The following is a 72,089-nucleotide window of genomic DNA, read 5'->3' on the forward strand; positions in this document are numbered from 1 at the left end:
GTGTCGGTAAAACTGGATCTAAATAAACAAGAAATTGCCGGTCACAATGCCCGCAAAAGGCTCTTGAAATCATCAACCTTTGTCAACGGTTGGGGTGTCCGCCTTCCAACAAGAATTATCCATTACAATACTGGCCGAAAGTGCTTCCCTTGTCTGATTACACCTTCTCAGACAATATATTTGACTCTAAAATACTATCAGACAAAGCCATTTTCATATTTGTCACTTTGAGAGCATGTTGAAAATGTGTTACTTACATTGCGGAATACGTAGACTGGATGTTTCGTTTAAGGGTGTTCACAGCTTTAATACGTACTTTTGATGATTTTTCACACAACCCACGCACAAATTTGAAACAAATCTAACATGAAATTAACGGATTATGATTAAGGGGTTTGATCCGTTTAATTAAATTAATTGATTGAATTAAACATGACTCATAGAGAATCACTACCAAAATATGAAGTTCTCTTCTCCTCATGTTCTCTTCATTCTCTTTTTATTTTTACTTGGTTGGCAAGGTCAGAGCCTTTCTCGCTGAACGAATTATGGTTGAGGAGTCTGACTTGTTTAATTAAATGGATCGAGTTAGGATGGACATATATAGTTGTATACTTTATCTCGAAACAACTCAAATCCGACACGTAAACATGAATCACCATCTTTACCAATACGGCACCACATTATTGCATGTTTCGCGTGCGCGGCTACTCAAGTTTCAATTGATCAAATTAGGGAAAAAAAAAAAAAGGTTTCAATTGATCAAACTACGGCTATGATTTCTAGGGTTAGATAATGGTTTTATTCTTCTTTGGTCATTGGCACATCAGTAACGTACATTAATTAGGCAAAAATAGTATTAAACTTTCATGAAACGAGATTTATGGGCAAAGACTGAGGAGAAGGCTATGACTCTTGATTCTTGAAGATTATGGCCACTTTACCCAAGGCACTCAAAAGTAGCATCTGCCTAAATCCAAAGAATAAAACTAATTCTATTTAATAGAATCTTGCATTACTGTCGTATAATTAGTATTTGGTTCCAGAGTAATCTAAATACTCATTTTCTATCTCACTTTCATACTAGTAGAATGATGTGGCGGTGTTAATTAGTCTTTAAATTTTGTTTTTTTGTTTTTTTTTCTTTCTTTTAATAAAGGCCGATTCAATGACTAATGGGCACTACCACATCAGCTTAGTAGTATGGAAGTGAGATGAAAATTGAGTATGTAGCATTACTCGTTCATCCAATAATATAATTTTTATCACCGAGTCATCCCGTTATATGGCAATTGTAGAAAAATTTACTAAATAGTAGGTCACTCATGAATAAATACAATTTGATGAAGACATGAAAGCCCCTTCCGTTCAAGATAGCTGAGGGAAGGCACCTTCCCTAAAAGCTGGCCCGTATAGCAGAGCCATATCAAAAGGTTTTGGGTAGAGCTATTAGATTTCACATGAGTCACATGACAATAGGAGAGGAGCGGTCCTTGTGGTGTGAAATTACAATTCTATCCTTATGTATAAAGGACCGGCTCCTCTCTTGTTGAAAGCAACCGGACAGGATCCTGGTCCAGTAGAGAAAGGGGAAAAAAATGGACAGAAATTGCTGTTTTGCTCATGGTAATGGACAGAGAATTGCAGAAAAAAAGTTTGCCCTCCTTGATTAAAGCACACCAACGCCACCAGGCACCAGTAAATAGAAGGCCCATAGGCCAGATGACCCGAGCCCAATAGGATTTATCATTTGATTTGCGATTAAAAATAGCAATGTAATATTAAGGAAACTCATGACTCTATTTAGACATGCCAAAAACGTTTTTTTGCACAAATTCATCATGTCGAAAAATATTAAAACTATAGCCATTTGTTTTTTCATTGACCCATCACGGGATTTATCAACAATTATTTAGAGCAGTGCATTACTAATTTATTCGCCAATTGCCTTCTTTATTTTAGTTGAAAAGACATGTAAAGTTTATTTTTGTATCTTTGGTGACGTGTAAAAGGTTTTTTTTATTTTTTATTTTTGGAGTTTTAATTATCACTTTAATAACCTTTCATTATATGAAACCACCAAATCTAATATTTCAAGAAAATTTTCACGATTAGTTGAACTCACTCTTTCATCCCAAACTTTAAAAGCAATACCTTAAAATGTAATCACTCGAATAATATCAATTAAGGCATTCAACTGCAGCCAATTATTTGCAATTTATTCAGAAGTGAAATTGTCAAACACATTTGTATGTATTGAGATTGGTTCATTAAATTCTCACATGACCTCTCGGCAATTTTGTGAAGTGAAATTAGGATATTTCCTTATATGATTGAGAAATGCACAATTTTTCATTTCTTAACTTTCTTCGTATTCTTGAATCCATCAACAATGAATACACGTGGAATTTACGGATGGCTCACCAAAGTAAGAAACCATGGCAAACGAAAGGCTGCATCTTTATTAGGCGAATATTCAAGCTATAAATGAAAAAGCTTGAACCACGTAGGTTGGCTCACCAAAGTAAGAAACCATGGCAAACGAAAGGCTGCATCTTTATTAGGCGAATATTCAAGCTATAAATGAAAAAGCTTGAACCACGCAGGTTGAAAGGTAAGAAGATAACTTACTAGCTAGTCCATATCTTGGGGTTGCTTCTAAACTTTGTGTATTTTTTCTTTTGAAAAAGTAAACTATTATATTTGGCTTTCTTTTCATCTACAAATAAATTTACATCATCACAGGGTCTCTAGGAAAGAAATAAGAAGATACGCACAGATTAGCATTTTTCTTCTTAGTTTTTTTGTGTTTCTCGGTTCTCTTGGTTTTCTTTTTCTCAATTTTTTTTTCTTTCTTTTATTGGGAACTAAAAACTACTCTAAACTATAGTTATCAAATAACAATTAGAAGATATCGTACTTTGCAATCAAATAACTGTAATTTCTCATAAACACATTGCATTAAAAAAAAAACATAATTCACAAAATTAACTATAAATGGAATTAATTCCCAAATAAATAAAAAATAACACAAAGGGAGCAATATTATTACGACATTATCAATATTCAATAACAATTTTCTCTCTGAATTACTAGACATCGTTTAGGATTAAGAATTGAGCTTAGAAAACGGATCTAAAAAACATATATGCGATGTTTTCTGTGTTGCATGACTACATAACAATTAAAGTTTGGGTTAGAGGATAAGCAAGGGGCCAAAAGTTAGCTTCTAAGGCTAAGATGTATGCACATATTACTCTAGTCCAAAGCTCAAGACAATTAAATTTTAATGAACTACCACAGTTTGTCAGTTCCACAATTCCACTCATATAAGTTTTGGAATGCCTTCTATAGGTCACAAAGTTAAAAATTAGAGGGTCATTGTATTTGGATTTTGGACCAATTGGCCAAGTCTTTTCTAGCCAAATATTTCTTATCCATTTATGGAGACCACATTCTCACGATTTATCATTTACCTAAAACAATTGAAAAAAAAAAAAAAAAAAAAAAGACCCTAAAGGGCTAGAAAAAGATAAGATTTTTAAATCCAAATAAAATTTATTAAGAGATTGCTTCAATTCATAAGTAAGTTGAACTACACTAATTTATTAGGAGAGGAGAACTTTTTAAACTAAACTAATTTTTGCTTACTTGGTATAACGGGATGAGAGGATATCATGTTAAAGATCATACGAACCTCATAACTTAGAGTTATCTTAAAAGATCTTGATCCATAATAAGCCTAGAAGTTCTAGGGGATGAGGGAGTACTGTTAGAGCATTTTCAAAATTAGTATGAATATATATTTAATTTGAGTTTTGAGAATGTTTTAAATGAAATGTATTAAAGAGCTTTGAAAGAAAAGAGTCCTACGTGGGAAAAAGAGAAAGTCAAGTTAGCATTTAAAAGGCTTAAACAACATCAAGTATGTGTATACTCTGGTACAGTGTAAACCACTGGATGCACACAAGTATGCGCGCGCGCACAAAGCGTTAGTGGCGCCTTTATGGTGCATTGGCACTTAGCATGAACCATCGGAGCTTGGAGTGATCAGATCACGATCATTCATTTTTGGATGGTCATGATCATTCAATCTAGTGGTTTAATCTAGACCATAGAATGCTTATAAGGTACATCCAACGATTAGATTTACTAGACTGTTAGTAAAGTCAATTATAAGATCAAATTAAGTTTGATATATAGGTTAAGATTAAGTGATCTATAAGTAAAGTCAATTATAAAATCTAGACCATAGAATGCTTATAAGGTAGATCCAATGATTAGATTTACTAGACTGTTAGTAAAGTCAATTATAAGATCAAATTAAGCATACACATTTTTTTTTTTTGTGGGCTCTCAGACTTCTCTCCTCTCTCTTCTAGAGCCCCTCCCTTTTGAGCATAGTTTTCACCGGGAGGGGGTGGTTTTCACTCCTCCCCCTCCCGGTGGTGATTTCCCTCTAACTCCTCATGAGTCAGGATGTTTTTTGTTCCCCCTAAGTTGGTTCAATGGCGCTAGTTTTTCTTCCAACCTCTAGGGTTGTGGAGCTTTTGTTCCCCCCGATTAGATCCGGTGGAGATTGATCTTCCCCTAGCCTTTTTGGGCTATGGTGGCTTGTTTATTTGTTTTTTTCTTTCGTTTGGCAGGATTGTTCATCTCAAGATGTCTTCTTTGAGGAGTGACCAAGCCAACGTGTCGTTAGCGGGATGATTTTTGGCCCCCTTTTTTCACCTTTTATCTTTGATTTTGGAAGCCAGATCTACACTTCCTCGCCGACTTCTGACTGACACGCGCCCCCCAGCCGCGTTCTCCATCGTCTTCCGCCCCTGCCGCCACAAGAACCGATCGTGTCGGTCGCCGAAGATCAGTGTGTGGTTCCCACGCGCTTGGGAGCTCTTTGCTATTTGGTGCGCGTGTGGGCCACGCTCCGCCTTTTTCAGGCCATTCTCGGTGGCAACTGGTTATACAGCGTCAGACCTCCGTCTAGGTGGCACCGGTGTCGGCGTCCGGCATCTTGGCCCCTTTCCTCCACTGTCGGCAGCAGATTGTTTTGGGTGGTTTTTGCTTAAGTGTTCTTGTGTTTTTTCTCTTGTTCCTCGGGTCACAGTCTACTTGTGTTTGGTTCAAATTTTATGGGAATATTTGTTGGCTAATTGCTAGATCAGGTCTCTTTTCTTTAGAGAGTGAGCGTTAATGTAAGAGAGGTTCAAATGTCATTCTTGTAAAATTTGTATTTCTGCTTAGGCAACTGTTTTACTAAGCCAGATCCTTCTGATTTAGAGAATGAGGGCTCTTGTCCCTTATTTTCAAGTTGTAAGCCTTAGGCTTTTGCCATATCAATGATAGAATACAGTTTCTGTTCAAAAAAAAAATAAAAAATTATAAGATCAAATTAAATTTGATATAAAGGTTAAGATTAAGTGATCTTACAATCTAATGATTATAATTAATTTACTTTTAGTAATATTTTAATCTAACGGTCAAGATTAAGTATCTGTTGAGATATGATGGCCAGATGTTAAATGACTATTTAAATAGCAATTTATTACTCTTGGAATAACAATTATTACTATTAAAAGAGCCGTTAATTTCAAAATTAGATTTTTGTTAGTGAACTAACATTGATGACGATTGTTTTCACACATAAGTAGCCTACCGCAAACAAGTTTTAAAAACATAGAAAAATTATCCCTCCTTCTTTTTTTTAAAACACTTTTTATAAGTTTAAAATAGGAGTCTCTTTATCTTGCTAGAGTAGAAAAATCTGTGGGTGTTCAAGTTTGCTTTTGTTTGCCCAAAGCGCAACCAAATTTACTACAGAGGTCTTTTCTATGCTTCACTGTATCCTTTAAAAATATTTGTTGTAATCCTTTGCACACCAATTTTAGTGGAAGCAAATAATTTCTTAAGAGAAACGACTCTGTAACACACCATAAGAGCCTCTTCGATTTTCTGCTTTCTATTAGTTTTCTAACAGAGAGATTGCAAAGCAAACAATAGAACTCATACCTCAGTGTCAGTGCACACTCAGGCTAGTTGGCAACACCCAACAAATAGAAGATATTGACCAACATAGTATCTACCAGGCTGCAACTGAGGCAAGACCACTTGTAACGAACAGGGCTGTCATTCCAGGCCATGAACAGCCGACCACGATATATCGCTTCATGATCCATTATTAACCAACATAAACTACTTAACCAATAATTTTTCAAACATTACAAAACAAGTCGATAATCGTTAAGCTCCAGTCACCTAAAAAACAAACTCAACTAAAACCTAACCCATTTTCCCAAAGCTCCAATCACCTTATTCATCCTAGCCTAGCTAGGTGCACAGCCATGTTGGCTCCGACATAGGTGTCACAACTTACAACCAAAAGCTGCTTAACCAATAATTTTTGGGAAAACTACATTTATCTCTTTATAATTATTAACAAATTTGTATTGTTCCCCTTAATATTTTAATTTTTGCAATGTCCCCTAATCTACTGCTGATGTTACAATGTCTCCCTTCCACATCCCAAAATGATAAAAATACTCTTCACAATAAAAATTAAAAAAATAATAATAATAATAAAAGACAAAATATTCAGAAAAAAAATTAAAAAAAAAAGAAAGCAAAATCAAAAAAAAAAAAAAAAAAAATCATAAATGTAAAAGAGACAAACAAATTCAAGAAAAAAAATGTTTTTATTTTTCTTTTGTCTAAATTTTTATTATGATTACTTTTGTCATTTTGGGCGCGGAAAGGGAACATTGCAACACCAATAGTAGATTGGGAGGCCAAATTGAAAGATTGGGGGACGACTGCAAATTTGTTGGTACTTTGAGGAGATAAATGTAATTTTCCCATAATTTTCTAAACACTCACATGCCAATAGAATTCTAGTCCCCTTCTTCCTTATTGACCCAAAATGAGAGCATTTAACTACACACTAAATAAATATATCTATTAAATCACAACTTATCTCAAAACCTTAAGCCGATATGAAATAGTTGATTTAATAATTTAATTAATGTTCTAAAACTTCTCCTTACGTGTGGACTCAAACTCTTCCTTAATAACTAAGGTCAAACACGGAGAATACAATTAATTGAAATAGAAGGTGAATGACGAAGACAAGATTCAAACTCACGATCTTTGTTTTCATACCATATTACATCACCACTTATCTCAAAAGATTAACCTGATAAAAAATAATTGATTTAATAATTTAATTAATATTCTAACAGACTAAAAACGCCAATTTGAGCTAGGCATGTAGCAACTTGACACTTAAGCACGCTCTATATATATATAGGATGAGATTGAAGAGATGGAACGTCTTTAGAAATGGTAGAAGACATACATATCTAATTTTAGACAGACTGAATCCCCTATTTATTACATGAGTTGTAAATGGGTAAAAAAAAAAATGTAAAGAATCAAAAACATCTTGGTTTAAAATATTTAGTTCCATTATTACTATTGACAGTAGAAAAAATAAAAAGTTAAGATTCTCCCCATTTGGCCAAGAGTGACATAAAACACGCCCCAAGTAGAAGTGCAAAATTTGCTCCAAGTTGGAGCCTAAAATTGCATAGCATTTTTGGATTCATAAAGTCAGCTGCAAGAAGATCAACAAGTGCCATGTAAATCAAAATTCCAGCCGATGTTGCTAAGAGAAAACCTTGAACTACGAGTGCCGTTGAGCTATTCTCGTTGTAGATTTTCGATATGCCAATGCCAACTGCTACCCCTGTTGGGGTGGTAAGGGAGAAGAAAAGTACCATAATTGTGACAGTTTGGCACTTGTATTTCGCCTGCGAAAAATAAATATGCCTTCATTGATTTGAAATTTTGAATACATGGTCAAGCAAAATTTGATTTTGATTTCAAATTTAGAAAGATATTGTGATTGCAATCTAGTCAAATTTTAAAAAGGAAAACATATACGCCTGACAAGGCCGAAACCCTCAATTGGGAGGGGAGAGAAGGTAGTGAAAGGCATGTGATATTTTCTACCTATGTATTATTTTGCTCCTACAAGCTTGCATGCAAACAATTACGTATTGTGATATATTAGTTGGAGCATATCAAGTCAATTGATCATCAAGGGAGTAGTTATTGTTAGTTTATTTTTATTGGCTGTATTCTGTTGACAAAAATAGAATTTATTTTTATGTACTATATCTCTTAGAGTTATTTGTGTTGTAACCGTTCAACCATTTGAAGCCTAGCTAGAGGAGCTCTAGTTAAAGGGATCAAATGAAGAACTCTCCAGAAAGGTCTAGTAGAGAGGTGTTCATGTATAGGTACTTGTTAGAGTTCAAGGTACAACTAATGCGAAGGTATTATGAGTACAACTGTCTTGTAACTAACTGTTTCTTTTGTTAGTTGATTTCTTGGGTTTGGCTACTCCGGAATGGTTTTTCTCTTTGGTAATTTGAGAAATTCTATAATAAATCTTGAAAAGAAAATTCATGATGCAAAACTCATTAAAAAGATTTTAAGATCTTTTCCTGAAAGGTTTAAGATTAAGGTTACTACCATTAAGAAAAGCAAAGATCTTGATAATATAAAAATTGAAGAGCTTGTAGGTTCTCTTCAAACTAATGAGTTTTTCTTGCCTCCTATCAAAAAGGTTAAATCCATTGCTTTCAAGGTTACAAAAGGTAAAAGTAAAAATTCTTATGATGATGAGGATGAAATAGCCATGTTTGCTAGGAATTTCAGAAAATTAATGAACTCTAAAAGGTTTAAAAATAAAAAAATTTCTAATAATTTTAAAGGGGACCCCAAAGGTGCTAAACAAGAAAAAGGTGAAACTGGCAAAAAGGATCCTCGTGATTCTAAGTGTTTTGAATGTTGAGGTTTTGGTCACATCCAAGCAAATCGTGAAAATCTCAAGCAGGCAAAAGGTAAGGCTCTCAATGCCACTTTTAGTGATGATTCTGATAATGAAGAGACTCCAGGTAATGACTCTAATTTTTTTAGCCTTTGCTGCTAAATATGATAGTCCTCAAGAGTCCAATGAATATTACTCTAAGAATAGTAGTTCAGAAGATGAGAAAGATAAGCTTGAAAAGGTTTACAATAAGCTATATGTTAAATTCATGAAGTTAAGAGAAGTAAACCAACAGAATGTGAAGAAGCTTAATCTGATTGAGATGGAAAGAAGTAAGTTAATTGAGAAAATTAAATGCTTAGAAGATGAATTATTTGAATCACAGGTGCAGTTAGAAAAATTTTCTAATGATAAGTTGATTCAAATGTTAAAAGGGCAAAAATGTTCATCTTATAAAACTGATTTAGGTTTTGATAAATTTGATGCTTCTAATATTGCTTCTACATCAAGAACTGTCTTTATGAAGCCTTGAAGAGCCTTAGAATGTCTGTGTAGACAAAGGTAAGGAAGTTATTATTTCTGAGAATGCTAACATAAAGCCTACTGTGCCTGTTTTAAAGCATTCCAGATTAAGAAGTCTGCCTACCTTCCATCAATGTGGCGTCTTTGTTCACATTCGACCACACTATTATGAGATCCACTCTCAGAAGTCTCGGATCAAGAAGCAAGAGCCAAAGAAATGTAAATATGGCACTAGACCTTCCAAGACTCATCATGCTCCTCAGCAAAAACGGCAATACCCCTAAAGGTTTGTTCCCACTTACCATCAAGGCGGCAAGCCTCGTGAGCCTGAAGATAATCACTTCTATGAAGGATTATTTAGCATGATGAAGAATGTCCTAAACAGATTGGACAAACTGGACAAGGGTCAAAAGGGCATGGGTAAGGAAGGATGAGACCATTCACCCCTTGAGGGAGAGTGGACTCACCTAGAGGTAGGTGAGTACATGGCATGCCTAGGATCATGGTTCCTTATCCTAGAGTATGTTTGGATCTATGCATTGCATCTTGCATTTATTGTCATATATATATTTTTATGTTTTACACCACTGTCTTGATTTATCCTCATATTTTTCTTGATGTTTTGAGAGAATTTTTGTAAGTTTACTGGAGGATGACAGAAACAGCACGCCGGGCGGCTGATTTTTTGTTTTGGTTTTCAAACCTATCTTAGGGGCAAGTTTGACTCTTCTTACATGCTAGGATTAGTCTTTTTCCCTTGATCTTTTTCTCTTAAAAGCATGTTCTTGTTTCATTTTGTTTACATGTATGTTTTCAATTGCATGTGTGTTTTTTTTATATAAAAAAGGGGGGGGGGGGGGGGGGGGATGCAAGCAGTAATTTTATTCTTTTGTTAGCTTTTCAAATATCTCATGTCTTTTTAACTGATATCTCAGTCTTTGTGCATTGATGAAATATTCTTACATATACTTGAGATGTTTTCGCTTTATATCTACTAAGTTTCTCTGCCGCATTTGAAAGTTGATAATTTATTCCTCTCATGCGATGAATATATTGGTTTATTTTTATTGGCTGCATTCTGTTAACAAAAATGCTTCTATATCAGAGACACCGTAATTCCAGAAGATTTATTGCAGAATATTTATTCCAGAATGGAAATGACTAAGCAAGGCAAGATTTGCACAGAACATCACGAAGAAGGAAAGGTTCTCTTGAAGGAAATATTCTGGAGATTTTACAACTTAACAAAGTCAGTTTTCCCTGCAGATCGTCCAGACGGCTAGAAGTAGCGTTCGGGCGCCAGCCATAGAAAGTTAGAGTTCGATACCTATTTGGACAACCCATTGGACGTGAACCACCGTGAGCTCCTGTTCGCTACCTGTCCAGACGGCCTAACGGATGCGAACCACCGAGAGCACCTGTTTGCAAGGATGTCCGGACGCAAAAGTGAAGTCTACAAACGGAGAAGCTTTTCTCTGCATCGTGATGATGCTAGGTCAAGCCATCTAGACACCCTTCAGCAAAACATAGGGTTTGTTGTTTTCCGTCTGGACATGTGATGACTTGTCCGGACGTCGCCAAGAAGAAATCTGAATTTGAGCAAAATTAGGATTTCTTAAACTTATTTAAAGGGGCTTCTAGGCATTGTTTCTTTAAGGATTCTAAATAGAATTCCAGTGTCCAAAGAGAATAGAGTTTAGACATAAATTGTTTTATCTACTATTTCTCTTAGAGTTATTTGTGTTATAACCGTTCAACCGTTTGAAACTTAACTAGAGAGGAGCTCTAATTAAAGGGGTCAATTGAAGAACTCTCCAAAAGGGTTTGGTAGAGAGGCGTTCAAGTATAGTACTTATTAGAGTTCAAGGTACGACTACTATAACTCTAACAAGTACTATAAAGGTATTGTGAGTACGTGTAACTAGTTATTTCTTCTATTAGTTGATTTCTTGGGTTTTGCCTCGGAGTGGTTTTTCTCTTTAGTGCAAAGAGTTTCCACTTCGTAATCAAATATATGTATCTATTTCTTTATTGCTTTACATATTTGGTTGCATGCTTGATTGCGGTTAATTTTAGGAGTCTAATTTTATTTTCAGTTATTTTCATGGCATTATTACTTTTATGTATCTTTGAAGCACAATTTGGTCGCAAACTAAGTTTTCATTATTTTCCAATTCCTTACATACCAAAAGTGTAGTGCAACAATTGATGGGGATGAGAAAAATGTAACCATTTAGACTTATGTGTCCCTAGATGTCGACTACTAAGGTCCAACCATCTTATGTTCTTTTTTCTTTTTCTTTTTCTTTTTCTTTTCTCTTCCTACTTTAGCTTTGTTCTACTTGGATTTAGATTTCCTACAATACTTAATTAATGTAACACCCCGCTCCAAAAACATGATAATTAAATTTAAAACTTGGAGTTTAGTGGATGATGATGGGAGGATTAGAATAAATGAGTAAAATAAGTTAATAATTAACATGAAAGTTGATGCAAGAGGTTATTAAAGCAAATGAGGTCTCAAATACTTGGAAAATTTTCACATTGAGAGATCCCGTTTAATGGGATATGGATAAAGCCACGTGTTCAAGATTTTAAAATTTTGTTCGAATGAGGTTGTCTGTGCATGCAATTCAAATATGTCCAAAACGTGAAAATGAGGGTAGCTAGGGTTTTTAAGGCATGAAGCCACCCCTTTCCCTTCCTCTTTACTCGACCAACCACATAGAGAGAGAGAGAGAGAGAGAGAGCGAGAGCGAGAGAGTGAGAGAAAATGAGAGAAAAAAGAAAAAGGGAGGGAGCTTGTGGTATTCTTGGAGCAAGGAGGTGCAAATCAAGTTTTAAGGATAAGAATCTTAGCTTTCTCCATTTTCCTTTCATGAAGTTTGAAGTGATTTATGTGTTCATGGAGTTGTATTTCAAGATTATGATGCGTATGTATGAGTGTCTATGAAATATGTGATGTATTGGGTTGAAATGGTGGAAGAGACCTCGTCCATGTAAGGAGTTGGAAAATGAGATGTGTGAGCCTTTGTGTTGTAGGTGTTGTTATGTTTAAGTGTATGCATGAGTTGTTTGGAGGTTGGTTTGTTGGGAGAAATGGAGTAAATTGATGATCTTTAGTTTTGAATGTAAAGGGTTGTATTTTTTTTTTTTGGTAGTTGAAATGGTGTTAGGAAGGTTAAGGAGTGATGATTTAGTGTTTTGGAATGTTAAGAAAGTAAAAAGTGGAGGAAAAATAGATGCATGGGTTCAACAACACAGTGTATGGCTACTAGGTCGTTTATTCTAGGTTGAGTGAGCCACTCAAGGCAAGCCTTGGTTGATCAACTACGGTATGCGCTAGCGTGTATTCCTCGTGGCCATGGGATGTAGCCAATGCAACAACACACGGTGTGGGGCTATCAGGTCGTGTATTCTAGGTTGAGTGAGCCACCCAAGGCAAGCCTTAGTCAATGAACTAGGGTACGTGCTAGCGTGCATTCCCCTCGACTATGGGGGTATACCAGGAGGTCCTAACGAGCGTGCAAACCTCAATTGTATGAGTAGGCCAAAGGGAAATTTAAGACTATTGAGAATGTATAAGCATGTTTTGTTATAAGCTCATCAATTTTAGGCATGAAAGTAAAAATGTTATAAAGCATGCTTTGTTATATAAATTACGTCACCTTACATTTTTAAAGAATACACAAGTATGAGTAATTTTGTGAACTCATTATCTTTGAAGGACATTGATGTATAAAATGTTTTTCTGTGTTTATAACAATGGTTTATCTCATGAGTTACTACCATGTGATGTTTATTTACTAAGCCATGGACTTACCCCTTCCACCTTTAAAACATTGATTTACAGTGGACACGGAGTTTGAGGTCGAGCAGGAAGACCAAGAGGAAGACACAGCTACCTAACTTATTGTGGTTATTGTGTTTAATCTCTGCAAAGAGGACCTGGAGAGCTTGACATTTATCAATATCATCCTCTCACTTTGTGCTGTGACAATATAGGTACTACTTAACTGTCAATCCCCTTTTTCATGCACAGACTAAGTATGTCGAGTTAGATTATTACTTTGTTCGTGAAAGAGTATCTCAAAAGAAGCTTGATGCTTGGTTTCTTTCAAGCAAAGATCAAATTTAGGAATATCAAACATATTGATGTACCAAAGACAAAAGAAAAGATTAGGAGTTAGCCTTTTATTAAGAGTGTCACCTTGTCTTTTGGTATTTCATTTCAATTCAACTTCTGTAACCGTTGTTATGTGTATTCAACTTTTGTAATCACTTACATGTATGTAACGAATATAAACTCTCCAAAGATTGTTTGGAGAGCTTACAATTTTTTTTTCACTCAGCCACAGAAATTGTTTCCTCATTAAGGTGGTCATTAGAAATGTGTATAAACAAGAGTGTCATTTTATTTATAATGTCTTTTCGAAGAGTACCTGAGAGATGCATCCGCCGAGTCCCATGCCCTCAAAAAACTGATGAAAACTCAATGCTGTTATCAGAGGCTTGATTGTCTTTGGACTTCTAGAAGCACCAAGCGATACCCCAATAATCACCGAATGAACAAGAATCCCCAACTCTAAAATCTGTACAACATTATGTTTGTGTATACAAAGTCATGTTTTAAAAGCAAAATTCTTTTCATACGATGGGTTTATCCCCATAAATAAGAGCACAAAGGGAGCCTGTGGGGTGCCCACTACTACTACCACTTCTTCACATAAGTATCTTTTATTATTATTATTATTATTATTATTTGTTAGGGATAAAATTAACCCTAGAGACACGTGGACTCAGAAACATCTCAGATCTATGTCTCGAACATTTATTTCGGTCAGCGAAGAAAAGATTGCCTAGGCATAAATAGATCTCGGAGGCAAAACGACATCTCGGTCCTAACACTCCAGGTTACGGTATATGGAACATCCCGAGATCTCCTAGTCTGAATGGAGCGAGCATATCTCGGATATTTGTGTCTCGGAGTAATAACGTCTCGGTATGATATATCCTCGGGGTGATATCTATCGGATGTGTCAACATCTCGGACTTACATAGCCCCGTTGTGGTACAGATATATCCCGAGATCTCCAGGTCGGAGCGAACACGTCTCGGATATCATCGCCTCGGAGGTTAGCTGAAATGTGCTACAGACTTCTAAAAGGTGCCATGCGCCACGTCCGTCTTAAAGTGAGATAAAGATAGAATCCCAGAAGATCAGGGATAAACTACAGATCCATAATTTATGGGATAAAATGGTTATTGACATGGAATCAAGTTTAAAGAAGTACAAACGCGATCAACTACGGACTTCACACTCCTACTCGAATTCCCTGAGGATATAGTTAAAGTTCAACCAGGCTAGGACTCAAACTCCTAATCCAATTAGGTGTCAAGAAGATCCGGCCTATAAATAAAGACCGTCACATCAGGTATAAAGACACGAATTCTCTAAGCTCCTGAAATTAATATTCAGAATACTCTGCAGAAAACTTTTTAGACTGACTTAGGCATCGGAGTGGGCGTGGTCGGCACCCCCGACGAGTTGTTTGTTCATTTTTGCAGGGTTGAGGTATTCGGTAGAAATCAACAGCGAATCTTCAGGCGACACGTCACCATACCGGAAACTGTACCAACATTATTATTATTATTATTATTATTATTATTATTATTATTATTATTATTATTATTGTTATTTTAAACAATATAATTAAGGATGTTGATAATTGTATCTGTAGTTTCTAAAATTACCATTTAATTAAAATTTAATACTGATTTATCACAAATCCACAAGAATAAGATGCGGATGTATATTGGGTTTTATGTATGTTTGTAAGTAGTGATAACTAAGTAAGTAGTATTGGCCCCAGGCTTCCTCCATTTCTTGTTCAATATCCATTTCAAAGAACCTAAAGCCATTGCATAGTCGGGTTTTGTTTTTTATATGACTCGCAGATTCGATAAGAATTTAATACGAAATTAGCGGGTTTGACTTGAAAAGTATAAGCAATTTAATTAAATTGGTCGGGTAAGGGTTAACCTATATAGTCTTATACGCATATTTCGACACAATTCGAACCCGATACGCGACATAATGGATGACAATGTTTGACACAACTCGCGAATCCAAAACAAAAGTAGCAAGTTAGAGTAGAGAGGTCTGATAACTGGTTTAATTAAATAGGTTGAATTGGAATTAATTTATATAATCTTTATACTCATACTTCGATATAACCCAAATCTGACATGACACCAATAGGTTTTACCACGTTGTGATAGACTTTGGCCCTCGGATTAGTTATTCTTTCATTGGGAGGGGTCCATCTGATTATTGGTGGAGAATTATTGTTCATTCAACTAAAACATATGTCCAAATAATTTATTTCTGACGTTCTTTAGAAAATCATAGAGGCACCACTTGGTAAACAAGACAAGCTGCCTATATTATTTTATATGCATAAAAAAAATTACAAATTTTTCAACAAAGCAATGAAAATTTCTTATTAAGACGTGTTTTTATACAAGGTTCTATTTGAATATTAGATGTAATTAAGGCTTCATAAATGCTGTAAGACTTTTGTATAAAACCTTGTGCTTGAATAATATTGTTCTATTAGAATATTAATTGACAAAACATCCTATCGGTATGACAATAAGATGATCTAGGAATTGAACATCCGGTGTTCATTGCAAAGTTGAATTTGATCCGTTGGGATTGAGAATGATTTCCTGATAATTGCCAAATGATACGTTGCGATTGCGCCCTAAAATAATTTGAACTCAAGCCACATCCATGATGTAGTCGAGCCGAGTCCAAATAGGCAATATTCGACTCGGTTTGGCACGACTATAACCCTAGTTAGGAGTGGACGCGCAATCACTCGTTTCTATCTTTTTATTTTTATTTTTGAAATAATAAATTAGCTTCTACACCTAAAAAAAATAAGGACATCTCAAAAGAGTCCCGTAAGAAATGAATTACGTTTTTTTTTCATAGAAAAAGTTGTTGTGTTTTATTTTTCAAAAAGTATTTTGTGTTTTAAAAAGTGGATTATTTGTTAAATTTTTATTAAAAAAAGTATATTTTTGTTTTTGAAAACAAAAGTATTTTTTGAGAGAATTAACATTCATAGCCTTGTTTCATCATTAGGATGCTTTTTAACTTAACAAACAAAAAAAAAAATGATGTCCCTCTGTTCTAAAAAAACAAAAATACCTTTAATAAAAAAAAAAAAATCAAAATTTTCATTTTAGAAAACCAGGTGGGTCTTCACACAAGACCCACAGCCACAATGAGTTCCTTCTTTCTTTTTAATTAATAGGGGTATTTTTGTCTTTTTCTTAAAAAATTAAAATTATTGTCTTTTTATTGGACAAAAGAAGACCATTGCTTAAAATATATAGTAATAATAATAATAATAATAATAATAAATCTACTTGTTTGGCTTGGTGTGGGAGAGAGATAGAGAGATAGAGAGGATAAGCTTCATAAACCAAAATTGGGGACTTCAATTAAAAAAAAAAAAAAAAAAAAAAAAAAAAATGGGGACTTCGACGACATACCTGAGATATTATGCGATGCCGGACAAGTTCCGATGAATCCAATCTCTCTAATACAAACGCAACACCATGAGCATGAGCACCATGTTCATCACTTTCCTCTTCATTTACACCCAATGGCTGAGCTTTCCTAAGCTCAGACCTCTTCTGGTACCCAGTAACAAATGCTTCCATCATCAGAGTCCCAATAGCCGACAGCATCGCGACAAAACCCGCAAACGGAAACTTCCTCCACGGATTCTCACTCAGGCATGGGCTCCTTAAACTTTCATAAGCATCAGGAAGTACGTGAATGAACCCGGTCGCCAAGATTACTCCGGCTGCGAAGGCCTTGATAAGGAAATAAACATCTTTCTCTGGGTGCAAGAATGTTATCTTCTTCACCAAAAGTGGAAGAGAGACTCCTAGTGCGCTAGCAAGGAGGATCGAAGCCATGCCAATTAGTTTGTATTTGAGTGCCTGTGCTTCGGAGTTGTCTCGATCTTCTTCTTGGGACTCACATTTCCCCTTTGAAGAAACTAAAATGGGGCCGACGAGGAGAGTGAGTGAAATGATGGTTAAGAATTTGAACGAGAAACTTTGCAACTTTGTCATTCTTCAAGATATTCGTAATTAAGCAAGAAACAGGATTCAAGATAATTTAGCTCTGGTGAAGCTGAGAGAGAGAGAGAGAGAGAGAGAGAGAGAGAGAGAGAGAGAGAGAGAGAGAGAGAGAAACCAAGTAGGCAAAGCCAAACATATCTCATATAAACAACTTCATAGCAAGATTCCTTAGTGTAGACTGTACTCTGTAGAGTTCGAAGGGTACGTACGTATTGGGTGTTTATGTATTTTTGTTTTTGTTTTGAAAAAAAATGTTTTAGGTAAAAGTTGTTTTTATATTTTTAAAAGTATTTTGTGTTTGGTTTGTTTGTTAATATTTTTATTTTATAGAAGAGAAAACAAAAGATTGAAAACAAGAATTTTATGTAAGAAATCTTTCAATAAAGTGGCCCATATGTTGTATGATATTTAGTGTGATTTAATTAATCACATATTTAGGGTATTAGGTGATTTATTCCAAATAATAATTTATTTGTAGAATTAATCAAAATGAGAATCAATTTTGATTTTCATTCTTTGGTGAGAATAATAAATAAGGTAAAAATTCTGACCAAGGGTTTCTGATCTAGTACTATAAGGAAAGCATGTTTTCCATCAATAAGGCATCAGTAAGCATAGATCAAAAGATTCATCTCTTTACTAATAATTATTTTCAGGTTTCCATTGTTGAGATTCTCTGATTAGCTTGAACAAATATGACTGAAGGTAATTATATATGAATTATTTCTGCAGCGTACTTTTAGCATAATAATTGTTTTGTATACTAACATTTTAACACACAGAATGCTTTTACAAACCCAGAAAAAACAATGATGGTTTTATTAAGAGTGTGTTTGGCACTGCGATTTTGTAGACACGAAGTATGATTTTAAAACAAATTGTAGAAAATGTATCGTTTGAGAGTGCATTTTTTAAAAATTGCGATTTGAAAATATGTTTTTAAATCGTAGGAAAAAAAAACATGGTTTTTTTTTTAAAAAAAAATGTACGATTTTAAAGATTAAAATGCAATTTTACTAAATGCTTAATTGAGTTTTTAAAAAATTATATTTTCAAATCGCACGTTTTAAAATCGTTATTTTTAAATTACAGGTTTTGAAATTGCAAACCTAAACTAACGCTAAGTGCGTGGTAATGGAACATATTAAGGTCTCGTTTGGTTTGCGGAATAAGTCCTTGGAATAGAATGACTATTCCATTGGATAGCTATTTCTTTATTTGGTAGGGATCTATTCCTTGGAATAGCTATTCCATGAGAATAACTATTCTCTTATGAAGAAGAATAGCTATTTAAAATGAGAGGAATAGCTATTTCTCTTATTTTTTAGAAATTGATGAAAAACAGAAATTGACTTCTAAAAATAAATAGCAAGTGTGTGCAGAAAGTGTCAACAAAAATAACAATGCGGAAAATAAATGACACAAGGATTTTTGTTAACGAAGTGGAAACTCAAGATGAGAAAAACCACTCTGTGGCAGCCAAACCAAGGATATCCACTATTCAGAAGACAAAGCTAGATACAAAGCAGTAACACTCACATACCCTTGATGCAGTAGTCGTACCTTGCTCTCTAACGTGTAACCCAACATGAACGCTTTCCAACCAGGTCTCCTACCTGAAGGGTCTTCAATGGAATCCTGTATCTTAGGGCCAACCCCTAAGATAGACTTCAGTTATAACACAACAACAACACACTTGCAATGGCTTGAGAGGCAAATCAGCTCTGATAACTTCACAAAATAACTCTGAAGGAATTCAATACCGAATTCTTGCAGTTCTCAATGCCCAGGAGCCTCTATTTATAGGCTAAGGGTTCAAATGGGTGACTGCTGTAATATGTACGAACACCGTCCGGACAGTGAACTTGAGCCATCCGGACGGACAACTATGCGACCAGAATTTCTGAGATTTTCGCTGAAAATCTTTCCTGTTTGAGAGCCGTGTCCGGACGATGAGGCACTGTCGTCCGGACGGTCGCATGTCCACTGCAAGTAATTTCCATATAAGGCTTTTGCACGTCCGGACCAAGGGGGATGGCCGTCCGGACGATTGATCTTCAACACGTAATTTTCATATATGTGGTGCGCGTGTCCGGACCATAATAGGCAGGCGTCCGGACGGTTAAAGCTAAATCCGCAATTTCTATATCAGATGCACGCGTGTCCGGACAATGGCAGACTAGCGTCTAGAAAGTTGTATTTGAGTTGCGATTCTTGCCTTATGTATGAGTGCGTTCGGACGGTTGCATCAATCTTCCCATAACTGAACATGGAAAGAATCTGAAGCTTGGTCGAATACTGAGAGGCGTCCGGACGGGCTGCTGAGACGTCCGGACGGATGCAAGCTGGAACAGAAGCTTCTCGATGCAGTGAGGGGTCCGGACGGATGATGCTAGGTCTGTCGGGTGTCCAGACGGTGTGGTACATCATCCAGACGGATGGAACAGTGGACAGATGGGCGTCCGGACGGGATGGCACGGTCGTCCGGACGGCTGGCAGGGAACCGACTTTTCTGGCTGCAGAATCTTCTGAATAGTGGAATCCCTTGTAAAACAGCATCTTTACATATAAGTGATTTTGTCCAAACAGAATGAGGCCAATCACAAACTAACAAACTCCCCCTTTGGCCATTCTGGAACAAAAATCACTTGACCTATTTGGAAATACATTTTCGGTCCAAAAATAAAAATTACTCCCCCTTTTTGTCACAAAGGGATAAAGGGTAAAACAGAGTAATAAAAGATCATAACTGGAATAAAAATTACTCCCCCTAACGGTCTCAGAAGGACCAGGGTAAACAGAGTAATATAAGTCAAAGAGTTTTAACATAGCAAAATAGAAATTAAATGTCTCAAACAAAAAGACAACAAAAACACAGTAAAACAAAACTCAATCATCATCTGCCATAGGTGCAGTCCTCGGCGCATCATCCTCATCATCACTACTGCCCGGATGACAATACTTGAGGCACTCCCTGAGATCCAGCTGGTTCTGCTCAACCCTCTTGTTGATGGAGTGCACCTCCTACTGCATAGAGGTGATGGACTGCTGCATGGTGCTCATGCCTCCCTGAATGGCAGCTAAGGCCTCCATTATTTGTGAAAAGTTGATCTCTGGCTCTGAAGGCGAGACTATCTGAGAGGATGAAGCCATGTCTGGAAATCCGACTGGCATGGCAGCAGGGATGGGTACCTCATCATCGGAGTCATCTCTCCGCAGCTGCGCATTATACTTCATTAAAGTCTACTTGCTGATGGGCTGCTGAATCTTCATCTTCGATTCTCCAGTAATGTTGATGCCAGACTGAAGAATGATCTGAGTGAGCAGGCAGCCAAAGGGGAGACCGGTATTACCCTAATCACGGGCCTTCAACATAACGTTCATAATATGCTTGCACAGGCAAAAAGGCAAGTGGAGGTGGATGGCATAAACGAACTGGGCCTTCTTCAGAATCAGGTCACTGTGCCTAACAACTGGCCATAGGTTATGCTGCACTATCTTGGCCAGCAAGCGATGAGAGGGAGACAAGGCGCCGATCCGGATGGTGGTAGCACGCTCTTCTCCCTGTAAAACTGTATGGAAAAACTCTCGGAGATCGTCCATAAAAGGAGGAAGCACCACCTCATTATAAGGACTGCCGGGCAGCTCAAAGACTGGTACTCCGATGAAGTGACTGATGATCTGGGGATCAACAGTGATGATCTGGGGATCAACAGTGATGATATGCCCGTCAACAGTGGACTGCGGTACCAACCTACGATCATCATCCTACGCCACCTCTAGGTTGGCATAGAAGAGTCCGACCAGCCTGGTGAGGACAATGCAGGCACAGGTATAGAGGTATCCCCAGTGGTAAGTCTGGATAATCTCATAAATATTATCCAGTGGAGGCACCATGATGTCAGATCGGACCACATTGCGCTCAACAATGACTGTGCGATCCATGATTTTGGTTTGGAGTGTGCTCCTCTCTTCCTCAGTCCTCTGGCGGACCCTGTGCTGGGAACTGATTGCAGACATGAAGCTGTAAAAAGAAACCAACAAGAATTTGCAAAAAATAATCCAAAAATATTCTTGTTAGGTCACAACAAAAATTTGGCAGAATAACAGCATAAAACATCATTATACAATCAAGCCCAACACAGTAGAAAAATGCATCTAAAAAAAACATTCCAAAACAAAATAAAATTCTAACAGTTTAAAAATAACTAAACTGAAAAGAAAAAGATTGGAAAATACTTGGAATGTGAGAGTAATGTGTAAAAAGACAAGAGAAAGCAATATAGAGCCAAAAATTCACTGAAAGTAATGCACAAAATGCCAAAAAGGGAGATTTTGGTGGGGTAGGGTGGAGTATACAGCGCCCAGGGGTATATATAGCTCCTGTGGGGTCCCCGTCCGGACGATGAATTAATGTCGTCCGGCCGTTAGTTGCCGCGCACGTCCGGATGACTAAGCTTCGCCCGTCCGGACTCCAAAAAAAATATCGTTCGGACAATGAAAATCCACCCATCCGGACTCCAAGAGAGACTGTCCGAACGCTTCACACTAAAAAAACAGAAAACTGAGGAAAATTTGCAAAAAATCAATTTTTCTTAAGTCAATTTCAGAACACGCATGTATAATCTACTGATAACACAATCATAGAACATCTCAAAACTAAGCAAATATAAAAAGGAGAGTTGAGATGTTAATTAGCACAAACATTTTCCTGGACAAAGAAAATTCAAATAGTCAACTCAACTCATGCAATGCGTGTGTGTGTGAAGACTTTAACTCACAAGGTATGACTATCATAGAGATGACAAAGAGCAACTAGATTTTCTAGACAAAAGAGAAAATCAATGCAAGATTAGTTAAAAGTCAAACCTTATAACTTACTAGGGCCTAGGCACCCTTATCTGATACACTTCTCCTGAGATGCAGCACCTAAGTGTTTTACTTGTACCATGAAGGACAAAGTAAAAATTTTACTTGCACGTAGAGGGCAAGGCATATAGCAAATTCAGCACATAAGTAGTGAATATACAATTTAAAGCACATAATGCAAATGATTTACTGCTTAATTCTTATGGTGCTGCAACCTAGAGAGAATGCCAGAGTTTTTAGGTTCTAGGTTCAACTAGCATGTGGTCAATTTGGCCATCTTATCAAAGATCTCTTCTCTTATCCAAAAATTCTAGAAACACAAAGTCAGAGAAGGAAAGATATACCTTTAGGGGAGTCGTCGATATGGCACATTTTTCATCGCATGAGAAAAGAAGATATCCTACTTTTGTATATACAGGAAAACACTTGGCAAATTATAGTCAGAAACTCTCAAATATATCTAAGCAAAGTAAATTAATACCCAAAGAATTGAGATATCAGGAGAAAACACATGCAATTATCTAATATGCCAAGAGAAAATTATCCTGCAATTCTCCCAATTTTTTTTTTTTTTTTTTTTTTACATTATTAAAAAGAATGCAATATGGAAAAACATCATATGCAAGGCAAGATCAAACTTGATGATGCCAATACAGAAAAACAGTCGCTCGACCTGCTTTTTCTGTCCTTCCTAACAAGTACCTGCAAAATTCTCTCAAGAGAAATAGGGGGCAAGAACACAAATGGTTCCTAGATTGCATGCAAAATATAACAAGCAAGATAAGCAATCAAACCTGATGCCGTAGGATTAGGAACCAAATCCTAGGCATGAACACCCAAACCTGCTAGGTGCGTTACCGTCCTTCTTGACCCAAGCCTGCCTTCCTGTGGGTGGTTGTTGGCAGGACATCATCCACTCCATCATGCTCTACATCCAGATAGGTGGCTTAGTGTGATATTGATCTTCTTTCACCTTCTGAGGCCTTCTAAACTGCTTGGATTTGTTCTTGGAGGTGCCACTGTGATTGGCTGGTACAAATCGCTGTTGAGGCAGCTGATGCTGAGGTGCATGAGACCAAGGATCTTGATATCTTGGTACCTGATGATAAGGAGCCTAATACCATGGAGTCTGAAACTGGGCTGGAGGTCTAGTGCCATGATTAGCTTGTCGGGACACTTCTTTCTTGGCCTTGGCTTTCTAAGCCTTCAAGAGGGAGCACTGAGGACGAACATGCCCACTTAGACCGCAGTGATGGCATATGGGAGGTCTTCTGATGGAATGAGGCTTCTGAGTGCCTAGAACATCATCGTTGACCTTGTCCTTCCCTTTATCTTCAACAGTGGGAGGAAGCTTTGGGACTGTAGGTTTCACAAATACAGTCTTTGAAGTAGAGGGAGCTACATACCCGAGACCAGTCTTGTCAGTTGGGCTCTTCTGGATAAACAACATACGAGTCAGCTTCTCATTAGTGACTCTTTCTAGCTAGAGCTGCGTCTCTAGTAGCTTTTCCTCGAGCTCTTGTATTCTGAGCAGCAATGAACTCTTCTCAGTCTGCAAACTGTTCAGATCATAGAGGTGCTGCTTTCGACCTTCCCTCAGCTTCTTATACTCTATGTAGAGTGTCTTGTAAGCCTCATTGAGCTCTTCCCCATTATCACTATACTCCGAATAATAAGAATCTTCCTCCTCAACATGTGGGGCTACAAAGGCCAGAAATTTCTCAGACTCTGGAGCTTCTTCTTCTGACTGATCACTGAGAGTCACATTGTAAGCCTTTTGCTTGCCCTTCTTAAGGTTCCCGCAATCGTCTCGGATATGCCCAAAACCTGAGCATTCAAAGCATCTGGGCCCTCTGGGATCCTTCTTTTCTTCTTCCTCAGGTTCAGCTTCTCTGAGAGCTTTCTTCACTTTTTTAGAAAACTTCTTTTTGAATCAGTCGTCTCTCATAAGTCTTCTGAAATTCTTGGCTAACATAGCCACAACTTTTTCTTCCTCCTCAGAGTCATCTTTAGATGATGCTTCTACCTTCTTTTTGGAAGCCTTCAGGGCAATGATCTTCAATTTCTTGACCGGGGGGAGAGACAACTCATATGTTTGAAGAGATCCCACCAACTCTTCAATCTTCATCTCTTCTAGATCTTTGCTTTCTTCAATGGTGGTTACCTTTATCCTGAAACGCTCAGGCGAAGATCTTAGAATTTTTTGGATGAGTTTTACATCCGAGATAGGCTTCCCAAGACTCACTATGGAGTTTCTCAGGTCACTCATCTTGGAGTAAAACTCTCCAAATGTCTCTTCTTCCAACATCTTAGTCTCTTTAAATTTTGAAATCAACATTTGAAGTTTGACAGATTTTACAAGTTTGGTGCCTTCATATGTTGTATCCAAAATTTGCCGTGCTTCTTTGGCTGATTTGCAATTAGAAATTTTTGCGAATTCAGATGGTGAAAGTGCTTGGCACAGAGCATGGAGGACTTTATCATTTGAAAGACGAGCGGTTTTTTGAGGGACTAGTTCGAGTGTTGCATCCTCTAGTTTAGTCCAACCAGTTTCAACAATACTCCAACAGTCAATAGATTTTAAAAAGAACCGCATATGTGCCTTCCAATAGCCATAGTTCGTACCATCAAAGGCAGGATCATAATTAAGAGTTTGAGACATTATAATAAATAGAAGTCAAAAATAAATAACACTCAAGAAATTAATCTTCTCAGAGTATACCAAGCTCTGATACCAATTGAAAAACGAAAATTGACTTCTAAAAATAAATAGCAAGTGTGTGCACAAAGTGTCAACAAAAATAACAATGCGGAAAATAAATGACACAAGGATTTTTGTTAACGAAGTGGAAACTCAAGATGAGAAAAACCACTCCGGGGCAGCCAAACCCAGGATATCCACTATTCAGAAGACAAAGCTAGATACAAAGCAGTAACACTCACATACCCCTGATGCAGTGGTCGTGCCTTACTCTCTAACGAGTAACGCAACACGAACGCTTCCCAACCAGGTCTCCTACCTGAAGGGGTCTTCAATGGAATTCTTTATCTTAGGGCCAACCCCTAAGATAAACTTTAGTTATAGCACAGCAACAGCACACTTGCAATGGCTTGAGAGACAAATCAGCTCCAATAACTTCACAACATAACTCTCTAAGCTCTGAAGGAATTCAATAACGAATTCTTGCAGTTCTCAATGCCCAGGGGCCTCTATTTATAGGCTGAGGGTTCAAATGGGCGACTGCTGTAATATGTACGGACGTCGTCCAGACGGTGAAACTAAGCCGTCCGAACGGACAACTGTGCGACCAGAATTTTTGAGATTTTCGCTGAAAATCTTTCCTGTTTGAGAGCTGCATCCAGACGGTGAGGCACTATCGTCCGGACGTCGCATGTCCGCTGCAAGTAATTTCTATATAAGGCTTTCGCTCGTCCGGACCAAGGGGGATGGCCATCTGGACAGTTGATCTTCAACACGCAATTTCCATATCTATGGTGCGCGCGTTCGGACCATGATAAGCAGGCGTCCGGACGGTTGAAGCTAAATTCGTAATTTTCATATCAGATGCACCCGCGTCCGAACGATGGCAAACTGGCGTCCGGACGGTTGTATTTGAATTGCGATTCTTGCCTTATGTATGAGCGCGTCCGGACGAGAATCCACGTCGTCCGGACGGTTGCATCAATCTTCCCATAGCTAAACATGGAAAGAATATAAAGCTTGGTCGAATACTGAGAGGCGTCCTGACGGGCTGCTAAGACGTCCGGACCGATGCAAGCTAGAACAGAAGCTTCTCGATGCAGTGAAGGGTCTGGACGGAAATACACGTCGTTCGGACGGATGATGCTAGGTCTGTCAAGTGTCCAGACGGTATGGCATGTCGTCCGAACGAATGGAACAGTGGACAGATGGGCGTCCGGACAGGATGGCACTGTCGTCCGAAAGGCTGGCAGGGAACCGACTTTTCTGACTGTAGAATCTTCTGAAACACTTCTGAAAAACGAAATTCCTTGTAAAACAGCATCTTTACATACAAGTGATTTTGTCCAAACAGAATGAGGCCAATCACAAACTTACAATTTAGATTAGATCTATGGGTGATCACCCACATATCTAAGGTCCAACATTTTTTTTTTTTAAGATTTGAGTTTTTTTAAAAAATTTACGTAAGTTTTTTTAGTAATTTTGGGTGTTTTCCAATTGTGGTATATGTGTTGTCACCAAATTAAGGAATTTGAATCATTATTTCATTTCACTCTTTCTCATTCTCAATAATAACAATTTATTTTTTTAATAAAATATCTATTCCGCAAATTAAACGAAGCTTTAGATGATATCTAATGTAAAGCATCATTTTTTTTTTTACATGTATGTTTTCAATTGCATGTGTTTTTTTTTATATCAAGGGGGGGGGGGGGGGGGGGACGCTGGTAGTAATTTTATTCTTTTATTAGCTTTTCAAATATCTCATGTTTTTTAACTGATATCTCAGTCTTTGTGCATTGATGAAATATTCTTACATATACTTGAAATGTTTTAGCTTTATATTTGCTAAGTTTCTCTACTGCATCTGAAAATTGATAATTTAGTCCTCTCATGCGATGAATATATTGGTTTATTTTTATTGGCTACATTCTGTTAACAAAAATGCTTCCATATCAGAGACATCGTATTTCCAGAAGATTTATTACAGAATATTTATTCCAAAATGGAAATGGCTGAACAAGACAAGATCTGTACAGAATATCACTAAGAAGGAAAGGTTCTGGTAAAGGAAATATTCTGGAGACTTTACAGCTCAACAAAATTGGTTTTCCCTGCAGATCGTTAGGACGGCTAGAAGTAGCGTCCGGACGCCAGCCATAGAAAGTCAGAGTTTGATACCTGTTTGGATGGCCCATCTGACGTAAACCACTGAGAGCTCTTGTTCGCTACCTGTCTGGATGGCCCAACGGACGCAAACCACCGAGAACACCTATTTGCAAGGATATCCGGACATAAAAGTGAAGACTGTAGACGGAGAAGCTTTTTTCTACAATCACCCGGACGCTAGGTCAAGCCATCTGGACACCCTTAAGCAAAACATAGGGTTTGTTGTTTATTATTATAATAATAATAATAATAAATCTACTTGTTTGGCTTGGTGTGGGAGAGAGAGAGAGAGAGAGAGAGAGGATAAGCTTCAAAAACCAAAAGTGGGGACTTTAACTACAGAAAAAAAAAAAAAAAAAAAAAAAAAAAAAAAAAAACGGGGACTTTGACGACATACCTGAGATATTATGCGATGCCGGACAAGTTCCGATGAATCCAATCTCTCTAATACAAATGCAACACCATGAGCATGAGCACCATGTTCATCACTTTCCTCTTCATTTACATCCAACGGCTGAGCTTTCCTTAGCTCAGACCTCTTCTGGTACCCAGTAACAAATGCTTCCATCATCAGAGTCCCAATAGCCGACAGCATCGCGACAAAACCCGCAAACGGAAACTTCCTCCACGGATTCTCACTCAGGCATGGGCTCTTTAAACTTTCATAAGCATCAGGAAGTACGTGAATGAACCCGGTCACCAAGATTACTCCGGCTGCGAAGGCCTTGATAAGGAAATAAACGTCTTTCTCTGGGTGCAAGAATGTTATCTTCTTTTACCAAAAGTGGAAGAGAGACTCCTAGTGCGCTAGCAAGGAGGATCGAAGCCATGCCAATTAGTTTGTATTTGAGTGCTTCGGAGTTGTCTCGATCTTCTTCTTGGGACTCGCATTTCCCCTTTGAAGAAACTAAAATGGGGCCGACAAGGAGAGTGAGTGAAATGATGGTTAAGAATTTGAACGAGAAACTTTGCAACATTGTCATTCTTCAAGATATTCGTAATTAAGCAAGAAACAGGATTCAAGATAATTTAGCTATGGTGAAGCTGAGAGAGAGAGAGAGAGAGAGAGAGTAGGCAAAGCCAAACATATCTCATATACACAATCTAATAGCTAGATTCCTTAGTGTAGACTGTAGAGTTCGAAGGGTACGTACATATTGGGTGTTTATGTATTTTTGTTTTTGTTTAAAAAAAATTGTTTTAGGTAAAAATTGTTTTTTATATTTTTAAAAGTATTTTGTGTTTGGTTTGATTGTTAATATTTTTATTTTATAGAAGAGAAAACAAAAGATTGAAAAGAAGAATTTTATGTAAGAAATTTTTCAATAAAGTGTGGCCCATGCATATGTCGCATGATATTTAGTGTGATTTAATTAATCACATATTTAGGATATTTTGTGATTTATTCCAAATAATAATTTTTTTGTGGAATTAATCAAAATCAGAATCAATTTTGATTTTCATTCTTTGATGAGAGAAATAAATAAGGTAAAAATTCTGACCGAGGGTCCTTGATCTACTATAAGTACGTAAAGCATGTTTTTCATCAATAAGGTATCAGTAAGCATGGATCAAAAGATCCATCTCTTTACTAATAACTATTTTCAGGTTTCCGTTGTTGAGATTCTCTGATTAGCTTGAGCAAATATGACTGAAGGTAATTATGAATTATTTCTGCAGCGTATTTTTAGCATAATAATTGTTTTGTATACTAACATTTTAACAAACAGAATGTTTTTACAAACCCAGAAAAAACAATGATGGTTTTATTAAGAGTGTGCTTGGCACTGTGATTTTGTAGACATGGAGTATGATTTTAAAACAAATTGTAGAAAATGTATCGTTTGAGAGTGCATTTTTTAAAAATATGGTTTTTTTTAAAATGTACGATTTTAAAGGTTAAACTGCAATTTTACTAAATGCTTAATTGAGTTTTAAAAAAATCATATTTTTGAATTACACGTTTTGAAATTGCAAACCTAAACTAACACTAAGTGCGTGGTAATAGAGTAGACTAAGGTCTCGTTTGGTTCGCAGAATAAGTCCTTAGAATAGAATGACTATTCCATTGGAATAGCTATTCCTTTATTTGGTAGGGATCTATTCCTTAGAATGACTATTTCATGAGAATAACTATTCCCATACAGAGAGGAATAATTATTCCTCTCATTTTTTAAAGGAATAGTTATTCTTGAGGGAATTGACAACCTTTAAAAAAAAAAAAAAAAAAAAAAAAAAAACTTTTCAAAAAGAAAAACAATATTTTTCTTTAATTTTTCAAAATTAAACTTAAAAAATTAAAAATTACAAAATTAAAAAATTTGAAAATTTGAAAAAGAAAAAGAAAACAAATAATTTAGATGGGTGAACACACACAGATCTAAGGTCCAACATTTTTTTTATTTTTTTTAAGATTTGAGTTTTTTTTGAAAAATAAGAAATTATGTAGGTTTTTTAGTAATTTTGGGTATTTTTCAATTATGGTATATGTGTTGTCACCAAATTAAGGAATTGGAATAATTATTTCATTACACTATTTTTCATTCCCAATAATAACTATTCATTTTCTTAATGAAATATCCATTCCACGAACTAAACAAAACCTAAAGTGATATCTAATGTAAAGCATCATTGATGTAAAAATACGATAAGTTAACAAGAGACAACAAGATCAAAAGGGTAGGATAACTTTATTGTGGGCCCTGATTCACAAACAACTTCATCCTAATTATTGGACAACTTCAAAACGCATTAAAGTGGGGTTCACACAATAAGTCACGTCCCATTGTGCTTTGAAGTTGTGCAATAAATAAGGTGGAGTTGTATTTTTAACATTACCCCTTTATTATATATGCTGGCTGCCACTCTGCCAGACTGCCACATTCAGATTGGCACCCGGCCCACAGGGAATCAGGATCGAGCAACGTGGCTTTTTCGCCTCCATTGAATTTCTGATAGGATGGTTAAACAATTGTCCCTTTTTTTATAACGAATAATCCACAATAATAAAAAAGAACATCTTGATGTATTTATTTAATAATTTTTATTCCACTGAATGATATCTTTTGATAATTTGTTGTGTTTAGAAAGAAAAGATAATTAAATGGAAAATAAAGACAAAAGCGGAATAATAAGAAATGAATAAGAGATTTTACGTGGTTTGGTTTATGACTTACGTTCATAAAGTAAAGTTTAAAGGGTTACATTGTTGCTCTTATTCCTTGATAATTTACAATACAAATGATCCGTATTTATAGAGATGTAGAGAGAATACAAAAAGGTATGTAGAGAGAATACAAAAAGATATGGAAGATCAAATCAAATTAAAATGAGAGCTTCTACGCATGCGCAACGCATCCGTCCCTCTTCAGTCTTTTTTCCACGTGTCATTGTTTTTTCCTTTTTTTTTAAACAAACAAAAGAAGCAATCAAAACAAAGGGGTGTCGCCATTTACGTTCAATTTTCAAAATTTCCGCCATTTTCCAAATCTCCCCTCTCCACCGTGCCCTTCCCCACCGACCGAAAATTCGACGCCGACGCCGACGCCGCTCGCTCTCTCTCGGAGTCCCTCGAAACCAGCAGACCGGCCCACCGGCCAAAAATCCGAATCCGACGCCCTTGCCAACGAACGCCGACACCGCTCGCTCTCCCATCCGACACCCAGCTCTCTCTCCGTTGGACCCAGCACAGACCGGCCGCCCAGATCTGACGCCGACGTCGAACCCAGCAGACCGGCCCACCATTTCTCTCCCAGCTCTCTCACAGACCGACACCGGACCAGCAGACCGGTTTTCTCGACGACCCACCGATCGGCCGTCCCAGATCTCTCTCTCGAAACCAGAGGACCGGCCCACCGACGACCCACCCGTCTAGCTCTGTCGGACCCAGCACAGATCGGCCGCCCAGGTCTGACGCCGAAGTCGCACTCTCTGTCGAACCCAGCAGACCGGCCCACCAATTCTCTCCCAGCTCTCTCACAGACCGGCACTGGATCTCCGGCGTTGCCCAGATCGACCGGGTTTCTCAACGACCCACCCGCGCGGACCCAGCTCTCTCACAGACCAGGAGCTGGCGACCACCGTATTCTCTCTCTACGGTATCTCTCTCTCTCTCTTGATAAGCCAATCGTTTCAACTTCCCCCTCCCTCACCGACAGTGTTTCAGCTTCCTCCACACCACCGAGCAGCAAAGCCCTAGCCGCTGACCAGTTTCCCCTTTCCTAACCGCCCGATTTCAAAACCGTCTTCATATCTGACGAAACCCGTCTCATTCTGCCCAATTTTTTTTTCAGCCCATCCCTCTCCTCCAGTGGCATATGAAGTTCTAGTTATTGTGATAGTCAATTTTTTTCCAAGTAGTTCTAGAATATCTTTTTCACCTTTTTTTTCCCTGTTTGAATTGGATTTCTGTAGACATTTAGAATGCTCTTGCTATTATCTGGTTGCAAGTATGGACATCTCCAATCATTTAGAATGCTTTTGCTATTTTCTGTATATATTTAGCATGCTTTTTGCCCTAAAATAATTTAGTTGCTTCCCATTTTCATGGATGGTTTGGAGGACTAGTTGTTTTCCATGGTGGCAGTTTTACTTGTTTTTTTGATGAACAGAGCTGTTTAGTATATTCCTTGATTGATTGTGTATCCAAAACCAATAACATTGTGTATAATGAATGACATGTTATTTATTTAGTGACTCAACTAAAAAACCCATATTTATAACACCTATTTTGGGTTCTGAGGTGAGGTTGGGGGTTTTGTTAATTTATAATGGGCTTTTGTTGCTTTGTAATGAGAGAGAGATTGGAGCTGTTTTGTGTGTTGCTTTGGAAAGTTCAAGACGCTGAGCATTTTTATCTGTGTATAATAATGCATGGTTGGTTATGGAATGTATGTGTTTATGGTCACCTCTAACAACTCCTATGTTATTCAAGAAATATATTTTTGTTAATGGTTCATAGTAAAAGGTTAGTTGAAAATGAAGATGAGAGGGTCTGAGCACATATACAAGTGTTGGAATAAAACAAAAGAAGAAATAATTTTGTTATTTTTTCTGGAAACCTGAGGATTGTTTATTTTTATTTTGATATTTTTTTGATTGGTGATTGTTTGACATGCTTATTTGACATGCTCGCATGCTTAGATTGGTTGGTTGGTTGAATGATATTTTCTACGGTTGGTTGGTTCATGCTTAGATTGGTTAGTTGGTTGAATGATATTTTCTACGGTTGGTTGGTTGGTCTTTTGCATAGGCAAGACAAAATGTTGGTAAATAGTGGTGCGTCAAGTGCGTCAAGTGCATGTCCGTTATGTTATTGTGGAGTGCCTGCACATGTAAGGTATTCTTGGACTGATACAAATACTGCCAAAAAGTGGTATGGTTGTGAAAATTATAAGGTACTTTTTGAAATTAATATTGTGTTATACTTTGTTTGCTAATAGGTGGTGATAACATTTTTTAATCTTGCTTTGTCATGCAGAGAAAGGGTGATTGTGATTTTTTTGCATGGGCTAATAACGAAATGACTACGTACGAGACGAAGATAATGGATTGTATCAAGTTGGGATGTATTGTATTGGATTGTAATGCGGTCACTTTGTAGAGGAATGTTATTTTGTAATTGGATGTAATATGATAGTTTACTTGCTAGTAATGAATGGTATTTAATGTAATGTTATGTTTAGTCCGCTATCTGTTTTTTAGTTGTTTAAACAATTGTGTATGATAGGTTAGTTGGATGTAATGTATAATCTTTGTTTTTTACATGTTTTGTTAACCAATTTATAAATGTTTGCAATCAAAGACCCAATTGTTATCAGGAGGACAGAAAATTACTGTAGCTAGATTGCCTAATATTTATGTACTAATTAAGAATGATAGATCATGCTGAAACTTGGGCAACTAATATTGGTTGCTCCAAGAATGTGTCTTGTGATGATACCTCACAAGACACATTCTTGGAGCAACCATTAGAATTTACATCTTTTAGTTCTGCTGATTTTTTTTATCTACAGCATTTATTTTTCCAAAAATTGAAGACATAAACATTGGCGTGTAAATTCTTTCAAGCATTTATTCTTTCAAAAATATTCACTTGATAAAAGCATCCAAAATTGGCGTGTAAATTTCCTTTTTCTTTTTCAGATATGTAAAAAATTAAAAACAGGTCGTTAGAGTTGTGCAAAAGTTGTATAGGATTTGTGCAAAAAAACATTACTCTCTTCCAATATACAACAACAAAATCTCAACCAAAAAGAGCTACTAAACTTGCACAATTGCATCACTCTGTAACTGACTCCTAATCCAAGCACTGCTTTTGGATTTGTGTTACAAGCTAAAATAATTATACAAGTCACCACAACATATATATGTTCAGGTGTTTAGTATTGCATAACTTTTTAAGTATAGTGTCATACATGACCAACATCAGGGAACAGAGGAATGAAACGAATAATATAAGACAAAATGGAAAAAGATTCAAATAATTTTCTGATGACATGCTAGGATGCTATGGCGTACAAGCTAGGAACTGAATTAAGTAAACTTATATGAAAACAATCTTATTCGGGCTCGTTGAATGTACTGCAGTTGGCTTGAGAACCTCGTGAGTGTCCTTCTTAGTTGCCTCATTATTGGAGTTTATAGACTCCATTGATTCACATTCTTCGTCCATAGGAGTGGTAGGCAATTGAGGATTGCCCTGTGTTTCAGCCAGTGATTGATTGACAGATAAGAAGTCATGAGGAGGTACCATCGAAGTATCAACTGACTGCAGAAATAGAAATAGCAAATACATCAGACACAAAAAGAAGAGAGAGAGAGCTCCAACTAAAAAATTATTACCAATGTTTCATGCATCCACAAGCAAAAATAAAGAAACACAACATCACATATGTCAAGTGGACATCATATGGAAAAAGGCAATAGTTTCTCATTGATGATATTATCTTTTTAAAGGGATTATGGATAAGAAAGTGACCTGTTTTATATATCTTTGAAAAATAGCTAATATCACGTCTAGAGGGAGGGAAAGTTTATGCTAGATGTTTGCTAAACTTATTGGGGTTTAGGCCCCAGATATCTTTAGTAAGGATCTCTAATAGTGTAGAAATTGCCAGGCAATTGAGCATGAACACATTTTATTCTTTGGAGGGTAGCAGATAGAGTCTTGACATGTTCCTTGCTGTTTAATTTCTTTATGCCTTGTTGTTTGGTTGTACACGATTTGGTATCTATATTAAAGTTCTACTAAGAAAAAGGAAACAAAGGAGACCCTCCAAGTGCAGGGCCAGGTTTGAGGGCAGAAGAGGTTTGCTGTGACAGCAAGAAAGGCAATCCAACAACCAAATTGACCTCTGTATTACTTAGATTAATAAGTTTAGCAAACATAGTAGCAGAACACTATAATAAATACAATAATAGAAAACTGCCCTTATAATTTTGAACAGCACAGTTGGGAAACTTGTAAAGAGATATAATACTATAAGGGTAGTTTGAATAGATGATCTCCTGCCTATTTGGTTCAAGAACAACAAAAACCTGTTGAAGAAAGATACATTACAAGACTTCTAGGCACCAAAAAGAAGAAGACAGACTTCATATTGATTTATGATTTCCTGAGGTTGTATCATCTGTTAGTTTATGCACTGGATGTTAGTTTCCAATTCAACTTTCAAACATTTCTAACCATTCAGTGAGAGTGCTATTAGCTTTTGTGTGACATGTTCTATGTCTACTTAATTAAATGACAAAGAATGGACATGAGAACCAGAGGATTTTGACAAGTCTTAACAACTAAATTATCCTTTGCCAAAATATAGGTACATACATATAGTTTGAACAAAGTCAGTGAAAGATGAGCTTAAAAAATCAGGGAAAAAGGATAGAATCCTCACAACCAGGACGAGAAACATAATATGCATGGTCATGCTGTTTTAGTTCTGTTACAATGGATGGAGGTTGAAAAACATACCAAAATTATATGAAATTTTAGTTCTGTTACAATTCAGCTTCTATTAGCATTCTTTTTTTAGATGAATAAGCATATTATTAACAACTAAACCATCAAAGCAGAGTTACACAACTACAAACTCAACAAAACAAATAGCCAACTACAGAAAAACAAGCAACTGCAGCTAAACTATCTACAACAACTCACAACTACATAGCTGCATGATGATATAAGTCCTTGGAAATCAACTTTTAATAGATAATTTTACTGCAATATCAGCAATTGAAATAATAAGGTGTATCTTCTATAGGTGTATCTCCATTACAAAGATTTCCATTTCGATAAAATCAAACAAACAAGTAAAACACAAAAGCTACATGTTTGCACATTTGTCACAGCAAGATATATTTGTCCGGTAATTCCCTATGCTCATTTAATTTGAAGACAATAACCCATAGACCTCTTGCCAAAGGAACAAGATTACAAGTCTAAATTTATGAGCAACATAATATGCCTATTAAGGTCAGAGTAGCAGTAAGTAAATTTCATTTAAAAAAAAAAAAATGGAGACCTTGGAGAGAACTTGAGATCGGTCGGCGCCGGAAGTTGAGAGCTCGGTCAGCGGTGGAGATGGGTACAAAAGGGGGGGACTCCTACCGGAAATGGGCTGCTGGAAATGGGGGGAGCTCAGTGGAAAGGGGGGGACGGCCGGTCTGTGAGAGAGCTGGGATGGCCGGTCTACTAGGTTCGACAGAGAGCGCGACGTCGGCGTCAGACCTGGGCAGCCGGTCGGTGGGTCCGACAGAGCTAGGCGGGTGGGTCGTCGGTGGGCCGGTCTGCTGGGTTCAACAGGGAGAGCTGGGACGGCCGGTCGGTGGGTCGTCGAGAAACCCGGTCTGCTGGTCCGATGCCGGTCTGTGAGAGAGCTGGGAGAGAAATGGTTTTGGTCTGCAATGCCGGTGCCGGTCTGTGAGAGAGCTGGGAGAGAAATTGTTTCAGCCAATGGTTTTGGTTTGCTGGTTTCGAGGGAAAGAGAAAGGGGGGAGAATTTTTGGGGGGAAATGGTTTTTGTTCTCGACCACCCGTGATTTTGGTTTCAAATTTTTTTTAATAAAATGCCACTGCCACGTGGGAAAGCGGCTGATGAAGGACGGACAAAAGGCTCCTCTATAGCATTTCCCAATTAAAATTATTGAATGTATTCAAATATGATTTGATTATAATCATAAATAATATCGAATCTTAAATATACTCTAACACCCTCATTCAAACTCAAGGTGAAACATTAATCTAGAAGCTTGAGTTTGCAATAAGTTATTTCTTCTTCTTTTGGAGATTACAACCAACAACGATGATCGATAGCGATGAATGGAGGCGGGCAGCGACGGTAATTGGAGATGCGCCTTAAATTTCAATAGAGTAACTATGAGCCAAAATCAAAGCCAACTATGGGCTAAGCAAGGCATGGGTTTTAAACATTACTACAAATGCCAAAAAGTGGGCCAACTATGAGCTAAAATGATAGCCAACTATGGGCTAAAATTAACATGGGTTTTTAACAATACCACAAATAATAGGCCTGAGTCTTTACACAATACCACAAAGGCCAAAAAATTAATTAATGACCAAGATAATAAGCTAACAAAGGACAAGAATAATATAAGTAACTTGGCCTCTTTTGATTTTTTTTTTTTTTTTTAACATTTTCATCTTCACGAGAGCATACATGAATATCCATTCACCAAAAAAATAACCAAACCTTTCTCTCTCTCTCATCATTTTTTTTTCTCATACCTTGCATGCACCACACAAACTCTCTGTCTCATCATTTTTTTTTTTTTTAAACAAACAAAACAAAACGCAGCAAACACGTTGGCTTTCCTTTCTTGCTGAACCAGAAAGCATTCTTCATCTTTTCGCATCAGAAAACACTCTTCGTCTCTTCGCATCTTAACAATAGAAGAAACGGCAACCGTGCTTCTTTACGGTGGATTGACGCTGGCGATGGCCAGCAGGTGGCGGCGGCGGGAGCCATGGAGAGGTGTACGATGGTGGACTTGGGTTGAAGGTGGGGCAGTGTGGATCTGGAAAGGTAGGCTGAAAGCCATGCTTGATCAATAGTGATGAAAACTGAGAACCAAAAGGCTGCAGAGATAAAGTGTAGGTCTTCCATTGTGTAATAAAATGAATAGGAAAAACAGAGAAACACGAAGAACAAAAGAGATTAGATCGTCACTTTTTTTTGTTTTTTGTTTTTTTGTTTTTGTTTTTGTGTGTGTGTGTGTGTGTGAGAGATACTATATATGCAAGATCTATGATGAGGAGATCTGCAAAATACTGGCTATCAAGAAAAAAATAAAATACAAGAAAAATTTTACAGAACCATCGAATATTGACGTTACCCTATAACTCTGATACCATGAAAGAAAAGATAATTAAATGAAAAATAAAGACGAAAGTGGAATAATAGAAAATGGAAAAGAGATTTTTTAAGTAGTCTGGTTTATGACCTACATCTACAGAGTAAAGACAAAAAAGATACATTGTTGCTCTTATTTCTTAATGATTTACAATACAAATGATTCATATTCATAGAGATGTAGAGAGAATACAAAACGGTATGGAAGATCAAATCAAATCAGAATCAAATGTATTCAAATCTGATTTGATTATGATCATAAATAATATCGAATCTCAAATATACTCTAACATGTTTAACTTTTCAATTTCTTTGTGAAATCCTTAACAGAAAGGGGTTTGTGTGGTTAAAATCTATCTATGAAAATTGTCTTTTCGGGCAGATGCTGATGTGAACCAATTGACAAAGAACACAGGAAATAGATAGGTTGACTGTTTCGAGTGAGCCAGGAACTGAGCCAGGAACTCCCAAAAAACACAGTGAGACTGTATTTTACTTAACAAAATTCAACATAACATATATTCCATAATCTTTCCTTTAAATACACAATAAAGCTAACAAAATCCCCATGAGAGTGTAACTCTATTCTAGATAGAGTTATCTCATACATTCAGCTAGATAACCTATTACTGTTCAAATAGATTTTTAAATGAAAACAACTACTATTACTCGTCTTCTCTCACCATAAGAGATAAGATTCTTATTCAAACTACTACTTTTATTTAGACTAGATAAGCTATTTAGATAAAGATATAATCCTTACAAATTAGAATTACATCATATGCATGAACCATCAAATGAAGCTCACAAATTGGCCTGTGTGTATAGTATTGATGGTTTAATTTGATGGTATCTCAAGATGTGAAATGATCATAAATCGAGTTCCGGATTTACAATGCCTGCAAGATGATAAACAAATAGGAGTTGGGGTAATTACTTTTTTCCCTCATGAACTATCAACTTTTGCGCAAAGCCCCCACAAACTACCAACTCGACCAAAATAGAGCATTCAACTACCAAATACAATCATTTTCCCCCCTTCCGTCAGTTAAAGGCTTAAAACAAACGGTTAACGGGTCACGTGACCATCACGTGCCGTTTTACATGGGGGCATGTTGGAAGATGATAGTAGTTCATGAGGGCATGTTGGAAGATGATGGTAGTTCATGGGGGGAAAATAGGAAGAAAATGAGGGTAAAACAGCATGTGACGATCACGTGACCCTTTGACCGTCTGTTTTAACCCATTTGACTGACGGAAGAGGAGAAAATGGTTGTCTTTGGTAGTTGAATGCTCTATTTTGGTCGAATTGATAGTTTGTGAGGGCTTTGTGCAAAAGTTTGTAGTTCATGGGGAAAAAGGTAATTACTCCAAGAGGAGTTAAAGTGTCGCGCTGGTGGTTTAGTTGGGGTTTACTTCAATGCCATTAGTCAAGGACTTTGAAAATGAATGCAAACTGGGAAAACAAGTGTTTGTTTAGAATAAAATCAGCGTCTCATTCAACGATTGAGCCCAATTTTCTTTTACAGAGTGTTTTCTGTGCATATTTGTCTGAGGGAAGGTTTGGGGTTTAACAGAATTTGATTTTATGACTGTTATTCCCTTAGCTCATGCCTCTGTCACTTTCTGGCAGTAATAGAATGCCAGTAGTCCTAGTGGTAAGGGTTGGAATATTGTGGAAGCGACCCTTTTGATGCTCCTTTATGTCTGCTTATTCTTGATAGGCTTAGTCCGATCGTCCTAACCAATTTAGGTTTCGCCAAACCTTCATATTATCAGGCGTGGTCCGCTAGCGATTTTTGTTGCCACTAGGTTTGGCTCTAGGTCATGCCAAAAGTAGGCTAATTTAATCGGACACTAATTTCTTATAAACCAATTTGTAAGAAACTCATACAAATTAGCTTCTAAAATCAACAAGTGTCCTTTAAACTAATAAAAAAAACATATGAGATGCACATGTAATTAAAAAAGAAAAATTTTATAGGAAATTGTTGACCCATAACAATGGAAAGCCTGCTTCATAATAGGTGTAGCATATAGTACACCATTTTTGATCATTTTCTTCACTTAAAAACAGTAGTTTTATAGTCATAATTTTTATTTTTTATTTATTTTTCTAAAAAGTATCGGTCATCAACTCATATTTTGTCAATTTTTTTTAATTATTATTAGTTTTCTTTAGTTATGGCCAGGAAGAGTCATTTCGTGCATGTTTTACATTCTTTTTTTCACATTTTTCGACCCATGTGCCTCTATAAATTGTTAGTAATATAAAACTTTTTTAATTTTTGTATACAAATTTTTTTCTCTTTACATCACATTAATCACTTTTTACTACTAAAAAAAAAAAAAAATCAATTTAACAATATTTACCAAACACCTCCATTAAAGCCTGACCGGCCAATTTTTTTCCAAACATTTTGGGTGAATTTTTCACAAACTTGCAATCCAATAAAGAACTTTGAATTCGGCCACTTAAAACAAACCACATCAAAAAAGTATAATATAAATTAATGTAAAGAGTAGTATTATTGTGTTTTGAAATATACCTTTAGATTTTATTTTCTGAAAATGGCTTTTAAGAAACTGTAACAAAATGAAAACTTAAAAGCATAGCTGTTTCAACAATTTTGTTTTTCCTAAATTAAAAATAAAAAAATAAAAAATAATTTTTTAAAAATCAACTATATATATATTTTTAAAAAAATATTATTTTCTTGAATCATGTTTTAAAAGCAGTTTTTGAAAACGTACATGTCATTTTGGCACAGTTTTATATTTTTTGAACTAAAAATAAAACCAAACATATTTCTACCTCACAAAATACCTACTCAAGTCTCCTCCCAACCTTAATGCATGTCCTTTGATAATTTAACCCTCGCCTTGGTAGGACAGGCAACTCTTCAAAACCATAGCATACTACAAGCATAAATTTTAAGGACGTAAACTATTGCCTTCCAAATTTCCTACAAGTTGAGGTTGTAGAACTTCTTTAAGGCCAGTTTTAAAAGTGTCAATTGTCCATTGAGTACATGTTATTTATTTATTTTTATTTTTATTTTTTTGAACATATAGCATGTGCTACTATATATTGCTTAAAAAAGCCCTAAGGCATACATCTTGAGAAATAGAGGGATAGGACCCCCCTTACACTCTAAGCCAGAAGGATCTGACTTAAAAAACAGTTGCCTGAGCAAAAACATTAAACCTTACCAGAATTACATTTGAGCCTCTCTTACATTAACGCTCACTCTCAAATAAAAGAGAGCCGATCTAGCATCAAGCTAACAAAAATTCTAAGGAAATCTGAGCAATACACAGGCATACTGTACAAGAGAAAACAAGGAAATACACAACACAAACAAAAAAAACCAAAAAACCAAGCTGCCAGCAAAAGAGGCAGGGGCGGACTCTGCCGGAGACGGCAGCGTGTAGAGGGCACGCGCCATCACCGGTGCCACTCAGCCGTAGATCAGCCACCATAGCCCCCATTCCCACCGTGCACGGCCAGAAAATGGCGGAGCGTGGCTGTCATGCGCCCCAAAGAGCAAAGGGTTCTTTGGTGCGTGCAGGCCACATGCCGGAATCCGACGACCGGCCTAACCTATGCTTCCAGCAGCAGGAGCGGACGAGGACAGGGAACTCGGTTGAGCGGCGCATGTCTTGAAAAAAGCAACGGGGTTGAGTAGATCTGGCTTTGAAAAGTCAACAAAAACAGTTGAAGAAAAAGGCCAAAACCACCGTTAAATGACACGAACGGCCGCCACTTCCCCAATCTGGACACCTTGATTTTAGATTTTTTGCCTGGGACGAAAAGAAAGAAAAGAAAAAACAAAAACACAGAATCAAGCCACCATAGCCTCAAAAGGCTAGGGAAAAGAAAGCCACCACCAGATCTACGGGGGGGGAACAAAAGCTCCACAGCTCTAATGGTTGGGAGAAATCTAGCCTCCACTAAGAAAACTCAGGAAGGAAACAAAACACCTTAGTCCGAGAGGAGGACTAAGGGACACAACGAGCCACCATAGCCTCAAAAGGCTAGGGAAAAGAAAGCCACCACCAGATCTACGGGGGGGGGAACAAAAGCTCCACAGCTCTAATGGTTGGGAGAAATCTAGCCTCCACTAAGAAAACTCAGGAAGGAAACAAAACACCTTAGTCCGAGAGGAGGACTAAGGGACACAACGAGCCGGAGGGAGGGAGGCTGCCTCCCTCCCCCGGCAACACCAGGTTCTTTTGGGGAAGTTCTCTAGAGAGGCCCTTAATATTTTATAAGAGTTTTGAACAATTGAGAAGTGAAAACAAACATTGAGTACATATTATTAAAAAGAGAAATGTTAGAGCCCATTCTAATGTCTTTTTAGGATTTTTCTATGCTGACAAGGCACCCTATTTTTCTACAACTTGATTTTTTTTTTCTTGTTTTTATTACAAAATACAATGTGCCATGTCAATATAAAAGGACCATAGAAGAGGACAGAAATTTCCTACAAACCGGTTTGTAAAAAATTTCATACAACCCACATATAAGATTGACATGTGTCTATTGGCATGTGAGAAGCACATGTTGTTTTAATAGCATATGCTTCTCACATGCTTTTTTAATAGCATTAATAAAAAAAAATGGATTTCTCATATGTTTAAAGGATACATATTAATCTTATATGTGGGTTATATGAAATTTCCTACAAACCGATTTGTAAGAAATTTTCTACAACGCACATATAAGATTAACATATGTCTCTTGACATGTGAGAAACACATGTTATTTAAATAGTATGCGCTTCTTACATTTTTTTTTAATAGCATTAATAAAAAATAAAAAAATAAAAAAACATATGCTTCTCACATGTTTAAAGGATACGTGTCAATTTTATATGTGGGTTGTAGAAAATTTTCTACACGTGTCAAGTTGTAGGAAATTTTTGTCCGCTCCAAAATATGTGCTTTTCATAAAAATTTCTTTACAACCCAATTTGTAGGAAAAATTTTGTCCCCCCAAGGTAATTGCAATTCTCAACTTCAAATTTCAAATTGTTTTCCATATTCTGTCATGATTCATATGTGCTACACATGTTTTCTAACTTAGTTTAGATGTACAAATCACTTTTAAATGGCCTGAAATTGTGAAATAACCAAATTATACCTAAAACAGAAGTGGTCAAGTGATTAGATAACATATCCCGTCTATGATTATATCCTTATGACTTTCATTAGAGATGTACAAGCAATTGCAATTATTGTCTCTAACTACTAACTGTAACTACCTTATACGATTAACGGTTTTAAAATAACTACAGGTTAACAGTTATTGAAACTCATAACCACTTTCTTTGAGCCTCTTTTTAAGACCTATTTTAGATAGTTGTGGGCCTTTTTCTAAAAAAAATAATTAGAAGTCTCCAAAATGTACAAAGCTCAATATTATTATTATTATTATTTTGATGAATAAAAATTAATTTCATTAAACGACGTCATTTTATATACATGTAGGGTTAGCGGTTTTTTTCCAAAAACCACTAATTAGCCCACCATACATTTTAAGTTCAGAAGGCTTATCAGGAGCAGAGAGAGAACAGAGGTTTTTCATTTTCTTAAACGGGATAGAAAATAAGGGAGTTACTTACACTTCTTTAGGTAGGTTCAACCGTAGCTTTGACACGAGTACATTAAGATTTTAGAGTCAATATTCGATTACGTTAAACAGTTTAAAAATTACTTTTATATATAAAAGTTTTGCCAACCAAAAATAGGTCCATTTGGTAAAAAATTTATAGAATTTTCTTTTACTTTTTTGCTATACAAAGAGTTTAAAATTGCATTTTGGAGAAGTTTTGAAATAGAGCTTTTTCTATAGATTAAAACTCTATTTCCCGACCAAATTCTAAAGAGGCTCTTAATTCTACAGAGGATCCATTTATGTTTGTGATTTCAAAAAGTGAGATTTTAAATATTGGTTTTTAAAAACGTTAATTTCTACTATTAATTTTATAATCGCATTTTTTTTTGTTTTTGGTTGTCTAGAAAATCACACTAGCAAACGCCCCTAGTGGTGGGCAAATAATCCGGAGATAACCAACATTGCACCCATGGTTGGATCGGAGCCCTACTCCATACCTACTTTTTGCAACGGTACCACTCACCTTCGGTGGTCATGATAAGAAATTAAAATCTAATAAAAGATGGGGATGAAATTTGAGATATTTGAATGGAGGGTCCAAAATGACACTATTATTGGCTACCTTTGTTTTTTAAAAAATAAAAAACTATAAAATCAGACCCAATCTATATACATGGTTTTGTAATTTTTTTTTAATAAAAATAATTAAAAAATAAAAAAGGACAAAAGTGGTATGTAGTTGTATCACGGGGTGGCCAACTACCATTCTTAATTATTTATAGATTGAGATATGTTTTATTTATAACTTCTATACAATCTTGTACAAATTTAATTATTATTATTTTCAAACTAATAATTTGATCTCTTTTATATATATATATGTGTGTGAGTCATACATATTTAATGATTAATCTTTTTAAAAATTATATAAAAATTATAAACGTTTCGTATCTCATTCATTTATAGATTAATGTAGAAAAGTAGCTGCACATGTTTCTTTTGTCATTTCTCTCTCGTTGTGAATTTATCCCAAACGATGAGCAGCTGACAATGGGAATGTAACGTGGGCTCAGACGCTCAGTCACTCAAAAAATGAAATTTGGATTTTGTTCTCAGTGCAAATTGCTTTAAAAGTTTTTACCGTTTGAGATTAAGACGTGTTCATCGGTTTTTAAGAGGAAAAAAAAAAAAAAAAAAAAAAAAAAAGAAAAGACAATGTTCCTTCTAAATTTTTAATTGAGATAATGTCCTTATAAGGCTAGTAAAAAGACAAAAATAATCGTATAAAATTTTTTAATAAGACAAAAATACTCTTATAAATTAAAAAAGGAAAAAGAAAAATGAAATATTTTTTTTCAAAAAAAAATTACAAAATTATAACTTCTAAAAAAAATTTCAATTGTGTGGCAGTTTATTTATTTATTTTTTTAAAAAAAAAAATCTTTTTTGTAAATATAATTTTTTAGTTTTAGCTGCTTTTAGAATTTTTTTTATTTTATTTTATTAATGGTATTTTCTTCATTGAGTTGGACATTGACAATTTTTAGTAGTTTGGAAGATATTGTCCCAATTAAAAATTTAAGGAGCTCATTATCAATTGAATGATAATTTCCAATCAACTTTTCCATCTATTCTATTAAAACAAATGGTTAAAAACATATTTAGTATCTGTGATTTAAAAACTTTATATTTTGATATCTTAGTATAAAAAATAAAAAATAAAATAGAAAAAGTAAGAAATAGTAAGTCCAGCAGTAACTAAACATGCTAGAAGTGAAACACTAGGAGTGGAGATCCATTTGAAAACAAAAATTCTAAAAATCAATTAAAAAGTTAAAATTACTAAGCCTTAAAAAAATAAAAATATTAAAACTTAAAAAAAATTATTAAAAAAAAAAATGAGCCACCCCCTTGGCCAACCTAGGGTGGCTGAACCACTCCCATGGGGATTGATAATAGCTTAAAAGTACATATTTTCTCTATTAAAATAAGCATTATCACACTACGTTTTATCATAATTCTTGCATTTTATATTTAAATGGAGAATATTGTTTAATTATTAAAGTTGAGCTTAAATTGATATTAATGCAATGAATTGTTATTTTGTAGAAGACTAAAAGGAGAAAGAGGCATGGATAAATTCGTGGGATCCATGTAAAAGAAAACAAAACATAGAAAATAAGAAAAACATCTCTTTCCATAACAAGGCAATTGATTTTCTTTCCTTACCTGACAGATTTATGGGGACCTAACTCACACATATTTCCTACCATGAAAGGATCAGCACCTAATCAGCTCTTTCCATGCATAACTTACCAACACATGTATGGAATATGGAAAAGTCGTGCGCTGCATTAATTGTCGAGATACGTGATTTGTTTTCCATGAAGAGCCAAACTTGCAATAATTCTTAAGTAAGGAAAGAATCAAGAAAGCATATGTGTGGCATCGAAAGACCTAGCAAATTAATCTATATATATCATGCTTTGCTTGTGCTAAAAGCGCAGGGGGGGGAGCAAGAGGAGAAACAGAGAAGGGGGCAGTTATGGAGGCTCTTAACCGGTTTTGTTGTTTGCTATTTTTTATTTTCATAAATATAAGTGGTTAAATCTCTAGCTAAGGCTAGAGGTGAAGCCTAGTATTTTTATTTTGTATTCTTGAGACTATGTTATTTGTTCTTCGTAGATTAATGATTAAATTTGGGGATGATTTTTATTTGAGAGTAATTTAATGAAGCAAGTTTATTTTGATTCATTATGATTTTTATTTATATCAAATGCTTACTTTGTTTGATTTGATATGATTCGAAAATATATTGAATGCTCAATTTATTGTGTCATGTTTATAAAATCAAATTTTTAATCAACTCATGTTTAATCTATTTCATATTTACCTTGCGCTTAATTGTTTTATTTTCCGATTATGAGAGTTGATTCTCTACCTAGTTGAGTTAAAAAATATATGTCTCAAGAATATGTAATAAATTGCTAGGTGGATCTCTGAAGTCTTAGTGATTTCTTTTAATTTCTCTTTTTATTAACTTAGTTTAGTTAATTTTATTTTAGTTTATCATCTATCCATTGCTCCACTTTTTAGTGGAAAAATCCATTCAATTTACGTTTTTGCACAATAATAGGAATTTTACTTAGTATCCACCATTCCCTGTGGATCGACTTCGCACTTATCGAGAATTTATTACTTGCGAAAACCTACACTTGGGTTTGTACCCTTTGTGGTCCAACAGGGATGATTTGGCCACCCATATATAGGAGGGTTTTGGCCCTTGAGTGTAGCCGAACCACTCCCAAAGACCACGGGGTAGTTCAGCCACCCCCAGGCCGACCATTATTATGGTAGCCGAACCACCTGCATGGGGGTGGTTTGGCCAGCCCATGCCGGTCAAGGGAGTAGCTCAGCCACCTCTTTTTTTTTTAACTTTTTTTAACTTTTTTTAATTTTTTTTAATATTTTTATTTTTAAGTTTTATTAATTTTTACTTTTTAATTAATTTTTACAATTTTTTATTTTTTATTTTTTATTTTTTATTTTTTATTTTTTATTTTTTATTTTTTATTTTTTATATTTTTTATATTGTACCACTTGTCAACTCTCAGGTTAAAATTTTTAAATCACATATACTAAATATGTCTTTAACCCTAAAAAAATAGTGAGCTTATTTTGGACTAAGCCCAGGGACGGAGGGAGGGGGGGCTGGCGGGGCCATGCGCCCCCCCCAATTTCCTAAAAAAAAAAAAAAAAAAAAAAAAAAATTATTAGGTGGGAAAACAAAAATTTCTAAAAAATTAAAAAATATAAAGTAAAAACAAAAATTTAGTTTACTTGGCCCCTATCAAAAAAAAAAAAAAAATTGGCCATTGACCCCTGCCTATAAAACCTTCTGGCTCCATCCCTGACTACGCCAACCTTCGTGTCTACAAAAGGTACACAAAAAAGAGCACTTTATTGTTTATAATTTTTCATATAGTTATTTTATTCCATTTTATTGCTTGAAAAAAAGAGTTTCTTAAATTATCATTACCAAGAAAACAGTAAAGGATTGTTTGTTTATGCCTTTGTACTTGGAAATGCGTTCTTAACAAAAATAAATGCTATTGGCTAATCTTGAAAAGTTGCGTATCAAGAAATTTGACGGCACTAAGTTAAATACTTCAAGAAGCACGAATCAACATTTAAAGACAATAATATTTTTACTTTTATTTTAGTCTCTTATATTCTATTTATTTTATTGACAATTTTCAAATTGATATTATTTTGTATCAACCAAAATTTTTGCACCATAAAAATAATATTCTAACATATATGAGTGTGATAGGTCCCAATCACACTGTATGGAATGCAACAACAATAAACTGATAATCTCCATTTTGAGTGAGAGTAACCATCGATAAATCTCCACTTAGTACCTGAGAAATGCCACAATACAAGTAAAAACTTTCTTCTCTATCCTTCTACTATTCTGATAACACACATATATTACACAAGAGTTACTAATAGTTACTTAACAAACAAACCTACGTTGTGGTGATACTGCTTCATGAACTGCTTGTCAGAGGGCATGACTTTTTCGACTCCATTGTCCCTTATCAACCAACAGTCCAGCAGGATGTGACTCGGGAATAGCTCCCACATCTTTTGTTCAGAAGGAAAAAAACAAGAAGAGAGAAATAAATAATTAACTTCAGAAAATGATATTGATTTGTACTTTGTTTTGAAATAATAGTACTAGCAAATGTATCAAATTAAGATATTCGCATTTTCAAACGTTTCATTTAAGAATATTCTGTTATGATTTACTATTAAATTCTACTAAAATTTTTAAAATACCTATGTTTTAAAAAATAAAAAAAAATAAAAAAATTTATAAAAATTTTTGAAGATTTAAGCATGGGTGTTTTTGTAAATTCCATTAAATTCTGACCAATACCTAAATCTTAGCATTTTTTTTCTTAAAAGAAATATAGGGGTACTTTATGTACTCCGTTAGGATTTAAAAGCAAATTATAACGGAATACCATTAAGTGAGACGTTTGAAAATATGGATACCCCAATTTGAGATGTTTACTAATTCAATATCATTATCTCAAAGCGACGTATAATTTGATACTTTCTTGTAACCCTTGACAAGTTTTTTTTTTTTTTTTTTTTTTTGAGGGAGACAAAATTTGAGAGGGAAATTGAGAATTACTTTGTTCCCTGAGCTTTGTTTTTCCAATTTTCTCCTCTAAGGGGGAATAAAGGTTTTGTTTTTGGAATTACTAGAGTATTAAACATTCTTGGGAGGATGGGCAAGGTTCAGTGAAGCATGGAAAATGGGCAGAGGTAGCTACGGGTAGTCTATTGGCGGAGGCTGATGTTTAGCCCCGCCAATCCCCATGAGTCTAAGCAGTTGGAACTGCCGGGGGCTTGGGAACCTCTAGACAATTCGTGCTATTTGTCGGTTGGTGAAGGAAAAGAGACCTGATATGGTTTTCCTCATGGAAACCAAGTTAACTTCAACTCGTTTTGCTTCTCTAAAAAGTAAGTTGGGGTATGATTGTGTGTTTGTGGTTGACAGTAAAGGCAAAAGTGGAGGGCTGGCTCTGTTTTGGAAAGAGGCTTTTCACGTGACAATACAAAATTACAGTTCAAGCCACATAAATGCGGTAGTGTATTCAGAAGATCATGATTTTACCTAGAAATTTACGAGCTTCTATGGCAACCCGAAGGTGGGGAAGAAAGGAGTCTTGGGCTCTTTTGAAACAGTTGGCAACGTTTTCTCTGGATGCTTGCTTCTGTACAAGTGATTTTAATGAAGTGGTTGAAGCTTCAAAGAAGAAGGGGGGAGTTAGAAGGCCACGGTTCCAAATGCTGGATTTTCAAAAGGCCCTAGGCCACTGTCATCTCAGTAATATGGGTTTTTGTGGTCCACAATTTACGTGGTCAAACCGAAGGGGTGATTATATGTTTACTAAAGAGCGCCTTGATAGAGGGGTGGCAAACAACTCTTTTGCATCACGGTTTCCTCAGCTGTCAGTGGAGATTTTACTTGCTAGGAGTTCAGATCATGCTCCTTTATGGGTGATCATGCATCCGAATGGGGCTAGCAAAAGGAGACGAGAAAATGTGTTTCAGTTTGAGGCTTGGTGGATGTAATATCCCGAATATTATTTACCATTTTAAGAATAAAATTTAATGGATAAATGACTAAGATTAATTTGACAACTAGGAAAAGACAGCAGGATGCACAAAGAATGTTTTATAGTCCAAAGAAATAAGTTATTTAAGAGGAAAATATGAGAAAAGGAATTGGAAATAGAATAAATGAGAAAATAATGCAAAAATATATAAATATACATGGTGCATCTGGACGCTATATTGTGGGCGTCCGGACGGCCCTTCATGGGCGCACGTCCGCAAGTGGACATGCGCCCGGACAGGAGACAATGCCCATCCGAACAGTATCTGTCATGCGTGAGGCCAACGCCTCATTTCATGCGCATCCGAACGGCTTGTGATGCCCATTCGGACAAGGCCTATTTTAAGAAGGGCCGAACACCCTTCTTCTCGGCAATTCCGGAAATCTCTTCTCCCTCTCTCACATTTTTATGGGTTTTTTATACAAAACTCGTAATCCATGAATATCCAACCGTCCAAACTAAAATTCGTCTTCAGAAACGTAGACCCGAGCGTGATCCTAGCACTCGGGTCTACGTTTTTACCGATTGGTTTGAGGTATTTTCATAAACTCTTGTCATTAGAAATTTTAGGTTAAATCTTGAAATGTTAGAGTTTAATCTTCGTTTATCTTTAGGATTTGCACGGTTTGGAACTCCTTAAATGTTCACCAAGTGTTGGATTTCATTTGGGTGAATTTTGGTAAGTTTCCTAAACCCTAACTTTTGGGTTATGTATTTTAATTGTGATTTCTTGTGCTTAACCCTAGGGAAACCTTATGGGTTAGTGTTATTAGTGTTTAAATAGCAATATTATGTTATGAGTTAGTAAAATAAATTATGAGTTTAAGATTGGAAATCCTAATTGGTGCGGTTAACTTAATTTGGGGGTTTTTAGTGTTTAAAACCTAGATTACTAATTTATTTAGGTTAACATTTAATGTTATAGGTAATTATTTAAAGGTGGTGATTTTAATGTTCAGTCCTAAATAAGTGTTTTGGATTAGTGGTGTTGTAGGTAAAATTAGTAAGTAATATTTATAGGTATGTAATTGGGACCCTTAAAACATTATGGGTTTTCCAACAATTTAGCCTTGAGCGATTCAAGTGCTAATTAGGATGTTAAATTATTTAGGGTATTAAATTGTGCAATGTATTGTTTTTACAGTGGCACATTGCGAGGAGTTGATTAGGAAGTTGGGTTAAGCTTGATATCCGCGCGGGCAGTTGAGTATTTTACTCACTGAGGGACCTTAGGAATTTAGATACATGAATTGGTATGCTTGATTGAATTTGATGTTCACTCTATGATGATGATTTGGTATAAATGATTATGAGTTATATTGTGAAAATAAAATATGTTAATAAATTGATGTTGAAGAATTGCATGAAATTGCATGTGAATGGATAACATAGTGTTGGATATATATATATATTGAATTGTGAATTGTTGAGTTGAGAATTATGATGATGAGTTAATGTGAGATGATTGAAATTGATATGTTAGGAATTGTTAGAGATTGAGTAACGTGAAATTATATTATGAATGTAGTATACGTCGAAAAGTAGATGAATGGGAATAATGTGATTGAGTGGTGGATTGTTGGAACTTGAACATGTTGTGGTAATGATAGTATATGAATACTTAGCATATAAGATAAGTCTAGGGTATGTGGCTTCTAGCACTTGTGTGTTATGGGTGTCTAACGATAGTATATAAGCATTTGGCATACAAGGCAAGTCTAGGGTATGGGCTTCTAGCACTTATGTGTCGTTTGCCCTGCGGGTATGTAGCTTCACGAGCGGCGTATTATGAAGGCAAGTCTAGGGTATGTGGCTTCTAGCATTTGTGTGTCGTTTGCCCTGCGGGTATGTAGCTTCACGTGCAGTGTATTATGCAAGGCAAGTCTAGGATATGTGGCTTCTAGCACTTATGTGTTGTTTGCCCTGCGAGTACGTAACTTCACGGGCGATGTATTATGCAAGGCAAGTCTAGGGTATGTGGCTTTTAGCACTTGTATATTGTTTGCCCTGCGGGTATGTAGCTTCACGGGCGGCGTATTATGTAAAGCAAGTCTAGGGTATGTGGCTTCTAGCACTTGGGTGTTGTTTGCCCTGCAAGTATGTAGCTCTACGGGTGGTGTATATTGTCATTCTGATATTATATACGTGAGTTTAGAGTAGTTGCTTCTAGCTTCGGTGCTGGTAATTTCAGAGTTGGAATTAAAGACAATCTACATGACTAACTTGTATGCGATGATGTGTTGGTGTGTGGACATAATGATTTGAAAGTGATGTTGTTGAACCTTGTATATGTGTACACATGTTTGTGTGCTTTGTTTACTCCAATGAACACTATACTGCTGAAGCCTCGGTAATTTATTACTGAGGTGGTGAACTCATACTTTCACCTGTACAGTTTTACGGTTGTGGTTAACCCCACTACCGTGCAGATACTGATGCTTTGGTTGCAGGTTTAGCAGATGTAGAGGATGACCCCGTAGCTTTGTATTTAGGGTACTGCGACTGAGGCACAACGCTGGAGTCGTAGCTGCGTAAACTTGGTCGCCCACCTTTTGGTAGTTTTGTTTATGGCTCGTGTCGCTTGTGACACTTGTATTTATGAGCCAATCTTTTGATATGTATTTATTAACTATGTAGAAACCTTAAACAGATAGACATATTAATGGCTCTTTTGTTGTGATTAAGTGTTGTTTATAGATATACCTTCCGCTATGATGATAATGTTAGTTTGTGTTATTTACTGCGTAGATGTAACTTTCATTATCAGGTACATGTTATGGAATGTGTATCGTATGTTGGTTGAGCGACATGTAGTCGTGCCACTGTGATGACTCATTTTATGTTTAAAAAAAAAAAAAAAATTGGGTCGTCAGAGTGGCAACGTAAAGAGGGATTTTCTTAGGTGGTCCGACAGGTTTGGAAAGAAAAAATACTATTGGTGATGCTTGGGCCAGTCTAAAGGAGCACATTTACAAGAGTAAAACTGCTTGTAAACAATGGCGCCAAGTCCATGTTGATCCTACTGGCCATCTTATAATAGAGAAGTCTGCTTTGTTAGGTGAGTTGCAGGGGATGGGTGAGAGTTTTGACCAGGAAATTATTAACCACCTTCAAGAGGAGGTAAATGATTTGATTGGATCGGAAGATCTGAAGTGGAGGCAACGAGCTCAACAGAACTGGCTTCAATATGGTGATAAAAATTCTAAGTACTTCCATGCTTGCGTGAATCAGAGGAAGAAGTCAAATGCCATCAAACAAGTTAGCAGTTTGGATGGGGTACTGAGTAGTGGGCAGGAGAATATTGAAGATACATTTCTAAAATATTACAAGGATCTTTTTCGATCTAGCAGATTGGAGGGTGTTGAAGATTGTTTGTCAGGGATGGCATGTAGGGTAACGGATGAGATGAATGTGGATTTGTTGAAACCATGTACTCTTGAGGAGGTCAGTCTCGCCCTTCAATTTATAGGACCTTTCAAAGCTTCAGGTCCGGATGGTTTCCCTGATTCTTTCTATCAACACAACTGGGCTCATATTGGTGACGAGGTTTGTCTAGCTACTAACCACTTTATTAGTTCGGGTCATATGGATGAAGATATTAACACTACCAATATTGTGTTAATTCCTAAAAAAGCACATCCTATTTCTGTTACGGATTTTAGACCCATTAGTTTGTGTAACGTCATTTACAAGATCATATCTAAAGTGTTAGCTAACAAGCTTAAAGCAGTTCTTCCTCATGTAATATCTGCAAATCAAAGCGCTTTTATAAAAACAGGTTATGTCGCTGTGAAACTGGACATAAGCAAGGCTTATGACAAGGTAGAATGGGTGTTTTTGGACTCAGTGATGCAAAGAATGGGTTTTGCACCAAAATGGAGGGTTTTGATCCGAAAATGCATAGGTTTAGTTTGATTTTCCATTCCCATTAATGGGAAACGAACTGAACATTTTCAGCCTTCCAAAGGTATCCGGCAAGGGGACCCCCTATCTCCGTATCTTTTTATCATTTGTGTTAAGGCCCTTAGTACAATGTTATTCCAAGCTGAAGCATCAGGATGGTTAACAGAGGTCCCTTCTTCCCACAAGGGACCTCGACTAAATCACCTCTTTTTTGCAGATGATAGTTTACTATTTTGCAGGGCTACTTCTAAGGATTGGAGGCAAATGTCCCTATCGCTAGAGAATTATGAGAAGGCCTTGGGACAACAATTGAATAAAGAAAAAACTTCTATTTTCTTTACTCGCAATTCTAGTCAAGAGGCTAGAGATTGTATTTTGCAGGTGTCTGGAGTTCCTAGTACACATAGGTTTGATAAATACTTGGGGTTACTAGCCCTTGTGGGCAAGTCCGTGGCTAGCGAATTTAAATGTATTAAAGATAGAATCTAGAAGAGACTATAAGATTGGAAGACAAAAATTTTATATCTGACTGGGAAGGAAATTCTGTTGAAGGCGGTGATACAGGTTATTCCAACATAGAGTATGAGCATTTTTTTGCTTCCAATGGGGCTTAGTTCAGAAATTAATTCACTGATGCAAAATTTCTGGTGGGGGCATAAGGAAAAATTATCTAAGATCCATTGGTTGAGTTGGAAGAAGTTGGGGTTCTCAAAATCCCAAGGGGGTTTGGGTTTCCTTGATTTGAGATGCTTTAATCTAGCTATGTTAGCCAAACAGGGGTGGCGCCTTATCCAGAATCCTAACAGTTTGGCAAGTCAAATATTAAAAGCTAAATATTTTCCCAATAACAGCTTTTTGAAGGCTAATCTTGCGCGACGACCTTCCTTTGCTTGGCGAAGCATTATTTCCTCTCAGGCTCTTCTTAAGGAGGGATTGTGTTGGCGCCTTCGAGATGGGAATTCGGCGCAAATTTGGGAGGACAAGTGGCTTCCTTCTCCTTCGACCTTCGTTGTCCCATCTCCTATTACTTTACTTCCTGGAGATGCCACAGTTAGTGCACTTATTAACCTGAACTCAAAGTGGTGGAACGTGCCCCTTATAAACTCTATATTTTGGAAGGAGGAGGCAGAGTGTATTACTACTATTCCTCTTAGCAAATACGGTCAGCAGGATTTGAGGACTTGGAGGGGAACTTCTTCAGGTGATTTTTTGGTTCGAAGTGCTTTTTATATGGCGAAAGACATGCAGCAGAATCAGCGGGGTGAGAGTTCTAATACATCAGAAGTTGACAATTTGTGAAAAATTATTTGGGGACTGCACGTCCCTAATTCGGTGAAGATGTTCCTCTAGCGCTCTTGTCCTAATATTCTTCCTACAAAAGCAAATTTGCTTAAGAGAGGTATTTCCTTTGATCCCTTATGTATTTTTTGTAAGTCTTTTCAGGAGACTATTCATCACATTTTATGGGACTGTCCTTCGACCATGGATGTATGGGAAGCTTGTGCTGGAAAAATACAAAAAAGTGTGGTGGCCGGTAATAATTTGTGGAGGTGCTAGAGTATTTGGTGGAACAATGTAATTCTGAGGAGCTAGCCATGCTTGTAGAGATAGCTCGAAGAATTTGGTTCAAGAGGAATAGTGCAGTCCATGGGGTTGTTTTTGTGCTTCCAAATGAAGTGATTAGATTAGCTACTAGTTTTATAGTAGAGTACAAGGAAGCTATGGAGAAAGAAAGGTTGGTGGTTGATATCGATAGAACTCCTTGTTCATCGGCTGTAGTTCGTTGGAGGCCTCCACTCCCAGGTTGCTTAAAATTAAATTGGGATACTGCTAGGGATTCTCACTCGCGTTCAATTGGTTTTGGTTTTTTAGTTCGGGACTCAAATGGTTTAATTTATGCAACGGGGAGTTTATCTATGAGGACCCTTATGGATCTTGTTGCAGTAGAAGCTTTTGCAGCTTTACGTGCTTTGGAATTTTTCAGAAGCAGAGGTTATTCGAATATTATGTTGGAAGGTGACTCTTTGGAAGTGGTTAAATCGATTAATAATTCGGGCCTAAATTGGACCCGAATTGGGCCAATTGTGTCTGATATAAAAGAAGTTATGAGGTCTTTTTCGAACTGGCAGGTTGGGCATATTAAAAAAGAAGGTAATGTTATTGCTCATAAGCTTGCTAAGTTCGGGATACAGCATGGTTTTGATAGAATTTGGTTAGATTGCCTATCGGATTGTATTAGGGAGGTGGTACCCTCAAAGTTTTCAACTCTGTCTGTGTAGAGCTTTGTTTGCTTTTGTTGGTTTTTCTCGTTATTGAATGAAATCAGATCTTTTGAACAAACAAAAAAAAAAAAAAAAAGATTATGTTTTAATCATTTCTAAATTTTGGGTTTAATGCATGATTGTGGTTAGTTTATTTCAGGGTCCCAAATGTCTCTTATTAAACCCAAGATTTATGTTGGTGTAAAGGTTAGACAATATTTGTTGTTCTTATAAATTAAGAGAAACTTCACAAAATCTCCCTTAACTTTTACTCGACTTGAAACTACCCTCTCAAAGTTCAAAAACTCTCAATTTCACTATTCAATCTTTGAATTTGTTGCAATGTCCTCCCACTGTTAGGATTTGGCATTAAATCAAACGACAAAACTGGTGAAATGACCTTTATGCCCCTGAAACGTTCATAGAATTCTAATTTACCCTTAATTTCAAATTAAAAATATATATATATTGAGACCCACAACGGGTCACGGCTGACCCACGGCTGAGTGTCCTGGTGACCCAGCTTGGGCCACCACCTAACCCATTGTGAGTCACCACCAGACCCATGACGAGGTCTGGATTTAACCTTTTATTAAATACTATAGAAATCTTCGGGATTTAACCTTTTATTAAATCATTTTTTAGGATTTAAAACTTTTCAAAAAGCTCCTTAAGGAATCTTCGTTATCAAATTACCATCCCTTCATACCCTTTCCAATATGTTTTTTTTAACGATGAATATTGACAAGTAGATTGATAACAACTTCATATTGAACAATTTTATTTTATTTTTATTGGTGGAATGTTATATATTGGACAAGTATCCACATTCCACTTACTAAAGTTGATATGGCGTGGTTCCCCAACCAAAAATCTCATTTTCATCCACCAAATGCTTTGGTGGATAGAAGGTGAATACTTGTCCAATATATAGCATTTCTCAAATTTTTTGACATGTGTAGATATTATTGAGTCAACACTCGTTAACTTTGACAAACAGCCCAAATCATTTAAAAAAATCCTACATTAAAAAAATGGTTAAATACCATTTTACTATATGTGGTTTGCAACTTTACCAAAAAAACTACCTAAGTTTTCAACAATAACAATTTTATTAGAGAAAACTTCACTTAACTCTCCTAAACTTTCATCACTTTAGCAATTACCCCCTTAAAGTTTAAAAACTATCAATTTAGTATATCTAAGTTTTAATTTTTTGCATTGCCACCTTTCCGTTAAAGATTTTCTATCAATCCTAATGGAAGAGGTCGAAACACCCCTATTTATTTTTATTTTTTTAAAAAAAAAAAAAAAAAAAATTGTTTGACTTTTTCTTTTGTTTTTTCCCTTTTGGTTTTTCAATTTAATTTTTAATTTTTAATTAAATAGTTTTTGAACTTTAGAAAGGTGATTGCAAAAGCATTGAACTTTTAGAGGGGTTGAGTGAAGTTTTTCCATTTTATTATCTGGATTTTGTATGTTTGCAAATTACTACTTCTTTTAATTTTCCATCCAAAAAGCTAACAGTCATGTTGCCACATGGACAAATTGTTGTGCCATCTCTAGTAGGATTGTACTGCGTGTATACCAACCATCTCATACCGTACACATCATCATTACTTGCCAGATAGCCCGCCTAATATTTAGGGTTAAATACATTTTTGGTACCTGAGTTTTGAAAACTTTATTTATTTAATTTTTTTTTGTACATGAGTTTCAAATTCACATCATAGTTGGTACCTCCGTTTTGGGAAAAGATCAAATTAGTACCTTAATCAAGTTTTCCATTAAAAAACTAACAGCCCGCTAGGTGTCAACCCGACAACCCCTGAGAGTTGACACGTGTTTTAGTATTAAAAAAAAAAAAAAAAAAAAAAAAAAAAAAAAAAAAGAGAAGAAGAAGAAGAGGCCACCCTCTTGACCGGTCTGGGGTGGCCGAACCACCACCAATGGAATGGTTTGGCCACCCCATGGCAGAAAAAAAATAATAATAAAATAAAATAAAATTGTTCAAGGGTTTTGGTCCTTAGGGGGGTGGCCAAACCACCCCCAAGGACCACGGGGGTGGCCGAACCACCCCAAACCGATCAAGAGGGTGGCTTAGCCACCTCCTCTTCTTTTTCTTTTTTTCTTTTTTCATTTTTTTTAAGTTTTTAATTTTTAATTAATTTTTAAAGATTTTTCATACCAAAACATATGTCAACCCTTAGGGGTTGACACGTGGCGGGCCGTTAGTTTTTGGATAGAAAACTTGACTGATGTACTAATTTGGTCTTTTCCCAAAACGGAGGTACCATATGTGATGTGAATTGAAACTCATATTCCAAAAAATAAAGTTTTCAAAACCCAGGTACCAATAACGTATTTAACCTTAATATTTAATATATTTATTATGCTTTATAATTTACAATTATGCTCTTATGTGAAAAAATTCAAAAAAGGGTTGGACTGAAGACCTATTGACGTGGGTCTTTGTAAACCCACCCCTCAGTGAGTGGTGGATGTTTCCAAGGTGTTGTGACCTTTGTAAAGGGTGGAGGTTGTAGAGGCCACGACCCACTTGTGGAGGTTGCCTCCTAACTTCTATAAGAGATGGAGGTCGCAGAGTCAACCTCTTGGATCCCCTCACAGAGGCCTTGTTCATGACCTCTATAAAGGGTGGCTTGTAGTGCCTTTGTGACATACTCACGAATGCAACGAACCTCTTTTAATATCAAAGGGCCTGATCGCCACAATAAGTTGTACATGCCTATGTACATATCAAATTATGAGCCACAATAACTTTACATGAAGTCATAATATCATAGTTCAATAACCTCATAGTGGAAACATAACAACACGATAACTTTACATAACATATAGCGCTGACATAAAATGTTTGCTACAAGATAAACAAGGGTGAATAAAACAAATAAACATATTCAAAGAACTTACAATTGAATTCGTCATCTCCTAGGCATTTAAGGCTATTTGATTTTGGTTAGGTTGCTCCTTGCATGTTGAATGAAGAATGCGTTCATAATGTTTTTCGTGTTCTTGATTCAACCTCCAGATCTTCTCTCTGATGACTGAATATGACAATGAGTGTGGACTCACAAACTTTGAAACAATGAATTGATGAATAATGCTTCACTATGGCCCTGTATTTATAGACTTGGATTTACAACTCATGGTAGGGTTATAAGATAAATCGGAGTTGTAGTAGAGATAGGACTGGAGTCATAGGAGGACTAGAACTCCAAGCCCTACTATATAGGGTGCAAAACCAAGGGGAGAAAATTACTCCCTCTGCCCTTGCCCTAAACAGCCATAGGGAGAAAATATTCTCCCCATGCATCTAAGGCTAGGGCTTTAATCCTAGCCTATTGCTACTAACTCTTAAGCATGGGCTTGGGTTTTATCACCAAGGCCCAATGCTCATTTAATTCCACTTAAGCCTTTTTGAATTAATTCTAATAGCCCAAAGCTCTTTAATTGCTTAAGGTCTTAGGAAATAAATTCTTAAGCCCAATCATCTCTAAGTAATTAGCCATTTGAAAATCAAATTCCTTTGGCTTATGTTTTATCAAATAAAACAATCCAAATAAATAATGCATAACCGATGCTCAAAATAATTGGTCAATTTACATCAACTCAAAGAGTGACCTAAAGGAAAAAAAAAATAAAATAAAAAAATATATATATATATATATACAATTAGCTTCAAAAATGTCTGTGATAATATCACACGATACTATTTAATCACAATTGACCCCACTAAACAAAAGTGACTGTGCTCTAATATGTATTTTCAATTTAATGAATCAATCCCCATAACGTACTTATTTATTACATTTTACCCCTCTATGGAATCATTTTGTAGTCGAACCAAAGTCAATACAATGTTACTTTGTTCACTTCCTCTTTTCCTTGATAACCTAATTTAATTACATGATATATCATTTTTGTACCTTGTGAGATTTCATCTCACCTTACACAAAACAAAGTTTTAGTAAGTACCACTGAAATAGTTAGGCCCGAACTTTAGGATAATCATTCCCATTAAATCTACATCAAGGGGAATATTCCTTATCTATTTGTTCCAAGACAAATGATTTGTATTCCTTCTTGAAGAATATGTTCCCACAATGCTACATGTAATCATCCAATGCATAGATATGTTGACTATTGATTTTATCTCATTATTATACATCAAAGTGAACTACACTTTACATTTGAATTCACAATCTTCTCAGGATTTAGAGTAACTATTATAAGTTGTCGTGCACGTACATCATTCTTTATCATAGTGTTGAAAGAATGATAACTTACGTAGTTCATTCGGTGCATGCCACTACCTTGCTCTTATACCAACATATTAACCTGCAGCTCTACCCGCTTCTCCTAATCAAGATAGATCATTAAAGTTGGCATGTTATAGTCTAGATAGATCTTCCAGTTCCATTTACGATTATGAATAATCTTTTATAAATTACAAGGACCTATGACTATGATCTTCTATGTGATAATCTCATTACTCATACCATAGTCAAATATAATGTAACTTAAGAACTTTACACGTATATAATACAAAACATATATGTACATGTAAAACAATAATGTATACGTCCAATGTTCAATATTATATAATTATAGAAAAGCGTCATCAATGCAATTGGAGTTTTGGATACAAGTCCAAACAATCTCCCACTTATCCTCAATTCCAATTGGACACTTATCTATAACCCATATTCACGAAGTGAAAATATTCATTATTTCACTAAAGTAAGTAACTTGTGAACAAGATATAACAAAACTTAGTCACAATAGAATCATGCCACTTCATTATCTTCCTGAGAGACTCTCTCAAAGAGACATCTTTTCACTTGAGATAACTTTTGCGTTTCATTGAGTCACAAAACATTCTTGGCCTAGTTTGGAGACCCTTTTATTGTTATACTTCTCCAACTAAATGTTTTACTTACAAAAGTAACAACCTTCACTTTTTAGACAAAACTCTATAACAACTTATCAATAGTCCATTCATTCAATGTCTGAATTTTGACTGCTAATAGTACTCCTACATCATTATCAATTATTAGGGTCTTATCAATTCTATATATTACTATTTTACTTTATATCTCTTCTACTCATGGCTAACATAGTCTTGATCTAACATTGACTTCTTAGATCAAACTTCATATTCCAATAGTTGGATGCATGCATAAGTTCAACAAAATACTTTTGCATCTTTCATATTACATTCCTCTAGATCCTTGCTAAAACATATTTATGATTGTATCTTACAGATACATTTGTCACGATGATTATCTAAAAATAATCAATCTTAGACTTTAATCTTGAATAGAGGTCAAGCATAGTTACATGTGAAGAATTTTCTCATAGTAGATTCCTTTCTTTCTCAGAAAAATTTTTTAACCACCATTGCTTCGAAGGTTTTATCCTTCGTGTCTAATCAAATCAAAATATCCTAACCAAAACATATACATTTTCCATGCTTTATTTTCAAAGAAAATAACTTGTTCATATTATCCTCCAAGAAAGATTCTTAGACTAAAATCTTATCAAGATCCAATGGGTCTCTAAAGCTCATCCCAAATTGGTCTTTGGATCTTTGATGGATGAACAAGTACAATATAACTTTGGCAATACTTATGTTTTGTTAGCTCAAGAATAAACATCAAAGTAATAATTGATTCTAAAATCAAATGTAATTCATACAAATCATAAATAATTAGACTATAAGCAATAAAAACTTAATTGACTATTAGGTCTCGTTTTGTTCGCGGAATAGACCCCTAGAATGGAATGACTATTCCTTGGAATAGTTATTCTCATTGGAATAACTATTCATTTATGAAGAGGAATACATATTCATCTAAAAAATTAGAGGAATAGACTACATTTTCCAGAAAAAACCACTCATTATTTATTTTTTCTCTTAAAAGAAATTTTTTTTAAAAAAAAAAAAAGAAAAGAAAAATACCCATTTACATTGGCTGGCCGACCACCCATTGGGGTGAATATGGTGCCGAGGATGGTGCGACCACCCTCGGAACATTTGGGGGTGGCATAGGCCACCCTCGGAGATGAGTATTTGGGGGTGGCCAGGCCACCCCTGATGAGCATCAAAGGTGGCCGCGGGACCACTCTAAAAAAAAAAAATTGTTTTTTTTTTTGTTCTTTTGTTTATTTTTATATATATATATATATATATAATTTGATTTTTTTTTTTAACTTTTTTTTTCAAAAAAAAAAAATGTTGGGTTTTTTTTAGTAATTTTGATTGGATTCCAATTAAAGTATATGAATTGTTACAAAACTAAATAGTAGGAATAGCTATTCCATTTCACTCTCTTTTATTCCTGGTAATAATTATTCTATTTCCCAATAGAATACTCATTCTGCAAACCAAACGAGACTTTAATGTTTTATTGCATTGGCATATTTCAAAAATATATATTAAAAAACTCCAGAAAATTACTTTTCTGTAACATAGTCTAAAAAATAAATAATTTAACAAAATGACATCCATGGAATCTTCATTCCATCTTCAAACTTTAAGGTCTGTCTTTTCTTTTCTTGGTTTTATAGTTTCCTAGAACCTCTGCAATCATATTGCAGACATGTATTAGTATCAAATCCACACACCAGGAATTCTAGTGGATTCTTACTAAAACATTTATATGACCAAAAAATGAAAACTTTGCCTGAATGTTTGAATGCCAGATATTTAGGGCAATTTCTCATCCAATGTCCATACTCACTGCAATCAAAGCATATCCCTTTGGATTTGCTCTGAGTTTTACTAACACCTATGAGAAAACAACTTTGCCAACTTCTTTGGTCTCCTTCTTCTCTTCCTTACCCTTCAATTCTGAGAAAAAAATTTCACCAACAATCATACCAAACTCTAGTTCCATCATGCTATCCGTTTCTACACTTACCAGTTCAAAAAGAAAGCAAACCTCTTTGCTTTTAAGCTTACGTCTGAATTCCTCAAAAGAGTGTATCATGAATTTAAGGATTTCATCAATCTTAGATTGATCATCAACCTCGGCATCAAATAAATCATTTTTTTTTAATGTGAGAATCTCACTCTGTATTGAAACAACTTCAGCCATTTCAGTATCTATGTCCTGTTCTGGAATAAGATATTGTTCCTCAAGCCTTACTTCCAGAAATTCCAACGTATCTGAAGCAACCTCAAAGTTTTGTAAATTTGCATAAAGCTCATGTATTAATGATGTCAATATGAATTCTTTTGCCACATCATTAACGGTCAGAGCAGGTACACTCCGTTTAAAGGATTTATTTCCTGAGTGTGATCCTTATCTTTTTGTGACTTTTATTTTTTGTTAATACCTTTTATCATGAATTTTTCTCAGTTATCTGAAGAGAATTCTGATATTGAGCTCTCTAAGGTTTTTGATAAATTGAGTAAACTTCTAAAAACTCCAATAAAGAGCTCAAAAAGCTTAAGCAAAAAAAAGAATCTTTAATTATTAAATTGTCTGAATCACATGTTTTGATTAACTCTTTGAAATCTGAGAATACCATGTTATTTGACGTTATTGATATACTTGAGAATAAATTAAAAGAATCTGAAGATCTCTTGAAAAAATTCTCTAGTGATAATTTAAAGAGTATGCTTTGTATTCATTCAGATATTTCTAATAAGCCTGATTTAATTGTTGATGATTTACGTGCTTCTACTTCACATGCTTCTGATTCTGAATTAGATTCTATTGTTATTAAGCCTGTGATAGTAGCACTGTTTGTTTGGATAATTCTGAAAAATTCTTTCTTAAATAATTGTGTGAAGCCAAAATCCAAAGATACAGGTACACAAGCTCATGCTAAGTTTGTCCCTAGTTGTTATAATTATGGGAAGGTTGGTCATATTAGACCAAATTGTTTTCTGTTAAAAACCCCTAGATCTTGGATTAAGTAGGATGCTCCGAGGAAAATTCTTCCTCATCTAACTATGTCCCTCCGCATAAGAGACATATAAAAGGTAAGACAATATTATTTGTGAGAATGCTAACCTTAAATCTCCAGGGATTGTCAAAAAGCATTCCAACAAAAGAAGCTTGCCCACCTGTCATCACTGCGGCATCACTAGTTACATCCGACCCAAGTGTCCACAGCTCCAGGCTCACAAGACGAAGGTTCAGAGGAAGCTACATTAGGCACTCTACCTTTGACGGCACATCAGGCTCCATGGCATCAACAGAAGTTTGTTCGAGTAGCAAACCAAAGAATAACAAATCAAGGTGCTACAAGAGAAAGCCATAGAAGCCAAATAGCAACCATGGCTCTGAGGGGTTTCTGAGCCTGATTCAAGGTATGCTAATAAGAATGGCCAACATGAACAAGACCTGCAAACCACCTCCATGGGTCAAGCAGGTATGGGTCAAGAATGATGAGACCATTCACCCCTTGAGGGGGAGTGGACTCACCTAGTACAGGTGAAGTTTCACAATGCCTAGGATTTTGGCTCCTAAATCCTAGTGCATGTTAGGTATGTTTACATTGCATTGTTTATCATGTCATATCTTATTCATGCCTTACATTCTGTTTAAGGAACCATTTATTCTATCCCCTAATTTTCTCTTGTTATATTGAGAAACTTCTACAGATATTTTTTGGAGATAACAGTTAAAAGCACATTAGGCGGCTGCTTGTTTGTCTTGGTATTTCTAAACCTCTCTCCCTGAAGACAGGTTTGATTTTACCTTACATGCTTATTTCCTTTTCCATAAGCATGTCCTAGTTGTTTTTATGTTTTATTTTTTTTGAAAATTGAAATTTGACTTCTAAATAAAACAACAAGTGTGTGCGCAAAGTGTCAACAAAAATAAACACAACGGAAAGTAAAAGACACAGAGATTTTTGTTGACGAAGTAGAAACTCAATCAAGAGAAAAACCACTCCGGGCAGCCAAACCCAGGAATTCCACTATTCAGAAGACAAAGCTAGATACAAGATAGTAACACTCACATATACCCGATGCAGTGGTCGTACCTTGCTCTTTGACGTGTAACCCAACACGAATGCTTCCCAACCAGGTCTCCTACCTGAAGGGGTCTTCAATGGAATCATTTATCTTAGAACCGACCTCTAAGATAGACTTCAGATGTAGCGTAGCAATAGCACACTTGTAATGGCTTCAGAGAAAATATCACATCTCTGAGCAGTTGTTGAATTCAATACTGAATTCTTGCAGTTCTCAATGCCCAGGGCCCCCTATTTATAGGCTGGGGGCTCAAATGAGCGTCAGGCAAAATATAGCTGGGTGCCGTCCAGACGGACAACTGTGCGACAGGATTTTTCAAAAATTTCGCTGAGAAATCTTTCCTGTTTAAGAGCCGCGTCCGGACGGGATGGCACATCGTCCGGACGGCGCACGTCCGCTGCAAGTAATTTCCTTATAAGGCTTCGCGCGTCCGGACCATGGGGGATGAGCGTCCAGACGGCTGAACTTCAACACGCAATTTCCATATCTGCTATGCGCGCATCCGGACCATGAGAAGTAGTCGTCCGGACGGTTGAAGTCGAATCGGCAATTTCCATATTAGTTGCACTCGCGTCCGGACAGTGATATTTGAATTGCAATTCTTGCCTTTCAGAGACGCGCGTCTGGACGATGTGGGACGGGATACCACATCGTCCGGACGGTCGAACGATCTTTCTTTTATCGGAACTTGGAAAGAATCTGAGACTGGTCGAGTACCGAGAGGCGTCTGGACGTGCTGCTGAGACGTCCAGACGAATGCAAGCTAGATAGAACCTTCTCGACACAGTGGAGGGTCCGGACGGAAATGCACGTCGTCCGGACGGATGATGCTAGGTCTGACTGGCGTTCGGACAGTATGGTACGTCGTCCGGACAGATGGAACAGTGGTCAGATGGGCGTCCGGACGGGATGGCTCGATCGTCCGAACGGCTCACAGGGAACCGAAATCTTCGCAGTGCAAAGTCTTCTGAGAGAGCTCTGAATAGTGAAATCCTTGTTTACAGCATCTTTTCACATACAAGTGATTTTGTCCAAAACACAGAATGAGGCCAAAATACTAACATTTTTCAACATATAAAAAATAAATAAATAAATTGGGGGAGAAGATGCAGAATTTTATTTTTTTCTTTTGATAGCTTTTCAGATATTGTATGTGTTTTTGCATGATATCTCAGTTTATTGTGCATTAATTGAATATGTTTATATATAATTGAGAGTTTATGCCTAATATCTGCTAAGTTTTCCTGTGCATCTTAATGTTAAATAGTTATTTTTTTCATGTGATGAAAAATTGTGCACTATCTAAAGCTCCCCGAAGGTACATTTTTTTTTTACTCTCTGATTTTTAGCTTCTAAAAATTCTGATAAGAGAGAGATTTTTTGATAACATGGTCAAATTGACCAACTCGCTAGTTGAACCTATAGCCTGAAAATTATAGCATTCTCTCTAGGTTGCAGTACCAAGTAAGAAAAAGCATTCAAAGCTGAATAAATATGGATAAATAAAAAGATCCACTGCTTTTGTGCTATAAATTTGTTCTTGAACTCATCCCTGTAAAAACAGTTAATGATCAAATCATTGCGGAAATAGACGGTCACTAAAGGACTAAGTAAAAGAAAAGTGCTGCAACTTAGGGAAAGTGTATCAGATAGGGTGGACATGCCCTAGTAAAATAAGGTTTGACTTTTGACTGATCTATCATTGATTTTCTCTTTTGTTTAGAAAATCCGATTACTTTAAGTCATATCAGTGAACTTCATACCTTATTGAGAAAGCTTTTACACACGCGCGCGCATTGCATGAGTTAAGTAATCTATTTAAAATTTCTATCTGCAAGGAAATTTGTGCTTATTGAATTCTTAACTCTCATTTATATCTTTGCATATTTTTGCAATGCTATTTGACTGCTTTATCAGTTGATTATATATGAGAGTTCTGAAGCTAACTTCAGGGAAAAATATTTTTCTCCAAATTTTTCTCCAGTTTTAGATTTTCAGTGTGAAGCATCTGGACAAACCTATTCTTACGTCTGAACGAGAGTAATCTTGCCGTACGCTGACATGGCAGTACCCGTCCGGATGGTTAAGTGACACATCTGGACGGGATCTCTTCAGGTTTAAGACTTGCGTTTCCTTCTTTGCCATACACACATCTCTGTATTTTTATTGATTTATCATGTCATGTTGTGTGTTTTTCTCATGGATTTCTCCTGAGATTTTAGTATTCTCTGCACATTTCATCTCATTTCATGATCTTTTTTATGTCTTCCTTTGTTCCTTTAAGTTTTTGTGCTTTTACAATATTGGAATATTTGTTGATTGGGATATTTTCTTGAGATATTGTACATGAAAAACCTATTATGTCTGTGTGCTGGGTTGATCTTGATATATTTATGCCTTATAAATTGCTACATTGCTTATATTTTTCTTTGGCTTCCCTTTAATAGCCGTCATAAATACCACATTGTTTTTGGAACTAACAGTATCTAACTTTTCTTGGTAATGGTATATTTTGGAGATATTTTTGTTTAATCTTTGTTCAGGAATATATCATCCAGCGGCTCCTGGCACAGTGTTCGACAAATGGATCCTTTGGAAAATAAATTTTGTTCGAGGTCATATGTTCAATATTTCCAAAGGTCTCAGGATTTAAGATGAGTTTTTTTTCCCCAACTCATGCATAGTCTTCCGTAGCATCTCCCTCAAATCTGTATCAGTTAGAAGTTCAGTGGTGAATCTCCTCTTTTATCTTGTAGACCAGTTGCTTAGAGGATGTCAATCTGTGGATAGCCAGGTTCAGGCTTTGCAAAATCAAGCGACTGAAGATTTTTCAGTCAATGGTTTCCGACTTCCAGAGCTAGAAGCCGTAGTAGTACAAATCCATCATTTTGTACGAATTTCTCTCTGTTACTTGATTTCAGTGGATCAAGAGGATTTGGTACTTGGAGGATTTTTGTTCCTCTCTTTTGGGCCACTTGAAGACCCTTCTCTATTTTCCTATTGTTTTGGATTTTAGAACGTTTTTTTCTGTGGATTTCATATTTACTCTGTTTACCCTTGCCCTGCTGAGACATTGAGAGGGAGTAATTTTTTTGTGGTTTTCTTTATACTCTGTTTTACCCTTTGTGCTTTTGAGACAAAAAGGGGGGTTATTTTTTGTTTTGGACCAGGATTGTATTTTTAACCGATCAAGTGATTTTTGTCCCAGAATAGCTAAAGGGAGAGTTTGTTAGTTTGTGATTGGCTGCATTCTATTGGACAAAATCACTTTTATGTAATGATGCTTATTATAGAGGGATGATGTTTTATTCAGAGTCTACACTTCAGTTATGAGCTTCAAGAAGGCTTTATACAAAATTCAAAACAATGTAGTTCAGTTCCCTTGCATCCGTCCGGACGACGAGAACTTTCCATCCGGACGACGAGAACTTTCCATCTGGACGTCTGTCTGTGTCCAAAAACTTCAAACTATTCTCAGTTGCATTCGTCCGGACGTCTCAACAACACATCTAGATGCATTTCAGTGTTCGATAAGTAAAAAGGATTTCTTTCCGAAACATGGATATGGGAAGACAGCTTTAACTGTCCAAACGACATGGTTATTCCATCCGGACGCTATCCTTGATAAGGCAAGTCGTGCAGAAGATGTTCAACCGTCCGGACGTCAGACTCCATGGTCCGGACGCTCAAGCCTTAATATGGAAATTGCATGCAGCAGAAGTACAACCGTCCGGACGCTAGGGCAACACCATCCGGACGCTACCCTATTAAGGAAGATTTTCAAGAGAATTTGGAAAGCCGGTTGCACAGTTGTCCATTCGAATACCCTCAGCTATCGTCTGGATGCCGCCTAGGAAAATAGTATCAGACGCGATTTAGGTTTTCTGTAGCCTATAAATGGACCTCCTAGGCATGTAATTTGTAAGAATTCGGTATTGAATTCAGTAAAGCTTAGAGAGTTTATTTTAGGAGTTGTTGTACTGATCCGCTCACTCTCTAGCCATTGTCGTTGTGTGATGTTGCTGTGCTGAAACTGAAGTCTATCTTAGGGGTTGGCCCTAAGATAAAAGATTCTATTGAAGACCCCTTCAAGTAGATGACTTGGTTAGGAGGCGTTCGTATTGGGTTACAAGTCAGAGTTCAAGGTACGATCACTGCATAAGGGTATGTGAGTGCTACTGCTTTGTAACTAGCTTTATCTTCTAAATAGTGGATATCTTGGGTTTGGCTGTCCGAGAGTAGTTTTTCTCTTAATTAAGTTTTCACTTCGTCAACAAAATATTTGTGTTATTTAAATTCTACAATTTAAATATTTTGTTGCACACTATCACACACTTGGTAAATTAGAAGTCATCTTTATTTTTCACAAATATAAATATTTAATCAAAAATGTAATAATTAAATTTAAGTAGTATTTATTCTGGTAATATTTGAATTAATTATTTTAATTAAGGAAAGTGTTAGTTATTTGGCTAGTAGTTAGAATTAGTAATAGATAATATTTTGAAGTGATTTAGAAAATAATACTAGAATTTTATTTTATTTTTATTTTTTAGAAAAAAAAAAAAAAAAAAAAAAAAAGTGTAGTAAACATCTAGGAGACAAGGCTTAGGCCTAGCTATGTAGATATGAAAATTTACAAGAAAAGCCACGCTAGTTACTTCAACTCCAAGTAGAAAAAATATATAAACAAATAAAAAGTCAACATAGCATAGAGATGTAAATGTTAATTTGCAACATTCACATCCAAGTTGTAAATGTTGCAGAAAAGGGCCTGCTTCATGGCGTGAAAGCTAGTGAAAAAAATATTAAATAAATAAAAAATATTCGTAGCAAAGTTTTATTAAAGAAGATGGCATGCCTTGCATTTATTATGGAGAAATTCTATCAGTAGAAAAATGAAAGATAAAGTGCGCGCCTCTCTTCATTTAATTCATCTCTACATTTTGTCTGTAAAATGTACATCCTTTATCTATATTTTGATAAATTCAAATTATGCATGCCAACTATAGGCAAGATGAGAAGAGATGTGTTATTTGCACATTACCTTGGTATGTCTGTCCCACACCCAATGTGTGTTGGTGTACACTTGATGTACACCAAGGTGATGTACAAGAATCATTAGCCAAATGAGAAATAAAAAGTAGGCTGCATTAAATGTTTGGCAACCAAAGAAGCCAAATAAGATCAAATGTAGGAGAAACAAATCTCAACAAAATCGTTCAATAATTCTAAGCCCTCAGCTATAAGAGTAACCATTGCCTCTTCCTATATTGGCTACAATTTGTTTGGTTTATGAGTGTTCTTTTTCAAGACACAAAACATAAGTATTTCTTTTCTTTTCTTTTCTTTCGTCCATTGCACACACAAATAAAGAAACTGAGAGTGAGTATCAGGAAAGAGTAGTGATTCTTTCGGCAAGAAGGAGTACGTAGTAATTATACAAAAGATCATTTCAAGAGATTGCGTGAAAGTGGTAAGTATAAAACTTACTGACCCTACGCTTGATGTTTTATTGCATAAATGAAAAATGAGTTTCAAATGAAAATGAGATATGATTATATGTGATATGCGAAAAGTTTGTAAAAGATGGGTACCCAGCAGTTAGGTGGAGTTATACACTTAGCGCCCCAATGCTAATAAGGAGGAAATAAAAATGACTAGTCAACCTTGCGGTTAAGTGGGGTTATACACATAGCACATCGAAGCTATAAAAGGGATAAATTGGTAGTAACCCAACGGTTAAGTTAGGGTATACACTTAGCAAACTTCAGCGGCCAAGTGGGAGTATACACTTGTCTTACGGGAAAGATAAAATGAAAAATAAATATATAAATGTGTGAGATGTGATAAATGAACTTGTTAATGCATTTATTATGTGAATCAAGCATGTGGTATGATATAAACTGTTTTATGTTTTTAATTATCGTTTTTCATTAACTTGCTATAAATTGTTTTATTACTCCATGGTTTAAGATATAGGTTTTGATATGTATTAAATGCAAAGAAAAACATTTGGGGTGTTTATTAAGTATGTATTAACAAACTCTAGGCTTGATTTACAAAACAGCTATGAAATTTTAAAAAGTAAACACTTTTGTAAAAACCTTACAAAGATAGTTGTTAGTTTTATTTGCCACATTTTGTTGACAAAATCATTACCATATAAGTGAGCTGTTGAAACAGGGATGCCGTATTTATCTAGAGTTTTCTAGAATATTTAGAGTTTAATTCTCAACTATGGAAATGCCTTAAAGTATCAGTGTCACAAGCATCAAAAAGGCAATTTCCAGACTCTTGGAAGATTTTGCGCAGTTTACAACTCTGCAAAAGTCGGATCCCTAGTTGACCATCCGGACGGCCCAGTGGAAGTGTCCGGACTCCCATCAGTGTTCGAGATGATTCTGAACAGCTTAGCATAGACAGTATGAACCGTCCGGACAATAGGGCAACACCATCCGGACGCTACTCAATGTTTGAAAAGATTATGAACTACACAGCAGACACGTCGATGAAGACAGCTTGCAACCGTCCGAACGTTAGGGCAACACCGTCCGGATGCGGTCCTTAATAAGGCAATGCATGAAGCGCGTTATGGAAGTCGATTGTAGCTTGCCGTCTGAACACTCTCAATTTACGTCTGGACGTCACCTAGAGAACTCCAAATCAGTGTTAAATTAGATTTTCAAAAGCCTACAAATAGAGGTCTCTAGACTTGTAATATTTATAGAATTTGGTAATGAATTCCTTTGAGCTTAGAGATGGTGTTTAGGTAGAAACTATGAAGATCTGCTAGCTCTCTAAGAGTTGTCTGTTGTGTGATTGATCATGTGAAGTCTAGTTTAGGGAGGAGCCATAAGCTAAAGGATTCCATTGAAAGCCCCTTCAGGTAGGAGACCTGGCCGGAAAGTGTTTACATTGGGTTACGTGTTAGAGTGCAAGGTACGATCACTGCATTAGGGGTATGTGAGTATTACTGCTTTGTAACTAGCTTTATTTTCTTAATAATGGATATCATGGGTTTGGCTATCCCGCAGTGGTTTTTCTCTTAATTGAGTTTCCACTTCATCAACAAAATATTTGTCTCCTTTAAATTTCGCATTTAAAATTTTGTTGCACACTTGATCGCACACACACAATAAATTAGAAGTCTTTATTTTTCAATAGCTATTTAGTAAATTTAAGATAGAGATTTTCAAAGGAAAAAGAGGGCCTCACATCACACATGTATGGTCATGATATTTTATACTTACTAAGTGGTGGACTCACACATTTCCCCTGTAAAATTGTTGTAATTTTACAGATACTGCTAAGAAGGGGATAAATGTTGACCCTTATGCTTGTCTAGGATTTTGTTCATGAGGCTTGTAGGAGACCTCTCACCTTTTGAAAGACTAACTCATGTTGATTCAGTATTTAAAATTATGAGTAGAAATGCCGTTGTGACATCTTTGATTTT

At 36.1% G+C, this 72,089-nt stretch overlaps 2 protein-coding genes and 1 pseudogene across 2 annotated transcripts; 1 reads left to right on the forward strand and 2 right to left on the reverse strand.

Annotated features, from left to right (window-relative positions):
- Positions 1-7,356: 7,356 nt before the first annotated feature.
- Positions 7,357-17,588, reverse strand: LOC133869537 (zinc transporter 5-like). Its single transcript, XM_062306561.1, has 3 exons — positions 16,919-17,588; positions 13,795-13,944; positions 7,357-7,805 (listed from the first exon to the last, which is right to left on the reverse strand). The coding sequence occupies exons 1-3, from the start codon at positions 17,507-17,509 to the stop codon at positions 7,494-7,496; spliced, it is 1,053 nt and encodes a 350-aa protein (XP_062162545.1). The 5' UTR covers positions 17,510-17,588; the 3' UTR covers positions 7,357-7,493.
- Positions 17,589-21,494: 3,906 nt separating this feature from the next.
- On the reverse strand, positions 21,495-28,319 carry LOC133868988 (zinc transporter 1-like; annotated as a pseudogene).
- A 20,643-nt stretch (positions 28,320-48,962) lies between these two features.
- Positions 48,963-49,403, forward strand: LOC133868989 (uncharacterized). Its single transcript, XM_062305977.1, has one exon. The coding sequence runs from the start codon at positions 48,963-48,965 to the stop codon at positions 49,401-49,403; it is 441 nt and encodes a 146-aa protein (XP_062161961.1).
- The last annotated feature ends 22,686 nt before the right edge of the window (positions 49,404-72,089 follow it).

The sequence above is a fragment of the Alnus glutinosa genome, chromosome 5 (genome assembly GCF_958979055.1).
Source record: "Alnus glutinosa chromosome 5, dhAlnGlut1.1, whole genome shotgun sequence".
Lineage (NCBI taxonomy): Eukaryota > Viridiplantae > Streptophyta > Magnoliopsida > Fagales > Betulaceae > Alnus > Alnus glutinosa.

What these genes read in the sequence shown, in the direction of transcription:
- LOC133868989 (XM_062305977.1), top strand. Translation starts at nt 48,963, where the DNA reads ATGGCAACCCGAAGGTGGGGAAGAAAGGAGTCTTGGGCTCTTTTGAAA.
- LOC133869537 (XM_062306561.1), bottom strand. Translation starts at nt 17,509, where the DNA reads ATGACAAAGTTGCAAAGTTTCTCGTTCAAATTCTTAACCATCATTTCA. An exon ending in GGCATCGCATAATATCTCAG is followed by an intron (nt 13,945 to 16,918) that starts GTATGTCGTCGA and finishes AATGTTGTACAG; the next exon opens with ATTTTAGAGTTGGGGATTCT. An exon ending in TCGGCGGATGCATCTCTCAG is followed by an intron (nt 7,806 to 13,794) that starts GTACTCTTCGAA and finishes TATTTTTCGCAG; the next exon opens with GCGAAATACAAGTGCCAAAC.